The 72,089-nt window shown below is 41.6% G+C and overlaps 3 protein-coding genes across 6 annotated transcripts; 1 reads left to right on the top strand and 2 right to left on the bottom strand.

The window, feature by feature from the left end:
- Nucleotides 1-24,025: 24,025 nt before the first annotated feature.
- LOC128741475 (Krueppel-like factor 13) lies at nt 24,026-28,231 on the top strand. Of its 2 annotated transcripts, none has more exons than XM_053837318.1 (2): nt 24,026-24,403; nt 26,362-28,231. In XM_053837318.1, the coding sequence occupies exons 1-2, from the start codon at nt 24,335-24,337 to the stop codon at nt 27,640-27,642; spliced, it is 1,350 nt and encodes a 449-aa protein (XP_053693293.1). In that variant the 5' UTR covers nt 24,026-24,334; the 3' UTR covers nt 27,643-28,231. The 2 variants fall into 2 exon arrangements, with proteins under 2 accessions (XP_053693293.1, XP_053693294.1); XM_053837319.1 differs by lacking the exon at nt 24,026-24,403 and adding an exon at nt 25,672-26,246.
- Nucleotides 28,232-55,578: 27,347 nt separating this feature from the next.
- On the bottom strand, nt 55,579-56,790 carry LOC128741581 (chromatin complexes subunit BAP18). 3 transcript variants are annotated; one of them, XM_053837509.1, is made up of 5 exons: nt 56,689-56,790; nt 56,533-56,624; nt 56,375-56,476; nt 56,042-56,291; nt 55,579-55,984 (listed from the first exon to the last, which is right to left on the bottom strand). In XM_053837509.1, exons 1-5 carry the CDS (start codon nt 56,704-56,706, stop codon nt 55,868-55,870), a joined length of 579 nt encoding a protein of 192 aa, XP_053693484.1. In that variant the 5' UTR covers nt 56,707-56,790; the 3' UTR covers nt 55,579-55,867. The 3 variants fall into 3 exon arrangements, with proteins under 3 accessions (XP_053693484.1, XP_053693485.1, XP_053693486.1); XM_053837510.1 differs by having other exon boundaries at nt 55,579-55,951; XM_053837511.1 differs by lacking the exon at nt 56,375-56,476.
- Nucleotides 56,791-66,177: 9,387 nt separating this feature from the next.
- Nucleotides 66,178-70,558, bottom strand: LOC128740858 (zinc finger protein 431-like). The gene is made up of 2 exons (XM_053836428.1): nt 70,338-70,558; nt 66,178-68,576 (listed from the first exon to the last, which is right to left on the bottom strand). The coding sequence occupies exon 2, from the start codon at nt 68,431-68,433 to the stop codon at nt 66,178-66,180; it is 2,256 nt and encodes a 751-aa protein (XP_053692403.1). The 5' UTR covers nt 68,434-68,576; nt 70,338-70,558.
- Between the last annotated feature and the right edge of the window lie 1,531 nt (nt 70,559-72,089).

The raw sequence follows: 72,089 nt of genomic DNA, 5'->3' as shown, positions 1-72,089 counted from the left end.
GAAATCACGAAAAGTATGAAGGTCTGTGCCTAGGTTCACTAACTAGGGCCTCACGTTGGACCACGAATGCCGGTTCAATTCAACAAATATTGTTAGAGTTCGTCACCGTGAATTTTATGTATAACTTTAGTTGATTTTTTCGGTGAAAATAAAAGCTATGATGCTTTCAGCGGACGTTTCGACTTACTATCCTTCAGTCATTGACTACGCATTAAATATCTATTCTCACTGCGTCGTCCACTATAACTATTACTAACTGTTATAGTTATAGAACAATGTGAGAAGTGAGAATAGATGTTTAATGCGTAGTCAATGACTAAAGGATAGTAAGTCGAAACGTCCGCTGAAAGCATCATAGTTTTTATTTTCACCGAAAAAAACTCAATTCGACAAAGCTTGACATTTTGCAAAAGTTTGTCACGTAAATTTTTAATTTACTGTATTGTAATAAATGCACTGAAACATTCCTATAAATTTGATATCAGAAGACAAGTTCAAATTTCCTAAATGCTCGTGCTTTGTATATCTGTTATATCCGTTTCTTAGAGTTCGTAGGTTCACCAAGAGTTTCATCAGGCCACAATCACACTTTTGACGTAGGACTACGTCTTTGTTTACTATACTAGGACTGGGTAGCACTTTGTAAAAACGAAAATAGAAGTGTAACGTTTGAATGAAAGATTTCAAATTGTAATAACTTCTGAACTACTGCATGAAACTGAACAATTTATATGTCGTTGGATAGATAAAATGACCAGCAATTTTATGGGGAAGCAATTTCAAGAAAGCAATTTTAAGGAGGGCGTAAGAGGGGGGCTCTTATTCAAATGAAACATAAATTTCTTCAAAACTCCAAACCAAATTTGGCATGTGGAGGTTTCAGAAGGCAGGATTTTTTTCTATGGTGTACTGAGACCCCTTCCCCTTCTAAGAGGGGGGGGGGCTCCCATACAAACTCATAACTCGAGAACTTATTAAGCAAATAGAACCAAATTTAGCATGTGGAGGTTTCAGAAGACAAGAATTTTTTCTATGGTGGATTATGACCCCTTCCCTCTATAGGAGGGGGGCTCCATTGCAAATAACATACTAATTCCCTCATAACTCGAGAACTAATCGAGCAAATGGAACCAAATTTGGCATGTGGGGGTGTTTGGAGGCATGAATTTATTTTATGATGGTTTGAGACCCCTCACCCCTGTGCTAGGAGGACAGATAAATCAGTAATTTTTGCGTATGTGTCATATTTTCTGCTATGTAACAAGCGGTAAGGTGTGAAAGTAAATAGTTAAATATTCTCGAAGCAAAAGATAGTGAATCGACGCCGCTAACTTACGTGCCTGTTGCCATTCATGCTAAAAGAGAAGGACATTCGAATGGCACGTCATATTTACGATGAACATGTTTTGGCTTTAACCTTTACGTTCCCGACATCAAAAATGATGGTACTTGCAGTTACACTTTTGGCTCTATCTGCACTTATTTTCATTTGATTTTTTTTGCAATTAGTCTTAAAAGAATCACAATAGATTGGCCTTTAATGAAAAAATAAGGTAATAAATTTTGGTTCCATTTTCCCGGAGATATTCCAGATCGCAGTGAGATTTTTTTTGACGTCATAAGTAGCATGTGAAATAATACTATAAATCTGCTTAACAGAGTGCCCAAAAGTTATCCATTTCATTTGTGGACAATAAGAAAGAATGTTACATTATCCTGTAGAGCGCAAGTTAATGTTCCACACTCCGGAACATCCGGTATCGGTTCTATCGGAACTGAAAATTGGCCGTTTTGAATTCTCTCAAAACGGCCAATTTTGAGCTCCGGTAGAACCGATACCGGATGTTCCGGAATGTCCAGATCGGCTCAAAATGCATCCTAAAGTCCACCCAAGAACTTGCGTTGAAAAATCCTTTGGTTTGATACCCCATTTGTCATATTACTGAAGAGAATTTAAAACGGTCAATTTTCAGTGCCGGTAGAACCCATACCGGATGTTCCGGAGTGTGGGACATGAACTTGCGCTCAACAGGATAGTGTAAGATTCATTCTTATTGACTACAAATGAAATGGATAACTTTTGCGTACTCGGTTAAGCAGATTTCAGAGTTTTATATCTCATGCTACGTATGACGTCAAAAAAATCCCACTGCGATCTAGAATATCTCCGGGAAAAGGGAACCATAATTTATTACCTTATTTTTTTATTAAAGCCAATCTAATGTGGTTCTTTTAAGATTAATTGAATAAAAATCGAATGAAAATAAGTGCAGATAGAGCCAAAAGTGTAACTGCAAGTACCATCATTTTTGATGTCGGGGACGTAAAGGTTAATGTTACTTGTAACCAATGGCCCTTTTAAAGGCCACAAGGGAGTTAAAGTAAGATTATTGGAACATGTCAAGCTACGCATAATCATATTTAATATAATAATCTGTGGGCTGGTCATTCATTACTCTTTCAACCTTTATGCACACAAGTGATTTTTAAAGGAAATTTCTATATCTCAATGGTTGCAGGCGTTGTACTTATGAACCCCCGTCCACGTATTGTCAAAGCCACCATTGCTTTCAATGAAGAATTGAATCTGAATATTTCACTTTTTCTCTTAATGGCACTCACAGATTCTTATAAACATGCATATGCCTGAAATGCAGATTACATTAGTCTTTGATCTAATGATCTGATATAGTCCTACGTCACCCTTTCGTACAACGCTTAGGGCTGTATACCTTGTAGTTTTTATGGTGATTAGCGACGATGTCGCATTATGAAAATTTTTGTGTGACTTGTAGCACTAGTTAACTTTAGGTAACTAGCTTCAAACAAACGCACAACTTGTGGTTGAACGAAAAAAATAAATAAATAATCTGGGTTATCATTTACCACTGGTTCACTTTCGTCAATTTCCTTACAGATAGTTGATATATAACCTGGAGAACCCCTGATGCTCTTCCGCCTTATGAAGAACTTTGTCTGCTAAGACGCTCATAAGATACTGTTGGCTGTTCTGTCGCAGCTTCAGTTATACTGTCCTCTTCGGCCTCAACGGAACCGACAGTTCCTATGCGTCGATTCGCACCGCACTAACTATGGACTTCACGAGCCAGTTCGACGTATGGCCTTCGAGAACAATCGTCGCGGAAATAGCATGGACTTTTAGCTACTTTTTTGTGCAATTTTAAATTTACTGATTCAAGTTTAGTTTTTTTACTTATTTTGTACTATATATTTTTATTGTATATCGATGTAAAAGATACTGGGCTTCTGTGCCTCTTTGAGTAAACTCTGTTTTCGGATCAGACAGACTTTAAAAATTGCTGCATCACGTCACATGCATGAATATTCCCACAATCCCTTTTTCATATACCTAAGACATCAGTAATCAGTTAAATACTTTCAGTATATGAATACAATCGGGCGAATAAGGTTGGTCGCAGACTATTTTATAACCGTTCACTTTCAGGATATCAAGTTGGACTAGGTTTGTCGTGGTCCTACGAAGTCTTGCTGGAAAGAAGAGACTTGTCACTTTTTCTGGGACACTTTCCTAACACCGACATCGAATTGGTCTAAGTTTATAGCTATCCTATGAAATTTGGTTAGGTCGAGGGGGGACTGGAGGGAAGCAGGGATTGCACGATCACTTTGACTCAATTCACATTCATTTGACAGTACCGTCTCAGCCAAGCAAAATTTGACTAAATTTTATTATTTATAGAATTAGTTATTATCTACAATTTTGCTGAATAAAGTTTTCCTGTATCTTTTGTAGTTACGGTGCTACAATGCTAGTAACTCATTAGTGACTAAATGAACGTTTACTTAGTCACTAAAGAGGTACTAGCATTGTAGCACCACAAACAGAAAAGATACAGCAATACTTTATTCAGAAAAGTTGTAGGTAATAACTAGTTATTCAATCGTCCGATACATAACTTTTTCAAACTCTGCGTGACTGAGATGCTACAGTCTCATTGACAATTGTGTCAAAGTGATTGTGCCTTCCCTGGTTATAAGCGTCAAACTATAACCACCTTTCGTTACATGTTCCCTTTTCGTTTTTCTAAAGTGCACCCCAATATAGAAATCAAAGACGTAGTCCTCCGTCAAAACCTGTTGCGATTCCTCACCATGTTTACTTACTAACTTAAGTGGTTTGCTGTCTTTAGACAAAGCCTGTTGAACAAGGTTTTTCCATATAACTCGGTTGTGGGCTACCGTTCCTCAATTCCTCGGACACCATCTAAACATCTTGCTCGCTGCGCTGCCGGTCGCCATGTTTCTACCGACTTTGAGGCGAAAATCATCTTTGCAGGGCAGATGTCCAGCATTCTTGCTACATGCCCTGCCCATCGTATCCCTCCAGCTTTAGCCACCTTTTGGATACTGGGTTCGCCATAGACTTGTGCGAGTTCATGGTTCATCCGCCGCCTCCATACTCCGTTCTCCTGTACGCCGCCAAAGATCGATCTTACCACTCGTCGTTCGAAAACTCCGAGCACTTGCAGGTTCTCCTCGAGCATTGTACATATTTCATGCCCTTAGAGAACAACCGGTCTAATGAGCGTCTTGTAGAGGGTGTACTTTGTACGGGGACTTAGTCTGCTCGACCGCAATTGCTTCAAAACAAGACTTCCGCTGATTATACGCCTCCGAATCTCATAGCTGGTATCATTGTCCTCCATTACCAGTAAACCAAGGTAGACAAATTCGTCGACTACCTCAAACTCATCGCCATCGATTATTATATTACTGTCCAAGCAGCGTCAGTACGGCTCGGTGCCGCGTTGTCTGCACTAATCGATTAATTCAATTATTCGTGTCAGTGGTGTTCGATTAAAAATATTCGAATATTTCTTTGATTCGATTAATCGAACGATTATGAACTATTAAACAGCATTGTTCGGGCATTATTCGTACTCATTGAACTATTCGATTAATTCAACTACTCGTGTTGGCAGTATTCGATTAAAAGTTATTCGAATATTCCATGTGTTATTCGATTAGTTGAATTAATCGAACGATTAACGGACATCACTAGCTCCGCGCTTTAGTCTGGTGTACTGTTCACCCACCGCCACAGACGTTCTGCCGATAATCGCCTCGATTCTACATTCCGATCGGGTCCGTTCCGAAACGTCCCGATCGACCTGTGTTATAGCATACGTTGTGTTCTGATCGAAGCGCAATTTCTAATCGGATCCGATTTAATCAGTTGTGACAGTCCAACTTGCCTCCCTTTTTCTAGATCGGGCAGATAACCCCATCTTTCCACTTCTCCGGTAACTATTCCGTATTCCAAATTCTAACAATAAGCCGGTGCATACAATCGACCAGCTTTTCTGGTTCCATTTTAATACACTCCGATGCCATCTTTCCCAGCTGACTTGTTCTTTAGCTGCATGATGGCCTCCTTATCTTCGCTTATCGTTGGGCTGACACCTCTTTCCCGTTTGTTGCATCGTCGAAATCGCTTTTCCCACCGCCATGGTTCTCCGCCTGGACGCCATTCAGGTGCTGCTTCCACCTATCGGTCACTTCGCGTTCGCGTTTCTTGAGATCAATGTAGCAGCTCCATCTCTACATATTCCTCCTCTTCCGGGTAGCGCTTTTTCTCCCAGAAGATTTGGTTTCGCTACATCTTCTGTTTGTATCTTACCATGTTCTGACGTGTGGCACTGCGCATCTTGGCTGCCCACGCAGCGTTATCCTCATCCATCACCCTCCTCCATTCATCGTCAAATCAATCGTTCCGCTGATTCCGAGCCAGATGCCCAATAGTGTACGCCGCTACACTGCTGATGGCTGTTTTGATGGTGTTCCAACAGTCCTCGAGAGGGGCTCCGTCCAAGTCGTCCTCCTCCGGCAGCGCAGCTTCGAGTGAATGCGCGTAGTTTACGGCGACGTCTGGCTGGTTCAGTCGCGCGAGATCTAACCGAGACTGGCGTCGGTACCGAAAGCTGTACCGGAGATTTTAGGGCGCATCTTAACCATCACTTAACCATCGGTGGTCCGAATCAGCGTAGGGCGCTTCGATAGCATCTGACGTCGAAAGAGTCTGAGAAGTACCGGCCGTCGATCAAAACGTGGTCGATCTGTGATTCTATCTGATTTGGTTACCTCCAGGAGTACTTGTGTAGGATTATCTGCTAGAAAAAATACTTCATACGGCCATATTCTTGGAAGTGGCAAAGTCGATAAGTTTTAGGCCTATTTCATTGGTAAGCTGGTGTGCGTTGAACCCTCCAATCACCAGTTTGGTAAGCCAATTAAGTTGATTTGTGGTAATTGACTAGATGAGAACTAACATCATACCAAAAATCTGATAGGTTGTGTACAAGCCATTACACATCGTTAACGTAAGACTACGTAAGTCTCTTTGTAGCAATAATTGCAAGTAATCCATACATGTAATAATACTATTCTTCATGAAATCATGCTCATGTGTTGTATGTTACAATTATCAAAGCAGTAACATTGTATTCGTTCAATCCTCAAAAAATTTCAGTCATTTCTATGAATTGATTGGATCTATTCCGTACATGAATAGCGATAGTAGCGACCTAGTAGAGTTGGAACACTAGTTCTTGAGTCTGTTTCTATTTTATACCTAGCCAGCACCAGTTTCAAAACAATGCTTAATTCTAGCTATTTAAACAATTTAATCGCTGCATTCGGTGATTTTATTTGTCTTTTTAAAATGGTTCAACGAATCTGAATCTAATAAATCTGTAAGTCATCGGTGTAAACTAAGCGGCAACTATTTCCTATGGCATTTGCTGGGTCATTGACACGTAGCACGGCACTTGCTCCAGGGTAGCTTTGATCAACTGCGTCAGTTTGTCCGGAAAACCGTTCTCGTACATTATCTGCCAGAGTTTTTCGCGCTCGACTGTATCGTATGCTGCCCTGAAATCCACGAAAATATGATACGTGGGCACGTTACGCTTCCAACATTTCTGGGGGTTTGGCGGCGAGTGAAACATTTGATCCGAAAGAGTGCGGGTCTCCATAAAGCGCGCTATCTCACTTCTCACATTGTTCTATAACTATAACAGTTAGTAATAGTTATAGTGGACGACGCAGTGAGAATAGATATTTAATGCGTAGTCAATGACTGAAGGATAGTAAGTCGAAACGTCCGCTGAAAGCATCATAGCTTTTATTTTCACCGAAAAAATCAACTAAAGTTATACATAAAATTCACGGTGACGAACTCTAACAATATTTGTTGAATTGAACCGGCATTCGTGGTCCAACGTGAGGCCCTAGTTAGTGAACCTAGGCACAGACCTTCATACTTTTCGTGATTTCTACCAGCACTTATTACTTCAACGTTGCGTAGTCCTACGTAAAACATGCGGTGTCTTGGAAACAACTTTCCACTTTTTGTTTCTCGAGACTGGGGCAAAACTGTAAAAATATTAAAACATCAGAGGGCAAACTAACATCAGCAATACACTTAGGTAGGTGATTTGTTTACGACACTGTCGAAGCAAAGCACAATATGTTAGTTAACGTTAGTTATGGTACAACTAGACAACGAACGAGTGGAGTTTGGTGAGAAATCAGACAAACTGCTAGACTTTTCGAGAAAAAAAAATTAAAATCACATTATAGTCAGAATCACCCCCACCTACCCTACAACCAAGAGTGTCGCCAAACATACAAAAATTAGTAGGGGAATTCTGGATAAAATTCCCAGTTGGGGAAAAACGCGCCACTGCAATATTATACGCATACCTATACACTTTTCAACAGTAATTATGGTGCTATTCGCTTCTATTTCTCATTATTAACTCGTGTGTATCATAAAAGTTTCCTGTATTACATAAATCATACAAAAAATGAAAAATTTATTACCGTGGCGCGTTTTGTTCCGACATGGCATTTTAGCACCTGTTCCCCTACATGTCGCATAGACGCAGCGAAAAATAAGCGCGAAATCTAAACTCACTGTTGCCGATGGTACGCACAAATTCACTTCTCGAACTAAAAGACCTAAATTAAATACGCATTCTGCACGCAGCTACATAAGTGCGTCAACGGTTCACTGGCTACACTAGCTGCAGAGCATGCGACATGACATAGGTTCGAATCCCTGCCCCAGACGCGGGGAAGATTTTTTTTTTATTTTTTAAATTTGCTATACATGCGATTTTGCTTTGTTTTTCTGAATTTTCCCAGAACCCGGCAGTTCTGGGAAAAGCGAGAGTTTTCCTCAGTACTGGCGATATATGCAGGACTTAGGTCACTTGTACGTAGATTGCTCCGGTTAAAGGAATTTACCAAACATGAAATTTTCCTGAAAGTTGGCCCACTAGTAGGTGAACATTCGCTCGTACTCAGAATTTTCCCAGAACCCGGCAGTTCTGGGCAAAGCAAGAGTTTTCTGCGCGGTTAAATGCGCAAGCAACTTGCATGCAGGTTGCTTGCGCAAACTTGCTTGCGCATTTAACCGGGGGTCTCGAGCGCTGCGATGTGGCCATGTTGCGAAATACAAGTTCTGGAGTCTTCGGAAATACGCTATTTTGAAAGTTGAGTTTCGGCAGTATGTATGTGGTGCCTTCTTTTTCAACACCTCGCTATACCTTATTGGTGTTGCAACCCGGTAGAACGAATGTGACGACTTTATCTGAAGCTAGTAGTACATTTTTTTCGTCGCTCAATTTTTCATGGAAAATGACTACCAAAGTTACCGAAACCATGTTTTTCCTGGAGCATTAAATTATGGTCATACTTGGGTAGCTCTATCTGCACCGGAAATGCCATTTCCGAACATTGTCCTGCTAACTTTATCTAAAGCTAGCAGTGCATTTTTTCTTTTTTGCTCAATTTTTCATGGAAAATGACGTCCAAAGTTACCAAAGTTATGTTTTTCCTGGAGCATTAAATGAGCATTAATTGATGGTCGTACTTGGGTAGCTCTATCTGCACCGGAAGTGCCATTTCCGAACTTTGTCCTGCTAACTTTATCTAAAGCTAGCAGTGCATTTTCTATTTTGCTCAATTTTTCATGGAAAATGACGTCCAAAGTTACCAAAGTTATGTTTTTCCTGGAGCATTAAATGAGCATTAAATGATGGTCGTACTTGGGTAGCTCTATCTGCACCGGAAGTGCCATTTCCGAACTTTGTCCTGCTAACTTTATCTAAAGCTAGCAGTGCATTTTCTTTTTTGCTCAATTTTTCATGGAAAATGACGTCCAAAGTTACCAAAGTTATGTTTTTCCTGGAGCATTAAATGAGCATTAAATGATGGTCGTACTTGGGTAGCTCTATCTGCACCGGAAGTGCCATTTCCGAACTTTGTCCTGCTAACTTTATCTAAAGCTAGCAGTGCATTTTCTTTTTTGCTCAATTTTTCATGGAAAATGACGTCCAAAGTTACCAAAGTTATGTTTTTCCTGGAGCATTAAATGAGCATTAAATGATGGTCGTACTTGGGTAGCTCTATCTGCACCGGAAGTGCCATTTCCGAACTTTGTCCTGCTAACTTTATCTAAAGCTAGCAGTGCATTTTCTATTTTGCTCAATTTTTCATGGAAAATGACGTCCAAAGTTACCAAAGTTATGTTTTTCCTGGAGCATTAAATGAGCATTAATTGATGGTCGTACTTGGGTAGCTCTATCTGCACCGGAAGTGCCATTTCCGAACTTTGTCCTGCTAACTTTATCTAAAGCTAGCAGTGCATTTTCTTTTTTGCTCAATTTTTCATGGAAAATGACGTCCAAAGTTACCAAAGTTATGTTTTTCCTGGAGCATTAAATGAGCATTAATTGATGGTCGTACTTGGGTAGCTCTATCTGCACCGGAAGTGCCATTTCCGAACTTTGTCCTGCTAACTTTATCTAAAGCTAGCAGTGCATTTTCTTTTTTGCTCAATTTTTCATGGAAAATGACGTCCAAAGTTACCAAAGTTATGTTTTTCCTGGAGCATTAAATGAGCATTAATTGATGGTCGTACTTGGGTAGCTCTATCTGCACCGGAAGTGCCATTTCCGAACTTTGTCCTGCTAACTTTATCTAAAGCTAGCAGTGCATTTTCTTTTTTGCTCAATTTTTCATGGAAAATGACGTCCAAAGTTACCAAAGTTATGTTTTTCCTGGAGCATTAAATGAGCATTAATTGATGGTCGTACTTGGGTAGCTCTATCTGCACCGGAAGTGCCATTTCCGAACTTTGTCCTGCTAACTTTATCTAAAGCTAGCAGTGCATTTTCTTTTTTGCTCAATTTTTCATGGAAAATGACGTCCAAAGTTACCAAAGTTATGTTTTTCCTGGAGCATTAAATGAGCATTAATTGATGGTCGTACTTGGGTAGCTCTATCTGCACCGGAAGTGCCATTTCCGAACTTTGTCCTGCTAACTTTATCTAAAGCTAGCAGTGCATTTTCTTTTTTGCTCAATTTTTCATGGAAAATGACGTCCAAAGTTACCAAAGTTATGTTTTTCCTGGAGCATTAAATGAGCATTAAATGATGGTCGTACTTGGGTAGCTCTATCTGCACCGGAAGTGCCATTTCCGAACTTTGTCCTGCTAACTTTATCTAAAGCTAGCAGTGCATTTCCTTTTTTGCTCAATTTTTCATGGAAAATGACGTCCAAAGTTACCAAAGTTATGTTTTTCCTGGAGCATTAAATGAGCATTAATTGATGGTCGTACTTGGGTAGCTCTATCTGCACCGGAAGTGCCATTTTCGAACTTTGTCCTGCTAACTTTATCTAAAGCTAGCAGTGCATTTTCTTTTTTGCTCAATTTTTCATGGAAAATGACGTCCAAAGTTACCAAAGTTATGTTTTTCCTGGAGCATTAAATGAGCATTAATTGATGGTCGTACTTGGGTAGCTCTATCTGCACCGGAAGTGCCATTTCCGAACTTTGTCCTGCTAACTTTATCTAAAGCTAGCAGTGCATTTTCTTTTTTGCTCAATTTTTCATGGAAAATGACGTCCAAAGTTACCAAAGTTATGTTTTTCCTGGAGCATTAAATGAGCATTAAATGATGGTCGTACTTGGGTAGCTCTATCTGCACCGGAAGTGCCATTTCCGAACTTTGTCCTGCTAACTTTATCTAAAGCTAGCAGTGCATTTTCTTTTTTGCTCAATTTTTCATGGAAAATGACGTCCAAAGTTACCAAAGTTATGTTTTTCCTGGAGCATTAAATGAGCATTAATTGATGGTCGTACTTGGGTAGCTCTATCTGCACCGGAAGTGCCATTTTCGAACTTTGTCCTGCTAACTTTATCTAAAGCTAGCAGTGCATTTTCTTTTTTGCTCAATTTTTCATGGAAAATGACGTCCAAAGTTACCAAAGTTATGTTTTTCCTGGAGCATTAAATGAGCATTAATTGATGGTCGTACTTGGGTAGCTCTATCTGCACCGGAAGTGCCATTTCCGAACTTTGTCCTGCTAACTTTATCTAAAGCTAGCAGTGCATTTTCTTTTTTGCTCAATTTTTCATGGAAAATGACGTCCAAAGTTACCAAAGTTATGTTTTTCCTGAAGCATTAAATGAGCATTAATTGATGGTCGTACTTGGGTAGCTCTATCTGCACCGGAAGTGCCATTTCCGAACTTTGTCCTGCTAACTTTATCTAAAGCTAGCAGTGCATTGTTTTTTCCTATGAAACAATGGAGCATTAAATTCGTCGTTCGGAGCATTAATTAGCATTAATTGAGCATCAATTAACTGAATGGTGCTGCTAATGTTCTGCTAACTTTGTACTGCCAGCTTTAGGGACATGAGCCCACAGACAATTGGTTTTATAAAAACAAAATTGACTCATATCCTACAAATTTTTTTGCCCCCCGATTTTTCAAGCCAATTTCCAAGGGGGGGGGGGGGGGGTGACAAAAACTTTAAATATGATTTGCAATGGCCTTAAAGAAATTTTAGATTATAAATATTTTATAAAATGATTTCTTAATATCTCATAAGGTACTGCATTTGTTATTCAATACCTTAATAATACTAAAATATGTTATTCCAAACTCTGAATACAGTCACGTTATTGCTTTGTTATTCAGATAACACAAGTAGTTATTCTTTTGGCCTTAAAGGAGCAAAATTTTGATATTTTTTGTTATTTTACCAACTATGTCAGCCAAAACAAGACCAAATTTTGATACGAGTTATTCGATCTCCATAACACATTTTGATATCATTTTGCTCTTCGCTCCTGCTCGGGATAGCATCCTAGCTGAGTTGTCAAGATGTGAGAGGAAGAACAAATGATGAAGTAGTGACTGGATGGCAGCATGTACCCTATTTTTTTAAAAAAGGATTTTAACTCGAGTGAAAAAACGATGAAAGCATAACATTGCTCAATTTTACCTATAAACTAATCTCCCGTATCCTGTTCTGCAGACTGGAAACGTTAGCGAACTCGTTTGTCGGCTAGCTGGTTTTCGTGAGGACCGCTCCATGACCGATCAGATGTTATCAGATGTACAACTTGCAGACTCATCATTTGTTTGTTGACTTCAAGTCTGCGTACGATTTAGTCAAGCGAGCTGTGACAGAAAAGGCAAGAAAATCGTTTTCCGACTAGTTAGGCTGATTCATACGATGCTGGATGGGTCGAAATCATGCGTCAGAATAGCGACTGATACTTCAGCTGTTTTCATGACGTTATATGAACCGAAGCAGTGGGATACACTCTCTAACCTATTATTCAACCCCTGCTATTTTCCTTGGAAGGTGCACTACGGCGAACGAACGAGGAAATCAATCTTCATCGGCCATGGCTAAGGCTCCGGTCAACTACCGCAAGGCCGTCCAGCAGGACGTCGAAGCACTTTTGTAAAAGGCTTAATAAACAAACGATAAAAGAAAATTTATTCCATACAATTATCTTTCGTATTTCATTTTGTCGTCATCCGAAATTAGCTCCTTTACAATGTATACGTTAGTAATTACAGTACAGTCAACTTTCGCTAATTGCACTAAGCTCTTAGCCCATTTAGTGAAAGACTTTCGTTAATTGGGCTGAGACGTCAAAACCGAGGGATATATCGATTGTTTTTGTCGAAATCGTCGCAGAAAGGTTTATACAAATATACACTTATATTAAATACGGAATCAAAGTGGAAACTAATCTTTTCGTTGTTGAAATTTATTTCTAGATTATTTAACAAGTAAATAGTAGAATTTCATGCGACAATGTTAATATGTATTGGCATTTTTAACTGTTTCACCGTGATTCTAAAAATGGGAGGGTCTAGTTCATAATTGATCGGAAAACGGTGTGATGCAATTGTATTCCATTTAATTAATTTTAATATTTTCTAGATAAAATATTTTCCACATTTGAATGAACTATATTCAAGAGCCCCTCAGAAGAAAAAATACGCTGTCAGAAATGACGTTTGACTTCGTTTTAGATGGGCTATAGCCCAATTAACAGGAGCCCGATTAAAACGTAGCCCACTTAAAGATAGCCCAACGAACGAAAGTTGACTGTACTGTGTGGCAGGCAACTGTGAGCTAGATAAGTGGCTAGTATACCCGACAAAAGAGTGGTCAAAACAATTTTCAGCAGAGAACCAAGAAGCGGCCGCAGACTTCAGGACAGACACCGCACCCGGTGGATGTCCCCTGTCGAGGATTATGAACGATAAGTTGGTTTTCGAGGAATTTGGAGAACGACATCCTAGGAACAGCAGTACTGGACAACCTTAATTCGTTCGGCGTCGACAACGATAACGACGACCTTCACCACTAAAGTGAAGTGAAGTAAACGAAATATCTTTCTTTTTGTGGAAACAGATCTCCGTATTCTGTTCTGGAGACTGAGACCGTTGGTGGAGTCCTTCGTCGGCGAGCTGATTTTCGTGAGGGTCGCTCCACGACGGATCACATGTTTACCCTGCATTGGTTACTAGACAAGTTTTGGGAGTCCAACTTGCAGACTCATCATCTGTTTGCGGACTTTAAGGCTGCGTACGATTCAGTCAACCGAAATGAGCTGTGGCAGATAATGCTAGAACATGGTTTTCCGACGATACTAATTACGCTAATTCGCTAATTCAAAATCATGCGTCAGAATAACCGGTGAGACGCTTTCGTGACGTTAGATGGACTAAAGCAAGGGGATGCTCTCGCCTTGGAAGGTGCAATACGAAGAGCAGACGTGGAAAGGAACGGGACTATCATCACGAAATCTCACAGGCTTCTTGGTTTTCCGAATGATATCGATATCATCGGAATCAACCGTAGAGCAGTGAGATAAGGACCTAGGGTGTTATTATACCACCAAAACGAAGTACATAGTTGCTAGCAGGGAACGTGGGAGTCCAAACGGTGTTGGCGAACCACAAGCTATATCAGATATACAAATACGCCGATATAATGATGAAGGTACTAGAATGTGGCAGGCTGCGGTGGGCTGGGCACGTGGCCAGAATGCCCGGCGAAGGAGTAGCCAAAACTATTTTCAGCAGAAAACCAGGAAGAGGCCGTAGACTTCGGAGCAGACCCGGCACCCGATGGATGTGCACTGTCGAGGACGACAGACGATCAGCTGTTATTCAAGGGGATTAGAGAACAGCAGCCCAGAACCGACAGTACTGGAGGACCATAGTTCATACAGTGCAAGATCGATGACGGACCGTCGCCAATTAAGTAAAGTAAAGTATGGAAACGGATTGTATCTAGCTCAGCGAAATCCGGAGATATCCAATTTTATAGCTATAAAATTAGGATAAAATCCCATTCATATAATCAAAACATCCAGAAGTAACACCCAAAAACATATATTATGAACAAACAAGCAAAAACTTGAAAATACTGTGCATTTTTTTTAAATCTTAAATGTTTGGGTTGACTGTCATCGTAATGTACGTCAACAAAAGGTTGTTCTTTTTTGCCGTCTTGCTTTATCCCCAGGGCGATGCTCAACACAGTACCTACTCGAAAACGGTCGGTAAAAGGTTTAATATAAAATATTTATTCTACCGCCGTTGGTTACGTCTTGTTTCGACGTGTTTCGTTTCGCCACAATTTACGCTAAAGGTCGTTTGCAAAGACAAGCATAAACTTTGTTCGTTTTGCACTGGTGGTTTGGAAAAAAAATCATTTTACAAACTTCTAACAAAAGAATAAAAATATAATGTAACATAAGACAACATCATTGAAACTACCTAACATGCAGAAAATTTCTCAGTTGATAAAACAGACATTCATATTGTCAATAAAATTGTTAATTTGCGGCTTCACTGGGTTTAAACTCAAGAGAAATGGAAAAAATTAACTTAGGGTGCGTGGCTGTAATCTTATAAATAAGTCTTGTTTTATAACAATGACTTACGAATATTAATATCATATATAAGTTGAAATGATTAAAAATAAAATCTCATTGAACCATGTTAAGCTTACTAACAAAAATTTTAACCCAAAGTTGGAACATATTACCTTCCCAGTTTTTCCTGTGGCAATTTGAAAGATTTTCCACTAGCAACCACGTTCATCTCCACGAGGATACCTACTAGCCAAACTTCGTTTCTGTAGCTATTTTCCAGCACCAGCAGTAGCGGTAGCAATACGTGAGTTATTAATATCTAATGCTTTCAGGCTCAATTTGCCTTCATCTTCTTTCGTTGGTTGCCTGCCACCAGCGGCGTTCAAAAGCCGAGCAGGGCGGGTGGTGGATATTTGTATCTACGGTTTTGTTATGTGTACCTAAAAACCGAGACGTCTTCTAAATCTTAGCCCAGGCGATTGACGCAAATCTAGCAAACAAGTATGATGACGAAGAATGAGTGAAAAGCCACCCGACCGACGGCGGCACCAAGGTGGTGGTAGATAGTGAATGTACACGGAAAAGTTTAGTTTATTAAACAAGCAAAACAATTTGAAACAGCATTGTGTACAGTAGTCATCCATACAAGACGAAGCTGACAACTGTCGCTCCATTCAATTCTAGTAAAAATCAAACTTTCGAGGAGTGTTTATCATTTGCACAATGATATTTTGAAAGCTGAAACCTACCAGAGCGTTTCATTGGAACACGTGAATATTTAGCAAATTTCACGGTCACAAATTAGATCAGTTTCCGATTGAGTGTACTGTGTACGGCCCAGCTGCAGTAGAATGCTTTCAAAATAGAACATGCAGTATTTTTAGTCGCCAAAGGTAAATGTCATTAAATTTTATCATCCTACGATACACACATTTTGAATTAACATCTCGCCGATTAAACCGCGTCGTGAGTCCGACCCCAACCAACCAGTAAGCAAACCCAAGCAACCATCGAGCTGCAAAAAAAAGCGGGAAATCGTTAAAAGCTCCCCGGACTTTTTATTTTTATTTGTTCCCCATATCATCGCAGGCTAAAACCCACGCCAGTGCCACACGTTAAGCTTTGGTCTGCCTCCCGGTGATGTCCCTCTACGCTGCGACAGTCAATAATGGTAGCTGTAAGTAACATACAATGCGCCTTCACTGACGTCAATGGGGAGGCAGCAGCAACCCACCCAGTTCCGGCGAAAATGCCGGTGAATGAAACCCCAACACCGGGTGGTAGGGGATCTAGCATACAGTACAGCAGCTCGTAGAGACGACCGTGACGCTAGTCCAATGTGAAGGTCGAGCCGAACCGGATGACGTCATTGTAAAAAGGATCCACGTTTTACGCAAGCCAGCGAGGGGAATGTGCGAGAAATTTCCCAGTGCGCATGCCTTTCGTGTATAAATGAAATTCCAGCAATTGTTATGCTATACACAACCATCCATTCAACATACCGGAAAAGTCCTTGAAAAATGCGTAGGTACAGGCGTTTTCCAGGAAAAGCTTGCCTCAGCCCGGCCGGCCGGTGCGATGGTGCCTTTCATGATATTGATGCTGTTGAGCGGTCTTCATTGACGCGTGGGAGCGGTGTGTAAATCTCCTGCTCCGCAAACCAATTTCAGTGACGTCCGTTTTTCAATGTTGAGGTCACGTGCCCACGCCGTGCAAATGTCACGACTAGCGTGCTTCCCGGAATCGAAACCGTGATAATACAGTTGAACTTTCAACTTTGCATTCACATATCTATCTCTGCAGTCATTGTTCACTGATTACAGAGGATTGACTCCGGGTTCGATCGGAAGCGAGCGACGGTGGGGGTGACCCCAAAAAGTGTGGGCTGTTATCATCCGCCTTCGGTTCCCCAAGGGTCCAGAAGATTATCACTGAATTAGCATTCCGTTCCACTGCATACATATTCACAGCCGAATTGTTTTCAGAAAATCTAGGGGTAAGCCAGCCAGGAGAGCTATTTTTGGATTTCCAACTGTTGATTGTGGCTCATAAATTCCGCTTGGGCTGGTACGAGCTAGTTTTCTTTTGATTTTTATTTGTTTGTATGTTGCAGGCTTATCATCGGTTATCAGTTGTGCTGTGGCGTCGTAGGATGTATTGTATGCTTGAAAAGTAGGAGGCGTATTTGACGGGAGATGCAGCCAAAGTACAAACTGATAAGCGCACAAGGTTTCCATCGCTTTGCGGGAGTCAACCGGGCTCGATTTGGACCAAGCGGTAGCACAGTGATTTCGAGAGCATAGGAAGAACAATAAACATATTTATTCATATTTCTAAATATATATTCAGTCAAGATTCGTCTTTATTACAGTACAATTTTAGACCGAAATGAGGAAGGCAATGAAGATGCGTCCAACATAGCTCTAGTCATTCCAAGTACCTACCTAGCACATCCGCGTGATCATACCCGGTAATGTAAATGAATACAAAATGGCTGGATCCCGCAGGGCTATGACACATATGCTTGATGCATGAGTGAGTGATAGCTTAGCCAAGTTACGGTAGGACATAAGACTTCTCGAAAAATTTATTCAATTTATTTATTAATCGTGAGGCATCTGTCAGTAAAACTAATCTAAACCGACTGATACAGCGAGGTCCTATTTATAATTAACTTCTTCTTAAAATTAAAAAAGAAGAAAACTTATCCAATTTAATTCTACTATGTATATTTTATTCACTACAGATACGTATTTCGCCTACGACTTGCAGGCTTCCTCATTGTCTGTTTTCGAACTAAATTAGCCAAAGGATTCGAGGCAAATAGCATCTTTGCATGGTAGTTGCCCGGCATTCCTGCAACATGCCCTGCCCATCGTATCCATCCAGCATTACCCACTTCCAAAATACTGAGTTCGCCATAGAGCTGTGCGTGTTTATGGTCCATCCTCCGCCTCCATACTCCGTTCTCCTGTATCCCACCGAAGATCTTTTTTAGTACTCGTCTTTCGAAAACTCCGAGCACTCGCAGGTCCTCATCGAATATTGTTTATGTTTCATGCCCGTAGAGGACTACCGGTATAATAAAAGTCTTACACAGGGTGCACTTTATACGGGGACTTAATCTGCTCGACCGCAATTGCTTGTGAAGTCCATAGTAGGCACCACTTCCGCTGATAATACGCCTCCAAATCTCGCGGCTGGTATTGTCTGCCGTTACCAGTGAGCCAAGGTAGACAAATTCGTCGACTACCTCAAACTCATCATCGTCGATCATTGTACTACTGCCCAAGCGGCGTCGGTCGACCTCGGTTTCGTTGGCCAACAAGTACATGCTTTGGACATGTTTTAGACGTATTTACCTTTAACCCAATCTTTTCTGCTTCGTGCTTTAGTCTGGTGTACTGTTCAGCCACCGCTACAGATGTTCTGCCGATAATATCCATGTCATCGGCAAAGCCGGCGAGTTGACTAGATTTGTTGAAGATCGTGCCCCGCGTGTTGATATCCGCTCGGTTCATAACACCTTGTAGCGCTATGTTCAACAGCAGGCAAGAGGCACCATCACCTTGACGAACCCCCTTTGTGTGATTGGAATGAACTTGACAATCCACCCGGTATTCGAACACAGCACTATGTACCATCCATCATAGATTTAATTTGTTTGATGAGCTTCCTGGGGAAGCTGTTCTCATCCATGATTTTTCATAGCTCTTTCCGATCGATGGTATCATATGCAGCTTTGAAGTCAACGAACAAATGGTGCGTTGGAGCTCTGCATTCTCGACCCTCTTGGAGGATCAGCCGCAGTGAAATATTTACACTATTGTAGACCGATCTACGACAAAACCGGCTTGATAAGTACCCACAGATCTGTTCGGTCGGTGGAAAACAATTTGGGATAGCACTTTGTAGGTGGCATTAAGAACGGTGATCGCTCGATAGTTGTCAGAGTCCAACTTGTTGAACTTTATGTACATCGGGCAGATAACCCCATTTTTCCACTTCTCCGGTAGCTGTGCCATATCTCAAATTCTAACAATTACCCGGTGCATATCAATGGTCAGCTTTTCTGGTCCCATTTTAATAAGCTCCGCTCCGATGCCAGCTTTCCCAGCTGATTTATTGTTCTGTAGCTGCATGCTGGTTGCACTGTCGAAATCGTTTTCCCCGACGCCGTGGTTCTCCGCCTAGGCGCCATTAAGGTGTTCATCTAAGTGCTGCCTCCACCTATCGGTCACCTCACGATCGTCCATCAGAATACTGCCATTCTTATTCCGACACATTTCGGCTCGCGGCACAAAGCCTTTGTGGGATCCGTTCAGTGTCTGATAGAAGTTTCGCGTTTCCAGAGAACGATGCAGCCGCTCCAAATCTGCACATTCCTGCTCTTCGCTCTTCCAGGTAGCGCCTTTTCTTCCGGAAGATTTGGTTTCGCTGCATCTTCTTGTTCTTCGGTTTGTGTCTTTCCACGTTCTGACGTGTGGCACTGCGCATGTTGACCGCCCACTCAGCGTTCTCCTCATCTATCAGATCACCCTTCTACATTCATCGTCAAACCAATCTTTCCGCTGATTCCATGCCACATGCTCGATGGAGCTCTCCGCTACATTGCTGATGGCTGTTCCAACAGTCCTCGAGAGGGGTTTTATCCAGCCCGTCCTCTTCCGGCAGCGCAGCTTCGGGTGAGTACGCGTAGTTTGCGACGACGTCTGGCTGCTTCAGTCACCCTAGATCTAACCGAGGCTGGAGTCGGTACCGATTGCTATTTACAACGGAGAGTTTTGGGTGCATCTCAGCCATCACTAGGGAGTAGTCCGAGTCAACGTTAGTGCTTCGATAGGATCTGACGTCGATAGAGTCTGAGAAGTGCCGACAGTCGATCAAAACGTGGTCGATCTGTGATTCTGTCTGATTTGGTGACCTCCAGGTGTACTTCTGTAGAAGTCTATGGTCGCAGAAGGTACTACGTACGGCCATATTCTTGGAGGCGGCAAAGTCAATAAGTATTAGGCCCATTTCATTGGTCAGCTAGTGTGCGTTAAACTCTCCAATCACCGGTTTGTGTACCTCCTCCTGGCCGACCTGTGTATTGAAATCCCCGATGACAGGCTTGATATCATATTTTGGGCAGGGTCCGTATTCACTCTCCAACTGCGCGTAGTATTCATCTTTGTCGCCGGTACTTCTGAGGTGAGGGCTGTGCACGTTGATGATCGGCCCTTCTCAACCTTTACATTCGAGGATTGATTGGCTACCACTCAATTATCCATTTCTGCATTGCGCCCACCATTATGACAACTGTACCCAGCTCGTTTGTGCTGCCGCAGCTCTGGACTCTGGTAGATGCTATATCCATCTCTGAACGTACGTACCATTGAGCTCTTCCAGCACGCCTCCTGCAGCGCTACAATGTCGAACTTGCGGTTCTTCAATACGTTAGAGCGCACTCGAGTGCTCCCTTGGAGATTGAGATATCGGCAGTTCCACGTCCCGAATTTACAATCTATAGTCCTTTTTCATCGCGGGGGTCTATTCCAATTGTTCCAATCCGAAATTCCTTGATCTTCGTTAAGTACTTTAGTTTTTTTTCGTAAAGGCGACTTGCAAAGCCTGCAACACCAACCACCCATAGGGGGTATAGAACTATGAAACTTTTGATTGGTTTTGTGTGTCAACTCAACTTCTAGGCGTAATTTTCAGACCAGCTGATGTTCGATGCAACGAAAATGAGCGATTTTAGCTGTTAATGTTAAGCAACACACCACATTGCCGAATTCAATATATAAATGTTTTAATTATTATTTATAGCTACTAGCTAGAAGGCGGATTGTACATGCTCTCTCTGGTATAGCTTGAGCAAAGATGAACGTTATACAAACTTAATAATCGCTGCTTCATCCATATTCCCTTACCTAATTTTCCACCCTTTCCCCTTCATGTATTGTCTCGCCCTGATTATCAACACAATACCACCAACAAACAGACCTAACAATCACTGTGCCATTTTTCGCAAGCTGAAACAATCATTTCACATTTATTGTTGGTTGGGAATGCCTCTATATTCCTCAAACTGGCGCTTTTGCACCAAAGGAGGAGAATGCCCCATAAAAAATACTTGCTTTTTTTTAACGATACTTTTGTTGTAATTTGATATTTGTGAATGTCTTTCATAGAATCGCTTAATAGGCTGAAAATACTCTCCCGTTCCCGTACCCTATAAAAGATTTACCGCGCATCAAAGCATGGATGTGGGTATGCTCAGTTAAATACGGTGTATTGCGTAAAGGCCTGTTGTCAACGTCGCCATTCGAACACCCTGCACGAAGCAACAGAGTTTTACCAACTGTGAATCTTCAAGTCAATCGTCTTGTTCGTCGCAATAACTGAAACTGGTTTAATCGGGTAACTTTGAACACATTTATAAATTGCCACCAAGTGTTGCCACGCGTGACCGCGCGTTTAGATTCTAATTGAAGCAAATCCTAATGCATGCATGCATGAGGCATTTCTGCGAAAATTCACAATTCGATCCGAATCGACCTTCTTCGGTTCGGCTGAAAATTTACACGATTATTCTCTGTAACCAAATATGTTGTTTCAAACTGTTAGCGCGGTATTTTGATTTGGCGTCTCATTTTTTTACAACCGGTTGTATGAAAAATCAAACATTTATTAAACATCGCAAATTTCAAATCTTAAACAGAACTTTAAGAAAATAATTGTTAATTAGAAATTTCACGATAAAAATGCTATGAAAGTACTCCGAAATTTTTGATTTAAAACTTTTTTTAAAAAATCATAACTTTTGTACCACTGAACTGATTTTAATGATTTTAATATCAAATAAAAGGTGCCTTAACTATCTTTCCAGTAAAAGTTTTATTATATTTATTAAATCCGTGAAAACTTTTTCGAGATATGACTCACTTCAAAAACTAACTGCAAAATTACCAATTATGTATTTGTAGTGATAATATTTTGCCTTGTAATGCGCTGTTTAATCGAAAGTTCTCTTATACTCCAGGCTAACGAATTGCATTTTAAAATGCTGAGTCACAGCTACTAAGCGGAACCAGAAGCAGACTCGTGTTGAGACATGACTCAATGTTCAAGAAACAAATAAATCGTCCAAAAGCCGTACCCCTGTAAAAGTTAGCCTAAAGAATTTCATCATCGGCTCGGCCAACGCTTTGTTGTCATCGTCATCGTCATATCCCAGTGAACCTGTTCAATCAGGACAAAACACTTGAACTAGAGAAAAATCCCCATTGGTCCACACACCTCCGTCGGCATTTTTTATTGGTCGAAACAAAGTCGTGTGGTTCGGATGCGGAGGAAAGAAGAAACATCACACTTCGGTAGAGATTGTACCCGGTATGAACGGCAGCCAGCAGATACTGACCGACCCACACAGAGTGAACCGAAAGAGCAAACTCTATGCGGGGCAATGACGTCATACGCACACCACCTAACATCACTGCTCAGTGCTCAGTCACCTTGAACTGACTACGAACAGCCTCGCACTCTTCGTCGGTTGTCGCATCAGCCGCTGTTCACGTGAACATTTACTGTTCGTCTGAATCCACAGAATGTAAACCAACCCCTCCCCCAATCCAGCACTATCCACAACCTGCTCGTCTACTGACTATACTCGAACATCACCAAAAAAAAACAATCGATGACTTCGGTTCGGTATGCCAATGCAAGCGAGCCCCCGGCCTCTGATTGGCTGCCACGCATCCTCAATACAGCTTGGCTCCCTTTATTGCTTTGCTTGGAAGTTGTACCGAAAGCCGAAGTGAGCTCATCAGCAACTGTTCACGTGAACAACGAGTGATGTCGAGTGGTCGGTGCGTGATCAGTATAAAAACTGTGAATGACTCACCAACACTAGTGCGAGGCGGTGTGCCGGACTCTGCCGGGCCGGGTTGTTTGCTTGCAGACTACACTGCCTGGGGTGTGTTACACACCAACACCAAGCCGTGGATGCAGCAAGCAAAGCAAAGCAAAGCAGCCCACCCGTTTCAGAAGGTGCCGCTAAAGTCGCTATCGTTGGACGAGAATGACGTCAATGGAAATTGATCAATGCTTTTTGGACCGATGGGGAATCATTCGTACTAAACGTGATACGTTGTTTACTCGGTTTGTAATTTACTATTTTTATAATGAGTACACTAGGGAAACATATTGAGAGATCATGCCCTGTCAACATTGTTGATCTTTGACCGGTTGATCCTCGTATAGATCCGGATTTAGCATTAGAAGCCGCGGATTTACCTATTCACGAGATGCTCGTTCATTCATTAGATGCTCGCTATTCTTATTCATTGCTCTGCTATATTTGCAATTGTAGAGCAGTTCCTTGAAGGCTGATTATTTCTGGGTTAAGCTGCTTAAAAGCGTCACTTTACAGTTTAGATCCTTCCCATCAGCTTGGTAGACTAGTTCAAATTTTATTATTCAGAATATACCGAGTTTTGGATTTCTTTTAAATTTGCTTTACGATGAAAAAATTGTCAAAAATGAAGAAAATTTAAAAACATTTTTTAAAAATAATCTATTTCCCAACTTTAGTTGAAATTCCGAGACACCCTACGCCAGTGAAAACGCTCTGCCCACTGCCATGCATGGCAGGGGAAGCGCGCGCTACACCGCAAAACTAACGCACACACCGACAGTCAGCGCCAATTGCGCTGGTATTCGGACCCAGCTCGGCAGCTATGAAGAGCAGCGTAAACCCTAAACAAAGGCTTACAACATTCTGTGCCGTCGAAGAAAGCAGACGTGTAAAGTGAAAAGTGCGAAAAGTTGGTTCTGATCTTTGTCAAGAACTAGAGTGGGAAACAGTCAGATTTTTCCATCAGCAAAATTACTTCAGCAGTGCAAGTGCTTCAGTAAATCACTTATCATATCGAAGTTGGAAACCGAAAGTGTTTGGTTACAATTTTAGAAGCAAAAAACAAGTGTTTCAATATCAGAAAGACTCCAGAAAGTTACCGCTGATCCACATATAAAATCAAATCACAAGTGTTTAGTGGAAGCAATAGCGCAGAACGGAATAGATTCTACAAAAGCGATTACAATGGAGGAAACAGGAATATTATTATCTCCACCAGCAACTCCGCCACTGGACACCGGGAAAGACTCCAAGGTGAGTTGAACAACTGGAACATAGCAGAGTAAATTGTGAGAGATTGTAGACGGCTTTTGACAAACAACGCATGATGAAACGGACACGATAACGTGCCTTTATAACTTCGCTAGGCGGTGTTATTTCACAATTCCTGCAATTTGGCTGAGTAATCTAACGCATTTTTACTGGTTGGAATTTTAAAAAGCCTCAACCTGATCTAGTGTTTAATCGTAAATTTTGAAGTGCGATAAGGGTCTTGTTCTTAGATACATGAGTAAAAAATAAGCTCAGAATTCAACCATCCGAATTGAAAAACCATAAATCAGTATTTTATCGTTTAATTCCTCATAATCGAACCGCGTTAACTGTGAAAGATTGATTTATCGTAAATCGCAGCTAAAAGCCCATGTTGAGTACGAACGTGTCACGTGCCTCTAATCTCAGGGGAAATCCGGATTTGTGATACTAACAATTGATGTGCACATTTTAAGTGATTTTTGAAGAAGCAATCTGCCAAATCAACAAACATTATGATAAGCTGAGTATAAAAAAGGTGTGTCTAAAAATAGACTCAGTTCCCGCCAGTGTCACCTTGCAACAGGGCTGTTGTCGCACACTCGATTACTTCTATCCAACAGAAGCATAGGGACTTCTGCATGCTCCTGCGACATACGATCGCTATCATCCGATTAAAACATGATCAACCTACTAAAACTAGTAATGAATGGTTGGACTTTTAATGGGTTTAATTTGGTTCTAGAAATCTGGCTCAACAACTCAAAACTAACTCGAGTACACGTGCCGTTTTCTCGCGGTGGAATATTTTCAACTGCGATTGCTGGTATAATCTACGCACCAGTAATCCAGATGCTATTTTACGTTGCTTCAGTGTAAATTCCATAAATAGTAAGACAAAAAATATTGTGATATTTTTCTACGAAACTCATATTACGAAAAAATCGATATATATCCTGCAATTTGAGATTCGCAAAAAAATTTGACATTTTGCCAAAAACAAGGCTATAAAGTATCATGAATTAAAATTAGTGCCGACTTCGCTAAAATTGGCATCGGAAGTGAATAATTTCTCTAGTGTACATCGCTACGGCTTTTGCTCGTATTTTGTGCGAAATTCAAAGAATACCAATACTTTTCGTCAAACCTTACACAGAACGGTGATAGTCTTGCACACCCTACGGTACGTATAAATATAGCGCACCACCACCACTTCACCAGTCAAAGAGAACAAGGCGCGCGCCGTAGGAAAAAAAATCCAACGACGTCAAACGCTGCGATGATGAAGAGGGGTGTGTGAGCTATAGCCGTGTGCGCCATCTCATTCAGGCGTCCGCAAAATTTGAACACAAACCTCAACCATCCCGCTCGCTCCCATTGATCACGCTAGAATCACGCAGCCAGCACTCGAAATCAGCTGGCGTTCACGTGAACATTGCATGCGGCTAGCTCCCATTTAAAAGGCATTCGGACGGACTTTGGACTTTGCTTTACGGCTGGTCGTATTTGTTTTATTTTGCGTTTGCCTCCCTTGGCTGCAGTACTTATGTTTCAATGACGTCGCTCTTCGTCGGTGTTTCACTTGCCGAGAGAGCAGCGCCAGTCGTATGCGCTATCTCATTACCCCCCGTTCAGCGAGCCCTCGTCGGCTTAATCTGCTAGTCAGCGAATATTTTACGTCGATGACTGTAAAACTAATGACACAACTCGGCGCACACTTGAATTAAGCGATTATACACACCCATTCCGCGTGCACGATGAAGAAGCTTCAGGAACGTTGTATACGTGACTGAGCGCGTGTTTTGGTTACTTTCCAAGATGGCGACTGCTAACCTCGAGCAACGCTGTGAATTTTAATTTTTATCGACAAGGCCGTTTAGCACTCTCGTATAGTTTAGCATATTTCCGCGTACTGCTTCAACCACTGACCGTACCGTTGTTTTGTCTTATTTCCCTTACAGACTTCAAGCGAGGTGAAGCAAGCGCTAAAACGCAAATTGGAACAACAACAGTCGCCACGTATCGCCGAGATGCAGACTAAAGGTTTCGCCACACCCAATCATTCAGATTTATCCGAGGATGAATCTGATTTACCACCGCGCAAACGACTATACGTTCGCGATCCGGTTCAACTAGAACAACACTACCATCACACATCGTCCACATCGATGACTCCACCACCATCGGACTTTTCCGGTTCGGAGGATGAGAATACCAAATCTGCGGATGATACCCAAATGGCACCACCGCAGCGCGAAAGTGTCATTATGCGAATCAACAAAGATGGATCGTGTACGGCGGCCAGCGAAACTAAAGATGAGTCCAATCTAAACGTATTTCGCTGCGTCAAGTACAAAATGGGACGACGATCACCGTTCGAAAAGCGTCCGGAAGCGTCGCTCGAATTCCCGAACCAGGACGAGCCCGTTCGGTTGACTAACAATGATTTCCCAGATCGAGTCAGCACACGAGAACCTATGGTCGCCGCAGTTCCCAGCCGGGTATTAGAGTCGAGCCAGAAGTGTGCTCCTCTTACCACCGTACCTGTCGTACCTCCACCAGCACCAAAGTCTACTCAAACAGTCAAACCATCGACCTCGCTTCCCGTCATTGCACCCAAGATTCCGCAAATCATTCTCGCCACCCAGAACGGCTTTATCCTAGTACCTCCGCAAATCTCACAAAACCTGCTATCGACTGGTAACGGTAAAGCAATTCTGGTCCCTCAGCCACAAAACGCATCCTCCGCGCAGCAGTCATCGTCGCAAGCCGCTGTCCCGGCAAAACCAGAACGTCGGCGAATCTACGAATGTGAACACCCGAACTGTGGTAAAAACTACTTTAAGTCAAGTCATCTTAAAGCTCACCAGCGAATTCACACCGGTGAGCGACCTTTCATGTGCAAGTGGTCTGATTGCGGCCGCCGATTCTCCCGGTCCGATGAGCTGTCCCGTCACAAACGGACCCATACTGGTGAAAAGAAGTTTGTCTGTCCCGTCTGTCAGCGACGTTTCATGCGATCTGATCATCTCTCGAAGCACGTAAAACGTCACAACAAGGATAAAAGTCAAAAAGATCAACAGCAGCATCAACAACAACTGCAGCAGACCCAGCAACCCCAAGTTGAACTAGTGCGCTCGCTCTACCCGGTTTCCATGTACCAACCGACACAGGACGGCGTTCCCGTACAGTTCGTCACGGCTGCCGCGCCTACTGAGATTCGCGTTCAACCAATCTACTAAGGTGGCAACGCGCCTGCTCGTTTTAAAGCAAACAAAACAAACTCTTGTACATAGCTGGAACTGACTAGATTTTAGCCTATTTTCTCGTTGTTAACCTGTTTATTGACAATCTATTATCTGTGGTGTCCCTTCAGAACTTTCCGCAGACGCTCATTCCAAGTTACAAATTACAGCCTATCTTATCCAATTAAACGTTTCGAAGGGAATGGTTACAAGAGAAAGTTGTGAATAGTTGTGTTTTGAACCACAAATAACACTTGTGCATGCCTAGGGACTTGCACAGAGCGTTTCGTTATTATTCTCGTAATTGTCAAGTTTTCGTTTAATCTATCTATAAAAATATACATATAAAATACATCTGTGATCGTTTTAAAGTTACATTAATTTTAGGACCAATGCGTCATTCAACTGATTGTGTATGGTTTAAGTAACTTATTTGACAGCGCTAGGAAGGTTTAAGTTCACCTGTTTGTTCAAAATCGAACTGTTTAAAAAAATACTTTGTTTTCTTTTTTGTTTGTAATGTATGTATATAAGATTGGGAAGAATGAGAAAAGTATGAATTATGAAAAAATACAAAAACTTTCACTTAAACAAATGAAAAGCTCACGTTGTTTTGCTGTTTATTTTTAAACCACAAGTATCACAAAAATCCCCAGTCTGACTCGTCAAATTGTCGATGCACGTGTGCGTATCGTTAACTCGATAAACGTAGGCAACCGGCCCCACGCCACGGTTTGTTGCATTGCCAAAGCGAATGGAAAATTCCTCAACCTATAGTGTCGTTCGGCTATTTCGCTATTCACCCTTCTAAAAGTAGGCAGATAGCAGATAGATAGTTTTATTTTGCTCGCAGAGAGGAGGAAAAAAGATTTCCTTCATCTCCTAGCGTCGTTCGCTGCGCAGTCAATCGTCTCAGAAGCCCCCGAAAACGGGTCTATGAACGAATGCTGCTTACGTTAGAGAGTCGCAGACAACAACGGACGAGATGAAATTCTTATTAATACCGTCAATGACGTCATTCTCGCGGCACAAAAGACGTGGGAGTACACGCCTTCATGCCGTGATCGGTTACACCCATATACACGCAGCTATTACTAGAGACGTTACAACTACCATCCATTTCAGCAAACGTTTGCATTGGGGAGCAACAGTGTGGGGACTATTTGTTTTGATTTTCTTGCGCGTTTACTTTGCTTGCGTCAATGTGTTAGTACCGCGTTGGAGCGGTTTAACGGAAAATGCCTCTCCAGCAAGCGGTGATACAACGAGGACCGTGACTGACGTAAAACCGTATGCAACCTCAATTCTGGAAGCGGATTTTCGACGTTCGAAATATTCCACTTCGGAGGCGACGAACGGAGCCGGTCGTCCGTCTTTTGCAACGCATCAATAGAAGGCGTTGGGAGATCCGTGTGCGTCCGTTACATTTTCATTCGGTTCTAGTAGCCACCGCCGTAAAGCCCGCAAGCAAACAACAAGCAGGTTGAATAACGTGCTGCTCCAAAATGACCCCCCGCATTTCGGTACACATTGTAGTGCTGCGGTACACCGACGAAAATGAAAACATGAGGGTACAGTTTGGCGGTTCCATTTCCAGTTTACCACCAGGAAAGCCCACACCCAATTGAGAGACGGTAGTGCAATCACCGAGATCTGCAGCAAGGCCCATTATTATCAATCATCCCAGAAAAGCAAACAAATTAAGCAGAGAAAGATTTTTCGGCACAAAGCAAAAACGTCAATGGGTAGAGCAGTCCGCTAACCTATAGCTATAGCCGGGCAAGGAGGAGGTTGTCGGTTAGAATTAATGGTGCGATTCGGTTAAGACCCGCGTTATTGATGGGTACAGTAATTTCCAGTAAATAACTAGAGGTTCGTCGATCATTTTCGCTTTCACTTACCCCCAGGTTTTTCTACGTTCTACATTTTTTTGACCATTGCTCTTCAATTCTTATCTGTAGGTCGCCTTAGTTGCACATTCATAACTAATCTGAAAAATAAAGAAAAAATAAAAATCAGAATGGTTATGTTTCATTAACGACACAATGATGACATTAGACTACGAAAGGTTTTTGCTTAATGCCACACTGATAGTACATGTAATGTTAATGTTGGATACAAAACAGAGAACACTTTTTTTAACTAACCCAGTTGGTTGCTAACCTTCACTGAACAATAAAAGTCAACAACAGAGGGCACATATAACCAAAATGTTACAAAATCAACTGTCAGTAAAAACGAGTGAATTTGGTTTGATTTGGTCGTCAACTGCACGGCTATGCTTCCGTTCTCTCAGTAGTCAACACTCGATAATGACCAAGTCGAGTCAACTCGATCAACTCGACTTACATAATGAGGCCCTATGTTTAAACAATTTGTTGAATTTCTGCATCTTTTTTAAGCGAGTTGCGTTTAACCTTTACGTCCCCAACATCAAAAATGAAGGTACTTTCAGTTACACTTTTGGCTCTATCTCCACTGATTTTCAATCGTTTTTTATGCAACTAGTATTAAAAGAACCACATTGAATTGGCCTTTAATGAAAAAATATGCTTGTAAATTATGGTTCCATTTTCCCGGAGATATTCCAGATCGCGGTGGGATTTTTTTTTGACGTCATAAGTGACAGATGAAATAAAATTAGATATCTGTTTAATTGACAGCGCAAAAGTTATCCATTTTATTTGTAGTCAAAAATCAAAAATCGCACCGCGATCTGGAATATCTCCGGGAAAATGGAACCATAATTTACCCGCATATTTTTTCATTACAGGCCAATCTAATGTGGTTCTTTGAAGACTAGTTGCATAAAAATCGATTGAAAATCAGTGGAGATAGAGCCAAAAGTGTAACTGAAAGTACCTTCATTTTTTTATGTCGGGGACGTAAAGGTTAATAGCGAACGGGACTTAGTGCCTAAAAATACCGCCATGAAGACTCATCAGCAGTGACAGGCAAACTAATTGATTTTATCTGTCGCCAGGACAAGTTCTCGTCTACAGCCTGGATGTCGTTGACTAAGCTGCGTCGCCATGAGCCTCTAGGCCTGCCTCTTCTACGCTGTCCTTGCGGATTCCAGTCGAGTGCTTCTCTGAAGATCTCGTTCGCTCCTTTCCTCAAGGTGTGACCGATCCATTTCCACCTACGTTCACGAATTTCTGTTGCTATCGGCCATCGAGGATGGATCATCATTGGATGTCAGGCCACCAAGAACGGATGATATATCGCAAGCACCGGTTGATAAATACCTGCAGTTTTTGCGATGTCTCCGCTGAGACGCACCACGTTTCGCAGGCATACAGCAATACGGATTTAATGTTTGAGTTGAAAATTCGGGTTTTCGTGTGTAGTGATCTGGTTTGAGCGCCAAATGTTTCGCAGACCTACAAAGGCACCCCTGGCCTTCCTGATCCGCGTGGCTATATCAGTCTTGGTACCACCATCGGGCGTTGTCTAGCTACCAAGATATAGTTGTATGTTTGTATACACCGCCAAAACTCCGGAACGCTTGAACGGTTTTTCATCAAACTTGCCATATATGTTCCTTGATAGAAGGGAAGCAGTAGTTAAAGGTAAGCATACAATAATAATAAAAAACAAAAGCTGCTCGTTTAACAGCATAACAAAAACGAGTAAAACAGGGGATATTCGCGCAATGTTTTTTTACCGAATTTTCCTGAATTCTTGTTTTTGAAAGATGATAACTCTTGAACGCGCATGGTTTGAATGTTGTGATATTAATATCATAATGTCAAGAAATTTTTTCTGAGAACATTTTTTACCGTCCAGCTAGCTTCGAGGTACGATGCTGGTCGTATAAGCCAGTCGTCTTATGTCCGAATTTCGGCTGGATGGTGCAGCTAGAGTCAGTAGGATCGTTGTACTATCCCCGTAATTGTCCTGTTCTCTAATAACCAGCTGTGAGGTCTGTCGATAAAGAAAGGTCAAGTCTTAAGACGTTTTTAACCCAAGGCTTTGTTTTTTTATATTTTTCATATGGTCAATTCAAAACAAATTTTGTATGTGACTCTGAAGCCCCAAAGTGAAGGCCGTCTACAGACAATTCATTCTACAATTCCAAATGAAAGCTTTCTTTTCAATTTTAAATTCAAAACTACGGAATGTAGTCACAGATTTTTCCACAGACCCTTACCCAGCAAGGCAAATTGGCTGAATTTGCAAAAGAAGTTGTCCACCTGAAGCTCCAAATATTGGGAGTGACCAAGGTCCATTGCCCGGACACGGTGACCATAAGACACTATCGGAGCAAGTCTTTTTATGTTCTGGTACACGAGGTGATATTGCGACTCGAAAATGAGGAACATTGGATTCCTGGTGAGTCCCGACTGAGGCAAACGCGGACTTGATGGATGAGAGGTGAACCGACAAACGATGAAAACGGTCGTTGCCTGATCACAAACACGGCGAAAACCAGTATTGAGCGGGCACGAACTTCTAGCGGTTAAGTCAGCAACCCATCAACGATACGGCAAGCTGAAGAGGGTTGTTAACAAGTCTTGTAAAAGCGAGAAGAGTCAACTATCTAACTGAGGGGAAAGAAAGGGCCGCTACTAATGCGCATGTTCAGTTATTATAAATGTTTTTCGCCGCCTTAGTGATGTTAAAACCAACGTGAAGACGCCGCTCAAGGGCAGGGCTGGCCTGTACAGACCAGCTCAGCAGTTGAAATGAGCATTTAAAAAATTCAAATGTCGCAAGCCTACTAAATCAGCAGCGCGTGATGCCCACTGTACGCAGCAGCTTTTAGTTGCAGGATGCAGATCTCATAGTCAATTTTGAAAAGGTCAAAAGCGAGCGTTAGCTATCCCTCTACTAGTGGTGGAGGAGGTAGAAACTTTCCAATAGCTTGGTGACCAGACAACCCCAGACGGTAGTACCAAGACTAATATAGACACATGAATCAGGACAGCCTGGGGTGTCTTGTAGGATCTTCGAAATGTTCACCACTCAGATCAGATCACTATAACGACCCCAACACGAATTTGCAATGTACAAATCCATATTATTGCATGCGATATGTGGTGCGTATCGATCGAGACAACTGCAGGCCTTCGTTAAGAGTTGCCTACGATACATCATTCGAGTCATCGTTGATACAATCAGCGCAAAATATAAACAGAGATTCGCAATCGCAGTTGGGGATGGATCTGGCATATCCTGAGCTGAGGAGCGAACGAAATTTGCAGGAAGACAATCAGTTGGAATCCGCAGCAACAGCGCAGAAGAGGTCTTTGGGGCTGATGGCGGCGAAGCCAACTGTATTCAGACTATTGATACCAACCACCTCTCCTTGTGATAGGTAAGAGCCATGGCAGATGACCGTCGACCGTCAGTTGAGAAACCTGACTTCATCCTTTTGTTCTGACGAACCGGCGGACAAGAACACATTAATTAAATATTCAGCAAACATCTGGGGCCCTATTCTCACAGTCACCTCACCTAAATTTTTTAGGTGAGGTGACAATTTGCGATCCTCACAGTCACCTGGGTGACTGTACAAATCAAATGGGGCCTGTAAGGTGAGGTGACTTTAGGTGAGGTGACAGGAAAGTGAAAGAAGTGAGGAGGGATGAGATGACTGTGAGAATAGGGCCCCTGAATTTTCTTCTGATTTTGGATGAAAACTTCTGCTTTTTTTCGGATTTTGCTTTCTGGAAGGAATTAGAAACAAATTTCGCTTAGAAACTTTTCGTTAATTTTCACTACCTAGCAATCACAAAACAATCTTCTAATGAAACTACCTAGTAAGGATCAGTCGATCAGCATGGATTTTTCCATAGAAGATCAGTTGATACTAATCTAACGCAATTTGTTTCGTTCTGTTTAAATAACATGGAGGAGATTGCGCGATATATGCAGACTTAAAAGTCGCCTACGATCGTGTCGATCACGAGATATTGTTAACTCAGAAGGAGAAACTTGGAATTTCCGTTGCTTTTACCAGATAGATGAAGTTTTACCTTACTGGCCGCAGTTTTATGTATCAAAACTGATTCGGAAGAATAGGAACTGTTCGTGTCTGATCAGCAGTTCCTCAAGGAAGCAACTTGGGCCCTTTGCTTTTCACTCTATTCATCAACAAGTTGTCAATGTACTACTACTAACTGGATGTCGTGTGTTCAACGCGAACAATGTCAAGATATACCTGTCGATAAAAGCCGCATTTGGCTGATTGAGATTGTAGCAGCTGGTTGACCTATTTGAGATGCGGTGACAAATAACTTGCTAATAAAAGAAGTATATTTATCCTTGTCTAGAGATACAATTTAGAAATATTCAGCTCATGTAGAAATATTATTACAGTACAAGTTACACCAAAAATTCAAAAATTACGTTAAAAAACAGGCGGAAGTCCCCGACCATCACCTAACAAGTCTATGAAAAAAATCACAATGCTAATATTGGCATACAAAACTGTTCATAACACAAGATAAAAGAAAGCTCGAATTTAAACAGAAGGTGGAAAAATCCCTGAGCTAATTTATGCCTATTTCCCCAAATACTGTGGTAAACAAAACAAATGAAATGAATTCCCCACTGAGTATACGTAAATGCAAAAAAAAAATCACCCAAAACCGGTAATCAGTTCGCAAGGGAATACGACACCTAGTTTGGCATAATAGAAAATGAAATCATACACACTACACACCCATGGATACTGAAGATGCACGTCATAAAAGAAATGGGAATATTGCTGATAAATCAGCGCCAAATTTACTGTTTATTGCCATTATATGATGATTGTTTTATTTTCCAGAACAAGATAAATCGCACGGTAATTAACCTTCCCACGAAAGCACAGCAATCAGCTATGACAAGTGTCCTATTTTTCTAAGCCAATGCACTGATAACGAACAGATAGTCCTACGACGCCGGGTGACGTGTGTGTGAGAAAAAACCGACACAGGCAACACGGAGGCGAGGCAATCGAGGTACCGACGAAGAAATTGGTGAGACATCCAAAAATACGAGCCGATAAGATAAAACACTGAGCACTGAATTTGCACGACATGGCTACCGGACCAACCGCGATCACTCGGTGGCGGCGTGCGAGCCACACACTGACTGGCGCGGCTTATCAGCAATCAGCCACATTGTTTGCCCTCAGATTATTTTGCTGAGTTGTATAAGCGCGCGAATGTTGATTGATTGCGGGTCGTGACTGAGTGAGTGAGGAGCGACCTGAAACAGGATTCATCTTGCACCAGTTGTGACCGGCCGAGTGTTTCCGAGGGGTCAAACCGACTTCGACGGCGAACGATCACGTGCAGTCCAGCACAAAGATCGGATCGGGTTTTGATCAGATGGCAGATGTGAGATGCAACGGGTGCAACGCCAACCGATGCGATGAAGCGATGAAGATGATAGTAAAACGGCATTTAAGATGATGGAATTTTTCAAGTCTGAAATTTGTGGAACAACATAATCTGTCCTAGAGTAAAATAGCACAGTTATTTTTATAGCAAAAAATTGATGGAAATAAAACAATTTCAGATAGCACTAGTAGAGGGAACTAGTAGAGGAGAGGGAAGTAGAGGGTTGGTAAACGGCCGGATAATGCGGAATATAGACCCCATAGTGGTCGTTAGCCTCTTATCTAGCAACTCCGATCCCGACCTCCTCGTGGTACCAGCCGGAATACGAGCAACCTTAGCGGAGATCGGGTAACCAACCCCGGTGGAAACTAAGGTCGTATACTAACCGGGAAGGAGGTAGTGAGTCTCGGCACTATAAGATGGCAGCCCCATCACGAGACTCGGTAGTGTTGCCCCAGTACGGCTACACACCTAAATAAACTTAAACTAACAACATTCAAGCATATTCGGAGCGGAATATTCGGCATCGACCTAGGCGACGGAATAAGGACGACGAATGGAGACTCGGGACTTGGAACTGCAGATCGCTAAATTTCGCAGGTTGCGAGCGGGTGCTGATTGAACAGCTGGAACCCCGCAAACTCGATATCGTAGCTCTGCAGGAAATCTGTCGCAAAGGAGAGAAGGTATGGAAGATACGTGGCGGAAAGGCCCAGTTTTACCAGAGCGGTGGCGCTACCAACGAACTGGGAACGGGCTTTGTAGTGCTGGGCGGAATGCAGGATCGCGTGATAGATTGGAAGGCGATCAACGAGAGAATGTGTGTATTGAGGATAAAGGGTCGTTTCTTCAATTATAGCATCATTAACGTGCACTGCCCGCACGAAGGTAGATCCGACGATGAGAAAGAAGCGTTCTACGCGAGGCTGGAGGCAACGTACGACAGCTGCTCGTCACGGGACATCAAGATCGTCATCGGGGATATGAACGCCCAGGTCGGTAGGGAAGAAATGTATAGACCGGTGGTAGGACCCCATAGCCTGCACACCGACACAAACGATAACGGCCAACGTTGTATAAACTTCGCAGCTTCCCGAGGCCTGGTGATCCGAAGCACCTTTTTCCCGCGCAAGGATATCCACAAAGCCACCTGGAGATCACCTGACCAACGTACAATGAACCAAATTGACCACGTTCTCATAGAGGGCCGGTTCTTCTCTAACATCACGAACGTACGCTCCCGTCGGGGTGCGGATATCGATTCTGACCATTACCTAGTAGCAGTACATGTGCGCTCAAAGCTGTCCACCGTATACCGGACACGTCAAAGCCGCCCTCCTCGGCTGAACATTAGGCAGCTAGATAACCCACAAGCTGCCGAGAACTACGCGCGAGTACTGAATGAGGCACTGCCTTCTTCCGAGGAGTTAGGTGCTTCAAACCTCGAAGACGGTTGGGGCAGAATACGCTCGGCCATCGGAGAGGCCGCTACCGCGGCACTAGGTATTGAGCCTCGGAGTACACAAAATGATTGGTTTGATGGGGAATGCCAACAAGCGGTGGAGGAGAAAAAAAATGCTTGGAAAAATTATCTAAGTATTGCCACTAGAGAGAACCTGGCCAAGTACCGACGAGCTAGGAACAAGTTGACCACGATCCTGAGGAGAAAAAAGCGCCAAAAGGAGGACAGAGATCGTGAAGAATTGGAGCAACTATTCCGAGCTAATGACACGCGCAAGTTTTATGAGAAGGTGAACCAAACTCGGAAGGGCTACACACCGAAACCTGACATGTGTAGGGACGAGGGAGGGAATCTAATTACAAACGAGCGCGAGGTGGTCGACAGGTGGAAGCAGTTCTTCGATGAACACCTCAATGGCGAAGTCGCAGAAGGAGGCGGAACGGAAATTAACCTAGGAGCGCCCATGGAAGATAGTGATGTCCTAGCACCTGATCTCCAAGAAGTCAAACGAGAAATCAGGTTGCTGAAGACCAATAAAGCCGCTGGGAAGGACCGCTTACCGGCAGAGCTTTATAAACATGGCGGAGAAACGCTAGCAAAGGCTCTACACTGGGTTATTTCGAGGATTTGGGAGGAGGAAAAGCTACCGGAGGAATGGATGGAAGGAGTGGTTTGTCCCATCTACAAAAAGGGTGATCGGCTAGACTGCTGCAACTATCGCGGTATTACGCTGGTAAATGCCGCCTACAAGGTACTCTCCCAGATCCTGTTACGCCGGCTGTCACCGATAGCACAAGGTTTCGTAGGGAATTATCAGGCGGGTTTCATGGGGGCTCGCGCAACTACGGACCAAATTTTTACTATCCGACAGATCTTGCAGAAATGTCGGGAGTACAACGTGCCCACGCATCACATCTTTATTGATTTCAAAGCAGCATACGATACAGTCGATCGAGACAAGCTATGGCAGATAATGCACGAATACGGTTTTCCGGACAAACTGACGCGACTGATCAGAGCTACATTGGATCGAGTGATGTGTTTCGTACGCATCTCTGGGACACTCTCGAGTTCCTTCGAGACGCGACGAGGGTTGAGACAAGGTGACGGTCTATCCTGCATGCTGTTCAACATCGCTCTTGAGGGGGTGATCCGACGAGCGGGCATTGAAACGAGAGGCACGATTTTTACCAGGAGTAGCCAACTTCTAGGCTTTGCAGATGACTTCGATATCATTGCCAGGAACTTTGCGACGGCGGAGGCAATCTACGCCAGACTGAAAGCGGAGTCTAGGAGAATTGGGCTAAAAATAAATGCGTCGAAGACCAAATACATGAAAGGAAGAGGCTCAAAGGAAACAAATGTGCGCCTCCCACGGACGGTAACCGTTGACGGCGACGAACTAGAAGTGGTAGAAGAGTTCGTGTATTTGGGATCGCTGGTGACCGCGGACAACAACACTAGTAAGGAGATCCAGCGGCACATCCAAGCGGGAAATCGGGCCTACTTTGCCCTTCGTAGAACGCTACGATCAGGAAGCATACGCCGCCGCACGAAGCTAACAATGTACAAAACCATTATTAGACCAGTAGTTCTTTATGGACTTGAAGCCGTGACGCTGCTTACGGAGGACATACGCGCCCTTGCCGTGTTTGAGCGGAAAGTGCTGCGGACGATATTTGGCGGAGTACAAACTGAAAGCGGAGAGTGGCGGAGGCGTATGAATCACGAGCTACAGGCACTGCTTGGGGAGACTCCCATCGTACATCTAGCGAAAGTTAGCAGGCTACGGTGGGCCGGACACGTCGTAAGGATGCCGGACGACTGTGCGACGAAAATAGTCCTCTTCAACAACCCCACCGGCACCAGGAACAGGGGGGCCCAACGTGCACGATGGCTCGACCAGGTCGAGAGCGATTTGCGACTTCTGAGACGACTAGGAAATTGGCGACGAGTGGCCCAAGACCGAGTTGAATGGAGACGAGTGCTTGAAACAGCACGAGCCACCCCGGCTCTATGCTGCTGAAGAAGAAGAAGTAGTAGAGGGAACGCAAACTATCGAGTAATTCTTAATTTCCCTTGAAACTATGATCAGTTATGTAACGTAACAAGACTGCGTACGTGAAACAACAGGTTTACTTTGGAGTTACTGGAAATTCGCATCACCGCACAGTGGGAAAACATCGAAATAAATTGAAGTAAAACTATAGATTTTTTTTTGACTTATGACTTCTCTTATTTATCAGGCTCTGACTTTTCAGTCCAATTCAACATCAGGTTGTCAGTCCAATTGGCTGAATCCTTCTTTAAACAACATCGACGACGTTCCATTTTCATTGCGTTTTCCGTTTCACATCCGCCATCCGTTTCCATATCCGCCACGTCTTTCCCAGGGTAGAGTTCCAGTAGGACCATTGCACTAGACCCGTAACTGTCCTGTACTCTAACAGCAGGTTGCAAAGTCTGTCGATTAAGAAGGGTCAAGTCTTTGAAAGACGATTAAGCCCAAAGCTTTGCTTTAAGACCACGAATCCACAAGATCCTAACTTTCTCATCAGCCATAATCACCGACGCTCCTTCCTTGATTGGTGGCACATCGCAGAACCACTTGGACCGTCGAGTTAGGGTAGACAAGTACTCGATGATTCACCGACTCCAGAACGAATTCAGGTTCTTTTGTCGGCGTCGGCGCTTTGATTGGCTGGCGAACTCCACTAGAACTGTCACGAAGTGACTCGGAGCTAACGCGCGCGCTGTCCATCGCACCTACGTCAACAGTCGGGAATTTATCATGTGCTCAGCGTCGGTCAGAAATATTACGAAACAGTTCGTCGTCTCACTTCCAAATGTCAGCTTTACCGAACGCACCATTCGGTCCCAGCATCCACCCATATGCGGGGCTGACGGTGGGTTGAATCGCCATAGAGTGTCCGCATCCGTGAAGGGGCTGCCCAGCGCTCGGTTGATCTCCCGCAATTCCACGTTGAGTTCTCTGCTAGTGCTTATGAAGCGCCTTTGCGAGCTACAAGTCGCCGAACTGCCTTCTTGCACGAGTCGGTTGTTAGGCTGTGACTATCTCCAGATGTATAAATCGTACGGTCAGGCACATGAGGATCACTACCAAGCGTCCTTTGCACTGCACACTACGACCGACCTTCATTAGATATGGCCCAACGCAATCGATGACTACGAAGGTACGGAGGCAAACGAAAGGGGTGATGCGGCAGTGATGCGCGCACTAGCCATGAAAAACTTCTGTCATATTTCGTTTGCCACCGTTTCATTGTTGCCGTGACGAAACTTTAGATGATACTAGATCAGCAGCAGCTTGGTGATCGGATCTCTGATGACGCTTGGGCAAGATTATCGGAAACATCTGAGGATGTGAACGTCGACGAAGAGGATGAGCTGATGATGAAGATCGACGATCCGTTAGGGCCGGTTACCTTACTAGTAATTCAACGGCAGATTCGGCTGTAGGATATTTGGGGAGTTAAGAAGGACTTAAGATCCACCATATGAACTATTGCATACCCGCTGGTCTCATTACAATGGCTGACGGACTGGTTCTACCCCAGGCGCGCGATAAAGTGAAGTTGGTGCTTGCGACGATTGTTATTAATATATCACACAAGCCTTACGAAGTCGAAACTCCATTCGCTCCGGAATACGAGTACGGATCCGGAATCAGCAAACGAGACTGCTAACTACGGAAAGAAACGGCGACCGAACCCTTAATTAACCCGCAATTGTAAGAATTAGCCCAACTGAGCTTGCAATCGTTACATTTATTGCAGATTTTGAATAAATTGAGGCCGTACCGAGACTGCTAAAGGGATTTCGAATTTCCGTCAACGGAGATAGACCTAAGAACTGTTGAAACCGTTGGTACGCCCGAAACAAACATCGAAGAGTCAATTGGTGTCAACTCCAACTGTTGCTACTACTGTCATTGTTATCGATGAGATCATAGAAGCACAGGTGCTTCCGGGCAACAAAGGAACTGTGATCACTGGTAGCGCAGTGATAACTGGATAGAGTCATCTTACTGATGGTTGCTACCGGTTGGGTAGCTTTCTGTCTGGATGTAGATGGCTTTGACTGCCTAAATCCGTCCCTTTGAGCGTCTTTAGTGAGTCACTTTTCCATCCGTTCGCAACTACTCTTTACACCGATTTCACTTTTCCTACTGTACAAAACTTCCTCGTTTTCTATGTGTACCATCAACTCGCATCTTTGCTCCTGTACTCCTCGTTTTCGACATGTTCTTCAGCTCTTTCGTAGCCTTGGCGATCAGCTGCTGCTTCGTTTCGGTCACGAAATTGAAGTAAATCCTTCGTTCGATGTTCAACCAAAAAATTTCTATCGGTCATCGCTGGGGACGCTGGGAGTGTTGGCGGTCTTGGGAACAACGTGATCTCTCCAGGCATAATTAGCCGAGGCCAGATCCGCCCAAAACACCAGAAGCTCCTCCGCGCGATACACCTTGATTGAGGCAGCAGCTTCCGACAGGCACTTCGTACTGTATATCTCCCCGATCACCGCAAGTCCACAAAGGAAGAACAGCGGTTCAGACATTCCATGCTCGCAGACCGTCAGCCACAGAAGACCTGCTTGGGGAACTTGGTATGGGACAAGACATATATTGGACGTCAGGCTTGGCATACACTTTTCGCTTTGATTTTGCTCTTTTGATTACTGCTCCTCAGCCAAGCAGAATTTCAGAAAGTGACATATGGGGCATTTGTAGAGCTTGTAATTATCTATAATAATGCTGAAGAAAGTGAAGTTGTATCTTTAGTATTTACGGTGCTGTAGGGCAGCAATGCCATTGGTAGCAAAAAGATTCAAATTTTGCTTGACTGAGATGCAGTAATCAAAAGAGCAAAATCGAGGCGAAAAGTGTATGCCAAGCCTGTTGGACGTCATCGCTTACCTCCTTGATGGGGGACGTAAAATATCCGATTCCCTGCCAGTCGTCGTCCAGCGTCAAGTAGATCTCGTCGTCTGTTATGACAACGACGTCACGCTTCGTCGGAAAGATTTTCGCACCTTCAGCCGTTCTTTCTGGAAAATAGCCTGTATCCACGAAAGGCTTCGACTGACGATTCCACATAAAAATGTCCATTTTGGCCAGCTACTTCTTCACTGTTTAGCTGGTTGTTCCGACGTCCTGGCCCAAAGCGCGAAACGATGAGGTCATCTAGCTGTTGGGTTTTCTTTTTAGTTTCTTTCTTTCGACGCTCTTGCCTTTTTCCAGAAGCGAGAAGATGTTGTAAATGCAGGATGAGTTATATCCGGTGGAAACGTAGTGAATTACGATGTGCAACTTTTTCGCTCCAGGATGAAGCTGGCACTACGAACAAAGCCTCGAGCGTAGTTACTTGACTATGTTCGTATGAAAATTCAAGTAGCTGGCAGGCAACCATGTTTTCCATGGCTGGCAGTACATGTTGGCGTTTGCGTAAACGAGATATCGTATCATCACTATGCTTTACAAAAATTAGCTCTTCTAACGTTGATTTTTAATTGCTAGAATGTGAAAATTACTACCAAGTTTCAAGATCGAAGTTCCTCACAAGTTTTTTGTGGGGTCTTATTGCTTCTCCGACAGGGACAACAATCAGATATACCTTCTACTTTTGAACCTAGCCCAATATGATGTCGTGAAAGTAAACTGTACAGGGAAAGTGCGCAACGATCCCATTGCTTCGAAGTTAGAATAAATTTAAAAATGAAGTCTTGCAAGGAAAATGTATTGCAAGTTATGCATATGAATAATATTAAGAAAACCTTGGACGTGCATTGGGTGTTTACCCAAGTAACACACAAAACAAGTTAGAAAATAATATTCGTGGAAAGTAGTCGCTTAAGAATACTATAAACGTACTGTGAAAACATATGTCGTTATTATTAAAGTTTTGAGATGTTTTGGGATAACATGAATTTATTTGACAGCTCATATCAGATATATAATGTTTGTTTTGTCAACATGTCAACACGAAGTTTTTATTATGTCTCCATTACTAAATTTAAACTACTGGAAGAACAAGTTGTAGCTTATGCTATAATAACGTTTTAAATTGGTACGAAATAACCTGATACATACTTCTTTCAATACTTGTTTCATTAGACTTAATTTTTTTGCGCTTTTCAGGTAATAGATAAGTTCTGATATATGTAATATTATACTGTTCTATAACAAGCTGTGTTGCTTGGGTAAACACTGGCACAATTTTTGCTACTTGGTTGCAAGTCAGCGGCTAGCAAACATCCTATTCTGTGGCAACAAAACAGGATTGCTTTCAAGCCTCCACTAATTATTCTTCTAATATTAGTGAAGTGGAGCTATCGACTATTTATGATTCCAAACTTTATGTTTTCGGCAGAACAGTCATACGGCAAAGCAAAACGACACTTATTTATTCTATGCCCTATAGGCATAGGGGCCCTAAGGGCATAGAATAAATAAGTGTCGTTTTGCTTTGCCGTATGACTGTCCTGCTGAAAACATAAAGTTTCTAATATTAGTAAATTCTAATTTTTAACAATTTTAAAGTCGTGTATTTAGGAATATTTACGACAGCCGTATCTCATCTGACATTTCGAAGTACTTTACAATTTTCAATAAAAAAAACTTGGGCACATGAGGTCATTTTTGGGCATCCCACTGAGTAAGCATCTATCCCACTGTGCCCCGTAACCGTCTTATAGAATGCAAACTCGCGAAAAAACAACTAATGAAAGATAATAATCCACTCCAAATCCCAATTCAGAGTGATAAGGTGTTGTAACACAAAAAAAAAGAACAATATGAATCAACCGAATGTCTATTTTCCCGGCCGGGTAGGAAGCACTGACGTCAATTCCACATCATCCTCGTCGGTTGTAATCAGTGAAAGAAGCGGTGGTGGCGGCTCCGAGTCGCTCGTGCCGGCCGCTAGGCCTGACGGTACGAACGAAACCGATTCCGGTCCGACAAAGTAGCTCTAACGCTACACCAGTGCTCTCTGATCGGAGCTAAAACGCAATACGACCTTCGACTTGGCAGCCGCGATAACCGGCTCGGTTCGACCCGACGGTGAAAAGGGGGCGGACCACCAGAACCAGACAGCGAGCTTCGTACCTCACCGCGAGTTCGTACAAAGGGATAACTCCCGGACGGTTGAATGTAAACAATAACAACACTTCATTATCAGCTGCACTTGCTTGTGGTTCAGTGCCGAGCAAAGGCAGGCAGACTTTGCATTTTTTGTTTGATTCTACCCCATTCGGGAGAAGACTCTTGGTCGGACGAAAATAATACCCATCGAATGGCGCAGCACGAGATGCTTACTCTTGCCGCACGTCGCAGGCCTACGCGATGAATCCCACGTTCGCTAGGCGGCGTTCCGCGAAGCGCGTACGGGACGAAAACAACGTTCGTCGATGGCAAATAGTGCCATCGATCGAACACGTGCATAATTCGTGATGGGGAAGCTGTACTCTGTATTTCTGTTAGACGAAAAGTCAAATAACAATTTGGTTCATTGATTGATACCGATGCTCTTATGATTGGTCTGTGCTGTGTTTGCATTTTCTGATGTTGGGACTTGTTGAATATTCAGCGGAATTTTGTTTGTATAATCACAATCAGCAATTATCACAAATCAAATAACACAAAACAAATATATGATTCAACCCATCGAATTTTTTTCATCTCACGAGCTTTGTTTAAATCCGTAATTAATTTCATTACAGCAATAACAAAAAAAAAACAGTGACACCACTTGCTATCAGCCACGCATATGTAGATTTCATTTACATTCAAGTGGTAATACTAATCAGCAAAAACAACCGGAACAGCAATAAAATCCCACTACGCAGGACGAAAGTCGTAAAGAAGCAGTCAATCGGACAAAGGTAAAAGAAAAAAAAAACGACCAGCAACGACCAATCAAGGACTCGCGAACTCTCGTGCTATTGACACAGAGTCAACAAGGTTTATAGCGCAGTATTTCTCATCTATGATGTTGGTAGAATATTAAATTTTCAAAAGACATCAGCCAGCGGTCGGTCGGTCGGTCGGAATACTCTGTCTGGGTTGCATTTGCACTGTCGTCCCGACGACCACGCGGATTCCGGGTCGATGGTAATGCAATGTCAGCCACAAACAAGGCCAACCAGACCAGAAATGCCACTCGGTGAAGACATGCTCGAGTACGAGGAATAAAAAACAGAGATATAAATCGGGGTATGTCTCCCAGAAAAAGGTAACTCAGTCAGCATTCATGAGGAAAAAACCTACTCATCGATTCCGTAATAGTCATTCCAAGGACGTACACCCAGCGGCCAGTTTGCGGATGTTCGAATATCGCACGTAAAAATGAACTGATAACCACCGGCAAATGAAGCGAAGAAAATGAAAACATTTTTTGTTTTGTACGATAAGGTGGCTAAATTAGTCTCGTGCCTAGCCACAACTAAGCAGCGCTGTTATCACTATTAGCAAGCAAACGAATGCCGAAACCGTTGACCTCAGAATGTGTGTGGTTCAAAACGTTGAATCTTTGAGAAATGATATCTTTTTTCAAAAGAAGCAGCTTGATTTATGAATCCTAATCAGGGTTAAATTTAATAAATAATGAATTAGGTACCCTGTTAGTTCAAGTACTCACAGACTGTTATTCAGCATAAGACACATTTGGTTTCAATTGCAAAGAAATGAATATTTCTGGCAAGGAAACAGAGACAGTTCTAGTTTTTCGTTGCCGCCACGAACATCCGAAAGCCTCATTCAAAATGGGTAGCCGATGGGAAAACTTGACAAATGAAAATCGAATATCACGTTCTGAAACAATAGGACACCGCCTCTAGTTTCTGATAATAAAGAACAGAAGTTGGCGATGGTGTCGCATCATGCGCCATGCGAGAGAGTATGCTTCTTGAAACTATCAATGTTTCCCTGTTGAAAACAACAGATGTTGTTACTTTGTAACGCATATTGTACATATTGGAAACAGCTCAATTTTGCGCGACAATAAATTTACTCAGCGCAACAACAGTACTCTCTCCTGCATCTCCGTTTCTTTTGTGTTTATCGCTAATCGCATATAACCTTTGACATCTGAACCAATAAATAGTTGGTAAACATTGTTTTTACACTCAAATCTCGTTTTACGTCCACTATTGGGGGGACGTAAATCAAATCGGTCGTAAAAATGTGGACGTTAATTGAAATTTCGAACGTAAAACGAGAGGACGTTAATTCAAATTTTGGACGTAAAACGAGAGGACGTTAATTCAAGTTTTGGACGTAAAAAAGTGGACGAATTGACATAATTGGTTCCAACATGGAATAACTCGTGATCCTGAGCGTATAGAACGTTGGTGTCTTCGACAAAGTTGCTTAGCAGATCAAGGGCTTTCCGTCGGATTGTATGGATTGTAGAATTGCCTCACTACGTGGCGCTAGCGTATATGTAGTACTCTTATACAGGCTGTATTTTGCGCTGCTGGCTATCTAGAAAGTACGCCTACGCCTCTCCGTTAGCTTCTCCGTTTGTACTCCGCCAAAAATAGTCCATAACGTCTTTCGTTCAAATACGGCAAGTGCACGTATGTCTTCCGTAAGCAGCCGTGCTGTTGTGTAGAGGACCACCCGTCTGATTATCGTTTTGTACATCGTCAGCTTTATGCGGCGGCGAATGCTCCTTGATCGAAGCATCTTGCGGAGAGAAAAGTACGCTCAACTTCCAACATGAATGCGTCGTTGAATCTCCTTACGCATATTATTGTCGGCGGTGCCCAGAGACAGAAACCCAAATATATGAACTCATCGACTACTTCCAGATCCTCGCCGTCACTGTCTGTGGAAGACGAACATGGTTTTTTCTGGAGCCTCTTACTACAGTATATTTGGTTTTAGATTTATAACTCAATCCTCCTAGACTCCGCTTGTAGCCTGGCCTGGCGTTTCTAGTAATGCTACCGAGATCGTCTGCGAAGGCTAGGAATTGGTTACTCTTGCTGAAGTTCCTCTCGTATCGGTGTGTTCGATGTCCGCTAGCCGGATCACACCTTCAATAGCGATGTTGAATCCCTTTGTCGCAACCCTCTGCGCGTTTCGAAAAGACTCGAGTGCCCCCGAAACACGCGCGTAAAACATAATTCGCTCCAGGCAGTCTTGATCAACCGCGTCAGTTTATCTGGAAAACCGTACTAGTGCATTATCTGCCATAGCTAATCGCGCACGACTGTATCGTATGCTGTCCTGAAATCCACGCAAATATGATACGTGGGCACGTAGTCCTTCCGACATTTCTGGAGGATCCGTAGGAGCGCGGACCCTATAAACTACCTACTACTGCCATACGAATTCTCTTGCTACTGTGGATAAAGGGTGTCCCCACTAAAATTGCAACACACAACATTAATTCGCAAAATTCGAGTTTTTATCCGATTGTCATCAAACTTTCAGGGCTTGAAATGAAACAATTAAACATAGTTTTAGCGTTTTTATTTTAAAGGCGCCTCCGTATCCGAATGCCCGTACTTTGGCCTCAACCCCCTCCTATGAGATTTTGCACAACCTCAAAATCGACATGGTTTGCATATTTACCCATACTTTCTTCATTTCTTCAACTGTTTCGACTTTTTAGGATGTTTCAGAAGATTCTGCTTCATAATAGCCTAGTATTTCTCGATTGGCCGCAGCACCGGTGTATTTGAGAGGTTATGATCTTTCGGCACGAAATCGACATTATTTGCCTTATGCCACTCCAGCACGGCCTTTTCACAATGGCATGAAGTCAAATCCTACCAGTAGATCGTAGGACAGTTGTGACACTTCAGAATAGGAAGAAATCGCGGGATGGAGGCACTCGTTCAAACACACCTGTCTATGTTTATGGTACCTGGGCTCGCGAAATGTGTACTCCGCTTTCCATATGAACAAATTGCTTGCTAAATCAATAATTTCACAGGGCAGAGTGCGACATTGTCTGTTTTCGGAGGTTCACTGGAACATCAAACTTATCCTAAGCAGTAGATAGAAGTTGCGATTCCCAACTTTTCTCCGATGGCACAATGTGACAGATTCTGATTTTCGATGTACTTGTGCAGAAGTTTTTCACAAACAAGCTGTTCTTTCGACGGCATTTTTCATATTTTTACGCACCTGATAAAAAGACTCACACAGTATAAACAATGCACTTTGAACTTTCTCCATGCAAATTTTCAATTTATTTTACCCAACGTTTCAAGAGTTAGAGCAATTTGAGTGTGTTGCTATTTTAACGTGGACACTTTAGATGACGGAACAAAATATGTTTGTGGTAAATTCTAATCTCGCCGCATCCCATTTAAAAGGCCTAAAGGAGTCTTCCATTCATTGCTTTACGACTGATTTTGATGTAAGATTTCGTAATGATAGTCCCTTTCCTTTGCGCGTTTTCGCTTCGTATTGCACCGTCCAAGGCAATGTTGAATAACAGATAAGAGAGTATATCCCCTTGCTCAAGTCCATCCAACGCCATGAAACCGGCTGAGGTCTCACCCGCTATTCCGGTGCATAATTTTGACCTATCCTGCGTCGCACGAATCAGCTTAACTAGTTTCGTCGGAAAACCGTGGTCCAGCATTATCTACCTCAGCTCATTTTGTTTGACTGAATCGTACACCGCCTTAAAGCCCACAAACAGTTGGCAAGTTGTACTCCCGGAACTTGTCTAGAAATTGATGCAGGGTAAACATCTAATCCGTCGTGGAGCGGCCCTCATAAAAACCAGCTTGGTACTCACCGACGAAGGACTTCGATAACGGTCTCAGTCTACAGAACGAAATACGAGGGAGCACCTTATAGACAGAAGCTAGCAATGTGCTGCCTCGATACTTGTTACAGTCTAGTCGATATCCTGTTTTAAAAATAGGGCAAATGAGGCCATCCAACTCCTTCATTTCTCCATCCACACCCTGACAATGATCATGATTTGACAATGACAATGATTTTTGGAACATTTTTGTTGCATAATAGTTTATCAAGCGCTTGTTCCACAGGTTTTAATTATACAATGGTTGCATAAGCAACTCTTAAAGCAAAAATGGTTGTTGAGCTGCTTCGTACAGCTGCTCGCTTCTCACTTTTAAAAGTTTAGCCGGGATATTTTCCTTCACGGCAGAATTTTTTAGCTCTCTAATTGCCTCATTAGCCTCCTCTTGTGTTGATGGCTCCACAGCTTGACCATCGCTCACAATTCTTACTCTATTCCTGTTGATCTCCATGTTTACCTCTCTACTCAACAGCGCCTGGAAATGCTCCTTCCACCTGACTGCTAGCGCCGTTTCGTCAGTAAGCAAGTGGCCAGCACTATCATTGCACAGGTATAGCAATATTCCTGTAGCTCACCGTTTTGTAGAAATTCCGTGTGTCATTGCTGGCGAATCGTTTCTCTGTGCCGGATTGATGTAAACAATACCAGATTTTAAACCTGCTGCACTGACATTAGTTTGACTGCCGGTTTATCGAGTCAAAATTCGACAATCCGGTCATGAATTTATCCGATTAGTGGGGCGGGACGATATATCATAATACAAAGATATGACGTAATATGACAACAAACAATGAATTTCTATATGAAGTGAAATGTACATTTTTGTATGTTTTTCTTAAGTTGATAAAACTGAAGTATGAAAATGTATGATATTCTTGATAGTTAGAAATACAATGATAATGATTGTTGCAGTAGAAAGGCCAAGCAACATTGCTAGAAGGATAAACTCACATTATTTTCTTGCGATGAAATTGGTAGAAAGTCATCTCATAAAAAAATTTGGTCGTGCTTCGTTATAACGTAGCTTCGATATAACCTCACGAAAAAAAGTTGCTTTAAATATCGAGGTATTACTGTACTAATATTTGATAATACTTGATAATATTTGATTGTATGATTTATAACGCCTAATATTCATACCACAAAATCGTCAATAATCGTTATACCAATACTTCTGTTAGTAAACTTTTTATAAATTGTCCTCTTTCCTCAACACGTTTTTCTATTCTAGTAGGGTGTTTAGAACATCATTTCCTTGCTTTCTTCTATTGTTTCTTTCACTTTTTTCTCTTAATTCAACAAAAATAGGATAAGGTTTTGACAATGACCACATTGGGAAGTTAAATTATATTGCTCAGAGATTAGAACTGGAATTTAAAAACCACAGCACAAATATTTTCGTACATCAGATGGAATTGACAAAGCAACGATAATCAGCAGTGTTGTTTGTGTTTTTTGGCTTTTCCACGAATTGTTGCAGAATAATATTTTGAACGATTTTTTGGCATTACCGAATCGCGATCATTCAAAACAAGCGTGAACACAGCAAACAAAACACGTAAACAACAGTTACGGTTCGTAAACAAACAGCACACCACCAGCAGTCAGAACCACTATCTTCACAAGTCATTTGTCTCCGCGAATTCACAAAAGCGGGATCAATGCTTCCTCTCGCTTGTGCATAAATATATGTTAACCAATTCAAATTAGATAAACACGGCGGCGAATCCGGTTCAAACCGGCTTCAAAATGTAAATTAGTCTAAATCTCCCGGCAAAAAGCTTCACGCCTTTCAACTGGGATTGACCGAAACCTTCCCTAAGGCGGCGACGGCGGCCGCAGCGGAGGCGGTGGCGGCTGTCAAAACGGCGACACACTTAGCCTACCGCATCGCGGCAGCGGCACCGTATATACGCTTCACCGTGAAGTCATGCGCAGAAGCGCGATGGTAAACACGCGCCAACAAAAACCACCAGCCGAGTCAACCGGGGGGAAAATACGCGAAACCGGCTACACGATCGGATTCGAAAAAAAAAGCAAAAAACAACTCTCAAATCCTAGCACACGCGACACCGGATTGAACCGGTTCTCTTCCGTGCGCCCTCAAAAGACCGGTGTAAACAGAAACCGTAGATCATCGCAGGCCTCTTCGTAAACAGCGACGCCCCCTTCTTCATGACCTCTTTCCCGGCTGTTTGTTTACATGGTTTGCGGTGGAGGTATTTCTCACTCCTGCTCTGCAGACTGGCAGATTGAACCAATTTTGCTTACTTCCAATGGCGGCGCGATTTTGTGCGTTTTAAAGTTGTTGTTTAGTGGAATATTACCGAATGCCCATCGAAGGTCGCCCTGCCAGGCGAGACTCAACTCGCGAAAGACCTTCACCGCAACGTAGACGATCTCTTCTTCCTGTGTAACAAATACCTACTTCTCGCGCGGTGGGCAAGACGGAACTTATTATCGGTTTTGTTACTTTGTTTTATTTTTTTTTCGCGATGCACACAACCGGTGCTGTAGAATGGCAGTTGAGCGAAGAGTGCTGTAAAATGCAATTGCTCATGGGGGGATGTCAGCAGTGAGTGCACGATGTGATCGTGTTTTTGCGTCAACTACATCATCATCACCATCGGTCGAAAGCACCCTGAACAAGGTGAAACCCCGTGATATTTACTCAGCAATGTGCCACTCTTTCCAGACAACAGCTTGTTGGCTCGCTGAGTCTTGAGTAAGCTTCCATCCACAGCACAGTAAGGCCGTTCGTGGTCAAGAGTTTCGGTCACTAAACCTAGCCTAGCAGACATTGAGCGCGGAGGACAGGCAGATCGTTGCTCTCGACTTCTCGACCGAAGGATTGTCAATTAATGTTGTTGTGGGAATAGTAGGCGGTTGTCAAGCGATGGGTAGAGCCAGGCGTTCCACGGTCAACCGGTACCCCCGGATGGAGTCCGGCTAGGTACCTACTCTTGCTTCAATAATTTCCGTAGTTGATTTGTTAATTATTGCAAGAACGCTCTTGCCGGTTTGGGTACCTACGATTCATCAGAAAAAAATATGACTATGATGGGAGACAATTGACACTTACAATTCAGTGAAGGAATGCAAAGCATGCTGGGGGATGACATTCAGCGTTACAAGTTATCTGCGAAGTAAATAATTTTGTTAAAACTTAAGCGGCGACTGAATTAAGATTTTCGATTATTCTAGCGAATTTTTAAATTAACCTGGCTCAGGTCGATGGGTCCAAATTTCGACCGAACTAAAGTGGTCAGAAATTAACCAGAAATGTATTTCGGTTAAATTGAAAGTGTTTGTTTTGCAGGGTAGTCGCACATCGTTTAACATTATACGGATTACGATTCGATCTATCAAACTTCGGAGTAACTTCGGGATAAAGTTAGCACAAATCTGGATTTTTGAAAGAAGAAAACTATCATGCTTGTTCCGAATAAAATATGTATCAGATGAAACGTAGTGGAAAATTTATCGACCGATGCGTAAACAACCAACATACAGACATGTTTTTATCGCGAAACAAAAGACTAAGTTTAGAAAGGAAAATGAGAAGTCAAGGCCTTGCAGGCGCGCGCTAAACATTGAACCACAACAAAATTATCAAAGAATAAGTTCTGAATAACTTACTTTTTATTCGCAAATCGCTTATCTGGTTTGTTGAAAAGTAGATTTCAATAGTTACAGACACTACACAGACGCCATGTAATCAACAAAAAACATACAAAATGAAAACAGAATTACAGAAATAAGGGCACCCGGGGTAAGATGAGCGCCCTAGATTCAACTTCAATTTTTGATATGAAAAAAGATCGTTTTTTCTCGATCTAGCCGTAGCTTAACAGTTGTTTTATTATACATCCTGCTTTACCATACAATTTTGATTTGAAATATTTCAACTTATATTGAAAAAAGTAGAAGTGCCTATGTCTCGGAAAACGCAGGCTTGCCGTAAGACTGCGACTACTGGTACAGTTCCCCCTTTCTAATGTAAATACTATGGACCTTTCTATAAATTTCCTATAAAGATAACAAGTTTTTGCTCGCTCAGGTCGAAATAAGGTACGGAAGTACATTTTCAACCTACTTCTAAATTCAGCCTTTCGCTTTGTTTCACTAAATTAACACTTTGCCGATATACAACTTTAATATGTTATACCTACTTTTTCAAAAATGTATCTAATGTACTGTTTTTTATTGAAAGAACATCAAAACAACCTGTTCTTCTACAAGAACTAGACTCAGGTTGAAAAAAATAGCAGCAATCGCTTAATAATCTTCGAATTAAACGCCGTTTGCTTGGAATAGATACATTAGAATGTCGACGTAAGGTACAACGGACAACAGGCTTTTTTCCATGTGTGGACTCATCACTGCGACCAGTATATAGTTGATCTATTGTGATATCGCCCGGGTGTTTGCTGTATGACCTGCACTGAATTTCTTTTTGCTATAATCGCTATTGAGTGAGCGATATGCTTGTTATGTTTTATGCGTGGTTGTGTGTATTGGAGTTTACTCTTCCTTCAACGCTTGATCTACTTTACCCACTTGATCCTCGCTGCCAGTACTATCCCATATTATAGCCGTCCCTGGCGAGGACTCATACGCTCCTCTGACCAGTACACTTAACTATAGGAGGGACCTTTGCACTGTCAAGAGGCTTCAGTGGGTAAATATATAGAATTCAGCATGAAGGAAGGGTAAAAGAGGGGCCTGAGAATAAATCCATGCTAAAGTCACTTGACATCGAATGACACTTGACACGACCACTCGCTTGTCAAAGCAGACTCGGTAACCTTGCGGCTACGGAGCCCCCCTTCAACAGGCTTTGTTTGTGGCCAAACTGTTAAACGGCGAAATTGATTCACCGAAATTACTGTCGCTTATGAATTTCCGTGCACCTGAAAGGACTTTTAGGCCTTCATCGTTGTTGACTAACCTGTTTCACCGTACCGTATTTGGCTGCAACGAACCAGCTACATCGTGTGTCAGAGTCATGGCCCGACAACGTCACCTTCAATTGAAAATCATCAATCAACAATGAAGCAATGAAACTTTGGTCTCAACTGAAGGCTGAAGCAGTAGTGCTTCGCTCCAAAACTTCCTTCAATCAGCGTCAGTGAAACGGGTTTCACTTCATCATGACGATCGGTTTCAAAGTTTCATTTGTGCTTTTCTATCAAATATTTAGTAGAAGGCCGGCAACTTTGAATGCAAATGAATTGAATTTGAGTAGCATTTCCTACATTGTAATGCATATCATAATTAACCTAGTCAACATCGACAAATCGTGCCTGATTTTCAGACGTCGTCCCTTGAAACAATCATCAACTTCAGCTGAAGCTTGCTTGCAACGTTATCCGCCGATTGGAGAATTCCGAACGTTAAACTTTAAATCCGTACTGATGCACGCCAGAGAAACGTGGTGCGTTTAAGTGGAAACAACGTAAAAACTGCAGGTATTTATTAATCGCTGCCTGCAATATCATTCATGCCTGGTAGTCTGACAACTGGATATCCAATGAGGAACTCCATCGTCGATGTCATCAACGGCCAATATCAACAGAAATTCGAGAACGTAGGTGGAAGTGGATCGGATATACCTTAAGGATAGGAGCGAACGAGATCTACTGAGAAGTACTCGTCTAAAATCTGCAAGCATGACGAAGAAGACGCGGACTCAGAAGCCAATTAACGACATCCGGGCTGTAGACGAGAGCCTGTCCTGGCGAAAAGTGAAAGCCATGGCGGGTAACCGTCGGCAGTGAAGATCGCTGATTTCATATCTTTGTTCTGCCGAACCGACGGACATAGACACATATAAGTAAGTGAGTAAGTTATAAAATCATCTGGTATTCCCATCCATTTTTATTACAATTTTTGTATTTTAGAGAAAAGTCGAAAGTCAATGGAACCGATGGATTATGGGCCCGATTTAAAAAAAAGATTAGGTCAAGCACGAGTTAATTGTTGACACCAAGAGCCCGTACTCTTAGCCGCGTGTGTAAGCGAGGGCGTAAGAAGAATGAAGAAGACAGTTTTTTCATGGGTTTTCTGTCAAATTTTCTGCAATCCGTATGCATTCACCCCTATTGTGTATTTCGAACGGGTTGGTTTTTCGAAAGAAAGTAAATGGTATTCTTCATTCCGCCAGCAAAAACAACTCGTTCAAAACAAATCGAATGACTTAAAGATCCGTTCGAAATACAAAATAAGGGTGATTGTGTCTGGGCCTTTAGCTTGCCTCGTGAGTGGGCTGGGCAGAGAAACGCTACAAGGATGTGCGCTCACGAGTGTGTCGGTAACAGAATGTATGCATATAGTACCAGCATTTATTTGTCGTACATTTTTGATAATGGAGTGAGCATTGGATTCTATGCTTCTTACACTCTTTTTTTGTACCTGTATCTGCTTCTGTGTGCGGTAAAGACGTACTCTTTTTTTTGGAAAATTGGATGAACTGGAGAATTTTCGAGACACTTCCTCACTTTCCAAAAAGAGTTTTCACACTCGCTCGCGGGCATCGTTTGCTTATTGTTCGTTTTGCAGCCTTATAGGGTAAGGCGGGGCTAGACAGGTAACGGGGCAAGATGGGTCAATTGTAATAATTTGAAAGTTTCAGCTTAACGAGTGAGTTCGAAAACGGACACTGATGAAGCCTGCAAGTTGTAGGCGAAATACGTATCTGTCGCGAAGAAATATATATATACCTAGTAGAATTAAATTGGATAAGTTTTCTTTTATTTAGTTTCAGGTTTTGTATTCTACTTAGACGCTACAAAAACTTCAGTTTCAGTTTAATCCAAGCGGTCAACATCCCTTAGCTTCAAATTCTAGGGAACCCAAGATCCGTGCTTTTAAATATTTACCAGCGCATGTATTCCCTGGTAAATCGCCTCGATTCTGCATTCCGATCGGGCTCGTTCCGATCAGTAACGTCCCGATCGACCTGTGTTATAGCATACCGATCGAAGCGCAATTTCTGTTCGGATCCTGCTCCGATCGGTATGCAGAATAGAGGCGAACTTGACGATTTGGCACGGATTCTTATCGAGCAATGCCTCCAATTCGGCCACTTTTGAAGGTTTCTGGCCTTTCCTCACACGGACGTTCGCAAACATCGAAATTCAAGGCACGTGGTTCAACTTAGAATAGCATCTCCCTGATCTTTTGGAAGCTTGCGATACACTTTGAATGAAAGAAAGTAATCAATATTTCAAATACTCAAAATTAAAACAAGATGTCCACGGACAACTTTTAGTGACATAAAGTAAAAATTATAAATTTTAAGTTTAAAATTCAAATGCTGCGTACAAATATCTTTATTTCTAGTCATCAGCGTGATTTACAAAGATGCCATCAGCAATATTTGCGAGCAACATTCCGAAACTTCCAGCTACTCTACACAGCTATTGGCTACAAAATTGTATAAACCATGAACAGTTACCAAAAAAAAAACCTGATCATTGGATGTTACATTTTTCACTCACTAACAAAGAATTAACCGATACACGATATACTTAGACGACCAAACAGAAGATGCGAAAAACTAGCGGTGTCTACCCGCGCGGCGGAACACCAAAGTAAAAGGCCACCTCATCTCATCCGGCTACCTCCTCCGCACCGGGCTCGAATTCCAGCTTGACTTCCGAGCCAGCCAGTCCTTCGACGTCCGCTTCCGATTCCTGTACATTTAATCGATTGAGAGTCATCATCATCTGAAAGTGGAGACAAGTGATCTTTCAAAGGCAAAAATATCCCACCGGAAGACTTACATTCGAAGGTTTGTTCAGGTAGCCTGCATCCCCCGTAGATTCGCTATCTTCCTGTTTTACAACCAGCGTCGGTTGCTGATCTGTTCCACTCGCCATCGGTTGTTGTGCACTTTGCTGCTGTTGTACTAGAATGGCCTGCGGTTGCTGCTGTTGCGATGTGGCAAGTTGATGCTGCTGCGTGGGTTGCTGTTTGATCTGAATTCCGGCATCTTCAAAAGCCTTCTTTTTCAGTGTCTGTCGAATCTGTGATCTACAACGGAATTGAACCGTAAGCGTATCTCCTTATATGACAGATGAAGAAGTAGAAAGCGCGAAACAACTAAATACACTTACACCGTCCGTCCCTTGATGCGTTGGCTGACTTTGTTGAGGTCTTCGCTAAAGCGCGTCACAGCCGAGCGGAGCATTTCTATTTCTTCATCTGTCCATTTACTCCTAAGTAGTAAAATGTCGGTTAAATAATTTTGGTGTGAGGATATTGACATTCTTACCCAGTTGGCGAGTCTGACGACGGATGCAGCTGCATCGTTAGTTCGCCCAAGCGATTAAACGCGGCGCCGGCGGCCGTGAAGATTTCCCCCACCTATGAATAAACCATATTTTATTCGTAGCACACAAACACTTAATTTATACAAGGGATCACTCACTTTTGTAGCGGAATTCATACTAAAATCTGCGACTGTTTAATACTTTTCTGCTAAATTCACTTTTCTGTAAACAAACAATCACTGTTAGCGTTTTAAAAATCGATTTGCACCCTTTGCATCAGAAGATGAGAAGAATGTGAGTTGATAGGGCAGCTGTCAAACGACCCGGGAACAAAATCGAGCAGTTTCGAGAAGTGCAAAATTCACGATTCACCCCACGCTTACTCACTAAAAGCGCTGTGTGAGAAAGACGATTCCCGAGGAAAACATGTACATAAATTCGTATTGCATAAATACCATAAATTAAGCTCAAACATTAGCTTTTTTAAATTAAACAATAAATGTTATGGAGTATTTTGTGTGTACCGTTCACAAATTTAAATTTTATTTGTATTATTTCGATTATGCCAGGCAGTAAAAAATGATTCAGATGCTTGTAATATTTCAGGTGAATTTTATGTTTTTCGGTGTTGAATTCATAACAGATGTTTTCCACATTTTTCTCCATCACGTGCAAAACTATTTGCAAAATGTGCTTTTTTGAATGAATAAAACAATTTTGCAGATATGAAGTGTTTTTTAAATTATTTTTAAAGGTATATTCCAACCAATTTACAGGTGAAATATTTTATTGAGCTCAAACTACCATCATAATATATGAATCTACAAATGGCTAAAAAACAAAAATAAGTTTGACCGTCTCTGGAGTACATTTTTTTTTTGAAATTAAAGATAAGAGGAGAAAACTTTTTTTTCGATTAAATTCCACTATCTTTTTTTGTTTTAATTAATTTTTTAATTATGTTTTTATAAGAAAATTTCAAGATTTGGTACTCGAAAACCGGCGAAGCGTTGTATTGCGCTAAAAGTTCTAAAAGAAATAACCTTTGTAGCTTACTGTTAGTGTTTAATACTTTGCGAATATCGGTTTCACTTTGCTGCCTGGGATAAAACACATGTGAAGCAGGTTATACACAGAAGTTCTTCAGTTGATATTAGCCGCATTTAAACTACGAAAATATAGATCTTAGATAAGGTTGCAGGGTAAAAATAGCAGTACTATTGTAGCATAACCTACATGGATAAAAGTAATCCTAACCTATTAGCTTATTACTTTTAGCACTTTTTCACACGACTAACTCCTAAACTTTCTTCTCCACGAATATCTCCCCCGTAACAGGGAACAAAGAACCTCTAATCCTACATTTTCAACACTAAAACTGACCCCTCCTCGCGGCGTCGCCGCTGGTATTTATAACAGCTTTTAATTGTTCGTAGTAAGAAGTACTAGAGCAGCTGCTGAGAAAAAGAAAAAGAAAAAGAGAGTAGAGCAGAACTTTACTTTATAGTTCTATGAGAGTTTCAGGTGGCGCGCGCGCTCTCACACATGTACTAAGCTAACTCACATCGCACGTTCGACGTGCAATGTTTGTTATGTTCCATGTGCAAACGTTTGCGCTTGCCCCTGAAGCGGTCAGAGAAATAAACTTTACAAAAACCACACCGAAAGGTAGAACTTTCGCTGTCGCGGAAGCTTCGGTCAATGTTAACCGTCAATGCTAGCGTTTGTCAATGCTACCCGTACGGGCACGCTTCTTGGCACTGACGCTGCACCTTATCAATAGAAACACGTCCGATAGCAACGGTAGAATACATGATAATAACTAAATTCGTGGATTGCTAGGATCTCTAACACCCCCCAATCACGAATTCCCTCAACTCGTAATAACCGACTTGTAGACCTGGATAGCGAACAGTTTTCATCAGAACATCTGCGGTTGCAATCCAATTTTAACGTCGAACACCTCGGTGGATTTCCTCTCAACTTGTTCCTTAACGAAATGAAAAGTCAAATCTGTGTTTCGTGCTAGCAGAATAATTTTCCACTACGCAAATGGCACTCCTGTATTCGGAATACAGTGGTAACGGTGATTTGATTCCGGGAAGCTCAGCTCTGGTCTCCACCATAAAGCTTCTAGCGTCGCAGTCGAAAGAGCCTCAATTGTCGATAAGGCCACGGTTTTATTTATTTTATTTATTCTAAACGTGTAACGTAAAAGCCTTTTCAAAATGTTACGAGACTGAAAATTAGTTTGCTAAGCTAATATATCTTCACAGAACAGAAGTGGAAGTCCGAACGATTCGGCGATCAAAACTGGTAACAGAGCCTTTTTTGTTTTGCCTTTCTACTATATAAATATATAGTATAAAGGTATAGAAATCACTTGGAAAACCGAAAATGGAAAGAAGGTCCTGCGGGCCGAATGTTATATACCATTCGACTCAGTTTCGAAAACTGAGCATTTTCTGTGTGTGTGTATGTATGTGTGTGTGTGTGTGTGTGTGTGTGTGTGTGTGTGTGTATGTAACGCTTTCAATCTCACTCACTTTTCTCGGAGATGGCTGGACCGATTTTAATGTTCTTAGTGTCAAATGAAAGGTCTAGGTGTCCCATTGGTCGCTATTGAATTTCATACTGATCGGACTTTTAGTTCAAAAGTTATGTATAAAAATACGAAAAATATGGGACTTCATTATCTCATAGATCCCTTAACCGATTTGAACAAAATTGATTGCATTTGAAAGAGGAGCCTTACAAACCCTTAACTTCCAAATTTCATGATGATTGGACTTGTAGTTTGAAAATTACATAAAGAAATGTGAAAAAATAGTATTTAAAACATATTTTTGTAACATTTAAGAATTAATTCAATGAAAAACATCACACATTTTATTATTATTTGAGAATTACTGCTGAGATCTATCAAACGAAACCGAGTTATTTAAAATCGGACGGTTCATTCAAAAGTTATTCAAACTTTAACACTTAAGCACCGTATATTAAACCGTTAAAACGTGTGAAATCAAAACGTATCAATCAAATGTTGATTGTATTCAATGTGTACGATGTATGTATGTATGTATGTATGTATGTATGTATGTATGTATGTATGTATGTATGTATGTATGTATGTATGTATGTATGTATGTATGTATGTATGTATGTATGTATGTATGTATGTATGTATGTATGTATGTATGTATGTATGTATGTATGTATGTATGTATGTATGTATGTATGTATGTATGTATGTATGTATGTATGTATGTATGTATGTATGTATGTATGTATGTATGTATGTATGTATGTATGTATGTATGTATGTATGTATGTATGTATGTATGTATGTATGTATGTATGTATGTATGTATGTATGTATGTATGTATGTATGTATGTGTATGTGATGACAATTTGCAATGAAATTCAAGAAAAGTGAGAAACATGTCAATAGTCAGAAGCTTTTGAAGCCTCTTAGTGGAATACGAACTCTGAAATAAAAGAAAAGAAAAAAACTTTTACCGACTAAATTCCACTATTTAATATTTATTCGCGACAGATACGTATACGCTTTGAAAAAAGACACTGATGAAGCCTGCACGTCGTAGGCGAACTACGTATCTGTCACAAATAAATATTAAATAGCGGGATTCAATTGCAACGTTTTTTCTTTTCTTTGATTTTAGATTTCAATTGTCATTTTCTTCGCTTGCTGCTACTCACAATTGTACACGAAAAGCAAAAAGCGGAGAAAAGCAGTTAATTTAAGTATATAAGTATAGTGGTGTATAGGATCAAAATACTAATGAGTTGATTTTTCCAAATAAATTTATACAAATTTCAAACACATTTTGCGCATCAATATATGCTCTTTTCAATCCATAGATACTAGAACTTAGCAATTTTATATGAAAAATAGGAAGTAAACGTTGCACGGTAGTAACTTTGTAAGATTTGTTTTCGTTAGTGACATTTTAAAGGACAGATGTCTTATGTCATGTATCATGTTTTAATAAATAAATCAAAAATGACAAGCACTGAAAATCATATCGATCATATTTCTCATTCTCAAGCATGTTTATGGCTCAGTTTTTGCACTATTTTTCGATCGCATCTTGTTTTCCTAACCCTCTAACATTGTAAAAACGATGCGATCAAGCTAATGACTATCTTTTCATGAAAGTACATTCAAAAGAAGCTCAAGTTTTGATTTCCATGCAAAAATAATTATCTGAAGGAGCGCCAGCTAACAAAAAGTTCAATTTCTCTTTTTCATATCTAATGCTCTATTCAGTTATTTTTTCTGATTCAGATATATTGCACAATTGAAGCCAAGCAAACTAATAGTAAAATTTTGAGATTAATCATTTTGTCATCATCATTGTCGAAATCCTTTTTTTTTTCAAAAGTGAAGTATATAATAATTTTTCTGAACTCTTGTTTTTCAAAGATGCTTGGTATTAAGCATAGAACTTTTGAACGCATGGTATTAATATCAAAATATCAAAAAAATCTACCCTTTGGGCTAAAACCACTCAAAAAAAATATCAAAAAATCTGCTATGAACATATATTTCATATTGTCAGTTCAAAACAAGTTTCGTATGTGGCTCTGAAACCCAAAAGTTAAGGCCGACCGATTATTAAAACTAAATAAGGTGTTCATCAAATAACATAAATGACGCTTACAAGTATTTACGCACCCAAGGAAAGAAAATATAATTATTCTACGCAATACGTTGTGAATTTTACTGGCAAATAAGGATTTTGAGGAATACGGAACGGATATTTAAAAATATAGTCAAGTCAATTATAGATGTTCCTGAGAAATTAAATAATGACTATTGTGGCAGTAGAAAGGCTAGGTCACGCCGCTAGGTGGATTAATTCGGGTTTTTCTTTTTCTTTGAGAAGGTTTTCACAAAGAAGCAAATAACAGCAATATAAGCAGCCCAGTAAACCATTTGGTTTGTATATCTCGATTGCAACTGAGGTATACGAAATCATATCTGAACGAAAAAGTTATATTTCACGCCATATAAGAACATATATGTACCAAAGTGGAGGCGATATTCGTGCGAAAATTTTGACAACTACAGCAAAGTTTCGTTAATTGGTGGTTCGTTAATTGGGCGGTTCGTTAATTGGGCGTTCGCTAATTGGGCTATGTGACAACTTGAATGTCAAAATCGTCAAAATTGTATGGAATTTTCGAGTTTAGAATTTTCTAACAACTGTCAGGGTATGAAATGGGGAAGGCAACTAGGAAGAAGCGCCCAACATAGCTCTAGCCATCCCAAGCCCCTACCTAGCGCCTCCACGTGGCCATACCTGGAAATACTTCAATTTGTATAATTGAGTAGCCAAGCTAGGAGGTGCGGGGTCGTGCGGTTTTCAGTTCCTAACCTTACAAATGTAGTTTTAGGCAACCATTAAACCACACGACTTTATTTTCAAGTATTATATGATTTAAAGTAATATTTTTGGCAAACTAATCTATTTTCAGAGAGCGAAATAAGGCGCTATATCCTTGGCCAATTGCAGCCTGGCTTCTGGTCTAAATACCATTAGTTCATCCCTGAGGGTCCGGAGTATCACTTAACCTTTATTAGCAAAGATACTCCCAACGATTGTAAATAAATCATTATCTATGTGTACGGGAAGCGTTTGGTACGGGAGGTCCACGCTTTCTTCCTGCCCCTTGATTTCAAGGAGTTAAATGGAACTAGATATTTTTTCTGGTTCCACTTGATTCCTTGGAATTCTCTCTGCGGTACATGCTGCGCAGTTGGCCTGGCCGTTGACAAGAAAAATGATTGATTCAAGTAATCGTCATTTTCCAGGATGCCTTCAAGAATTGGCTGCGTTAGTGTGAGATTAGATTAGATTAGATTAGAATTTTCTAACAACTGTCAGTCGGCCCAATTAGCGAATCAGCTGGAGTGCAGTCGTGGCCCAATTAACGAATTCAGGCTGTATTTGTAATTCTATTTTGCGCAGTTTTTATAACACGCAACTAAATACTCCTGAATATATGATTAAGATATAATCAAATATTGCAATTGTCTATCCTGCTTTATAATTCACAGTCATGAATTGTATATGAAGACACGCACGACTGCAAAACAACTTATTGTTCACTTCGATTTGACATACTCTAATCATTATACAATTCCAATGTGAAATTGACATGAAGACGATTTAATGTGAACTTTCTATTACGATTTTGTGTTATCTGGTAGAACGCTCGCTGCCAATCGCATAGCAGCTTTCATGTGCTTTCGTGTGCATTCGTATGCGTTCGTGTGTTTTCGTGGAAAAAAGTGACTCGCTACCGCCAGGTTCGCTAGTATCTGTAGAAAGTAGCATGTACGTGTTTGGACTTCTACTTCCACTTCTGTTCTGTGGTATCTACTTAGGTTTCACGGTTGGTTGTCGTTTACAATCCCGTGCTATCGCTCCTTCAGTATGGACAAGTACGTATTCGGTTACTGACCTTCTAGCTTCTGCATCGTATCCCCAGTTTGCATCGCGGGCCTCTGAATTCGGCCGAATCATTTTGAAGATATTGAAGAATGCGTTTAGAAGCTGTCTAGTGAGCCTCTCCTGGGTTGCTGTTAAATAAACTTACAGCACTGACTGCATACGATATATAGCCTGGGTCCTTGTTTGAGAAACTGCAAAGCTCCTGCGAGTTCCCGGTAGGATACCTTCTCCATTTGTTTACCTTCCTCGGCAGATTTCAGACACATCCCGTTGGTCAAACGCTAATCCGTCGATTGGTCGTATAATGTTGACAAGGACAGGGTAGTCGATCATGACGAACTACTGCAACAATTCATTCACGTAACTCCCCCGGTTCAGCTTAATCTTCCCCTCCGTGCAAGTCACGTGGCTGCCGAGTATCTGCTCTGCAACGCCGAGAGTTTTCATCAAGAATGTCACCGTCAGTTGCTCCCTGAACTTCGCGACCAGCTGTTCGTTCGAAAATATCGTCGAAATCGTCGTCAATCAGGAAATATACACAGGTATCAAGTTTCGATCATGTCGGATCAATATTCCCCAGCTCTTCTTCAACTTTGGTATTCAGGGTGTCGATTATCCAGCGAAAATCAAATTCCCTGACTTTTCCAGGTTTTTCCAGGTGTATTTAAAAAAATTCCAGACGCAGAATATCTCCTTAAATTCACTTATCAAAGTGTTTATTTGGATTAACTGGTAGTTTACTCTTGAATTATCATTTCCTAATGAATTCAATTTTCCTTTTTAATTCAAACTCATCTTTTTATGCAAAATTTCCATGTGCAAAATTAAAATTAATTCGAACTTAATTAACGCACAACGAAATTGAAAAAACAAGCTAAATAAAAATTACAAGATGTCTTTTCGGAAAAAAATAAAATAGTCTGCTGATTTATCTGGTTGCCAAAGGGTTATGAGACGAGCCGTTTTGCCTATTAGATCACATGTAATGAGTGGGTATAAATTCGCTTCGAACATTTGAGTATGCAAAACAATAAACATAAAAATTGGTCTTGAGTTTAGAACATAATTTGAAGATATTTTATAACACAAATTCCGATTTGTCTGAGCAGCTATTTTGAATTGTTATCAAAATTTGAGGAAATAATTGTTCCTCAGGAGTATAAAAATTTTTGAGGCCAAATGACTCAACGAGCATCGCAGCATCGTTGTATTATTTGGAACCTGAACTTCTGTTTTTATTCGACCTACTTGTAGCCACTTTTGATATTCAGGAAAACTTCAGGTTTGCGACTCTATCGATCCTCTGCTCGCAGTCGAATTTCGAAAATATGATTGATTTGTTAAACTAAAGCAGGATTTTGAAGCTGAGATGCTCTTTCTTTCGAATACGCATTAAGCGTAGGTTTTCACTAGTAATCGACATGAGAAAAATTATAGTCCGGGTTCTGGCCCGTACAGGTTGAACATAATGACACATTCCATCGTTACGGGACACTATCCCAACCATGTAGATCGATTCCTGTTTAATCAAATCCCTGGCATTCTACTGAAAGATGAAGTACTCTTTAAACAACTATTTTACAAGCTATTTGCCAAAAAATTGGTGAAACAGGATTCGATTCACACGATAACAATGGGTGCTAATTGTGTTCCGTAACGCTGGAATGTGTCAATGATCGTTTAGGTTGTAAGCACTTCCCTTTGAAACCAGAATCGATCAAATCGGTTCAACCGTTGTTGATGTTTAAAGCAGGTCAGTCGCACATTCATGAAATTCGAAATTTCGAAACTCGGAAATTTGTACACTGCAGATTGGTTGCACATGAGTAAAAATAACGTCTCGTATTCTATTTGATTTAGGCATACGTGAAGGGCTTGAATGAAAAAGTGCCAGATATTTGAAGTGAATGTTATTCTTGCGAACTCCAAGCCTTAAATTTTCTGGTATATTTTCTTCCCATGTCAAAAATCCCTGACTCCAAATGAAATTCCCTGACATTCCCTGACTTTTCCAGGTTGAAACGAATTTCCCTGACATTTCCAGGTTTTCCCTGATTTTCCAGGTAATCGACACCCTGGTATTCCATACGCGACTTGCTTGCTTTAATTCGTATAACGCTTTCTTTAATCGGCATACTTTCTCATTGTCTGCAGCAAAACCTTTGGGTTGCTCCATATAGATTTCTTTGTCAGCCACTCAACCACCTTGAAACGCAATAACTGCATCCAGTTCGTACACCTCCAAAATCGGCTTAGACGTCACCGCCATCAGATAACGGTCCAGTGCATCCCTCATCACAGGCACGTAGTTTTCCTAGTAGTCTACGCCTTTCATCTGCTGAAAAGCTTAATGAAAAGTCTGGCTTTGTATCTTCAGCGATAATCCGTCTATCTTTGTTTTGTTCTTGTAGACCCACTACCACTTGAGAGCCGTCAAATCCCACCTTCCATTTTCATCCAAGGATTTGATTTCCACCAGATTCGATATTCGAAAAAGTGTTCGCTTTGTTTAACTCGTCACTATGGCATCTACTAATGGCCCATAACCCAATCACCCAATGAATTGCTAGGAGCTCCAACACTCAGGGATGGTTCGATCACTTTGACTAAATTTTGATTCATTTGACAGTACCGTCTTAACAGGGCCAAAAATGACAAAGTTATATATCGGACATTTGTAGAACAGGTTATTATGTATAATTTTGCTGAAGAAAGTTTTGCTGTACCTTTTGTAGTTACGGCGCTACAATGCTAGTATCTTATTAGTGACTAAATAAATGATCGTTCATTTAGTCACTGATGAGTAACTAGCGTTGTGGCACCGTAACTACAAAAGATACAGTAAGCCATATTTAATGAATCAAAATTGAGTCAAAGTGATCGAGCCATCTCTGCTAACACTTATGGATTTAGGACTTTCGAAGAAATAATTATAGAACCATTATGCTCACACATGTTGCCCAAAATTTATTGTTATAGTTTGCAAAAATTTGAGTGGATTCAATCTAGTTTAAAGCTAAATAAATAAATAAATGCATAAATAAATACCTGATAAAACTTGAAGCATTGGCATGTTACTCACACAAGAAAACAAGACTTGTTGTATAATAGTATAAATAATTGACTAGAGATCAATAAATTAACTCATTATCACATCACATTCATTACTCACTATTATTTGAAGTATTCTTAATCAATATCGAAATCCCATGCTTCTTTTTGCAGTGGTCCTTGTACTCCTGATAGACGTTAAAGCTGGCCGGACAAGACTCACAACTGAACAACTTAGCTCCGGTGTGCCGTCGCGCATGCAACCGCAAGTCTCTGTTGCGAATGAAACCCTTCTTGCAGACAGTGCATACAAACGGTCGAACGCCCTTGTGCACCGTCGATTCATGTCGCTGAAGATCCGGTTTGTGAGCGTAGGTGTTCGTACACTTTTCGTAGGAACATTTGTATTTCCGAACTCCGTCGTGCATTTCGGAAATTTTGCAGTGTCTCTTAAATGTCTTGATATCCCGAAACAGGTATCGTTTTCCCGCTTTTTTGCATATTTCACACTCAAACTTTTCTGTGCTGGTGTGTGTTCGCCAGTGGATCCATAAATTTTCTTTAGCGGCAAACTTTTTCCCACAAACATTGCAAATGTGCTCTCCTCCGCTGGTGGTATGTCCTTTCGTTTTGTGCCTTTGTAAATTTTTTTCACTTACAAAAGTACGCTGACATATGTCACATTTGAACTCAGGTCGAGCTTTTTCCTTTTGATGCAATTGATCAATGTGATTCTGCAACTGAAAAGATGTCCCCAATTTCAACCCGCAATGATCGCAAACAAACTCTCTTTGTTTCACCTGTCGATGAATTCGAAGCGCCTTTCTTGTTCCGAAATTGCAGTTGCAAATTGAGCAAACGTTAGTGGACTTTTTCCTTCGAATTTCATTTTCCAGTTGCTTTGCCTGATGAACCTGGTCGACGTGTTTCATTAGAGCTGGCAAAGATTTAAACTTTTTCAAACATTTCCTAAAGCAACAGCGATGTTCGCTATTGTCTTCGAGATTCTTTTGACAAGTTTTAGAGCGAGTAATTTCCGAATGATCACTGCTGCGCAGATGGAATCTAGCAAAAATTATACTTGCTGTGCGATAAGTGCAAAACTGTTGCTTGCAGCGATAGAGAACATCCACGTTTGCGTTTTCAACATGTATGTTATATTTATAATCGTTTTTAAAAATTTGGTGACATTTCGAACACCAATTTGGCTTATTTGCTGGAAATCGTGACCTACCTTTACGATGTTCATCCTCATAATGTTGCTCCAATAGATCTTCTGAGGAAAATATTTGAAAGCATTCGCAGCATAGATTCCCGTCGACGACCACTTCGTCAAACATTTCCTTTACTTTGTCGAATTCCAGCATTGGTTTGTTGTGAAGTAATGCAGATTTCATATGACGATCAATAGCATCCTGGTCCCAACAGACATAATTGCAAAGCGAGCATGAGAATAACTTTGGCACAGATCGCAAACTTTGGTGACGTTTTTTGTGGTTTAGGCTGGGGAAAGCTTTATGGCATAATTCACAATCGTAAACATCAAAGCAATCTTTAGAGTGATGTAAGGTTCGACAATGATCCTCGAGTGCCTTAAAATCTGTAAAATATTGATCACATCCACAGCAAAATACTCCGGTATAGTAAACTATGGCGTAATTTCCGTAATCCTCCTGATCCACAATCATTTCTTGAGGAGGTAACTGCAAGGATCTTTTTCTTTGCGAAACGGACTTTAATTGATTTGGCAGTAAAACTTCCGAAAAGTTTTCATCATCTAAATTGGACGATTCCTCTTCTATGAATTCTATGGGTAATATTTCTACAGAAGTATGCACTTCTCTCATTATTTCAGGCAATTCAGAAGGTTCCTCAAGATGACACTCCGAAATTTCTGCGCATGCTTCCAGTGAATTCGGCCTAAGGTCTATTTGCTCATAGGCTTCTTGCATTTCTGCAATTGGAACATTTTGCAATTCAATAAAAACCTTATCATGAACTTCATCAGTTTCTTGTTCTTCGCATTCAACAAACAAATCTTCATAGGCCAATGCAACAACACCGGGACCGATTTTTCCAGACACGGAATCATCATCAGAAAAATGTTCTTCCTCAATTATTTCATCGAACAACTCGTCATCTCTACGAGTCATGAGATCGATCAAAATTTCGTTTTGATCCTTTGGCTCGGTGGCAGGTAACTCCATTAATTCATCAGCAATTTTGTCAGGTAACTCGTGTTCCACGTCATCAGCTTCCTTTGGAGTGGAAGCAGTCACAAATGTTACAAATTCCTCTATCAGCGGTATTAGTTCGGTTCGTGGTTCGAACTCATTGCGCAGCTTTTCATCTCCAGTGCGGCATCGCATACAAAATCGGTAGGATTCTAGCAGTTGCAGCCAGCAACCCGTGCAGATGATCTTTGGTAGATCATCATCGGCATTGATCTGCAGCGTGGGGTAAAGTGTTTTGATAATGAAATACGGTTCATATTTATGGCGACCAATGCGTGCTATTTGAATGAAATAAAAAATAATACACACCTAATTAGGAAAAAATAAGGCAAACGGGTTGCAGGATATAACTTTCCTACGACTATCATGCAAGTAAACTTACTATTTAAAGAAAAATAAATGCTTAACTTATCGCATAGGTCCCATTTGGCAATCAGATGAAAAAAAATTGAAGCAAATCACATCTAACACATCTAATAAAATACAGTAGATTCAGGGGATCGCTGAACTCTTCGCCTAGTAGTGCCATCAAACGATAATAGCATACCGGCTCCCAATCTCGAAGAGATTTGGCGAGAAATTGCACATTTGAAAGATGATAGAGCCGCCAGAAGGGGTCGGCTTCCGGTAAGAAGCCACTAGCAACGTGACTTCATTGGATAATCTTCGGAATTTAAGAGAAGGGGAAAGTACCGGAGAAGTTGATGCCAGGTATAGTTTGTCCCGTCTACAAAAAAGGCAATAAAATGATTGCTGTAATTTCCGACACATTGCGCTGATCAATCCACCTACAAGTTGCCTTTCCAGATCTTGTTACGTCGTCTATTCCCAATAATAAGTGATTTCGTAGGGCAGTACCATGGTGCAAATGATTTGCTACTTGCGTGTTTCCACGGCACTCTCAAGTCCTTTCGAATAACACAGGGGCAAGGCGATCATTAAGACTGTCCTTAGGCCTTTTAACCCAATGCCCTTCTGGCATACAAGAAAAGGCGATGGACTGTTGCGTACGTTATTCGGCGCTACTCATTCGGAGATGATCTTGAAATCATTGCTAGAAACGTTTCGAACGATGATCACGCTGCTTACGCTACCGCACAAAGCTGGCGGTATACAAAACGCTAATCAGACCGGTAGTTCTTTGCAGACTCGAGACTTACTTGCGGAAGGCCGTATTTGAGCGAAAGATGTGGTAGGCTATTTTTGGCGGAGTACAAACGGAAAGCGGAGAGTGGCGCATGAGTCACGAGCTGCAGGAACTAGTTGGAGAGATTCCCATCGTCACCTTGCGAAAATCGGGAAGCTGTATTGGGCCGGCTTCGTTGCAAGGAGGCCGCACGACTGTGCAACGAAATCTGTTTTCTTTAGAACCCCACCGGCACCTGAAAGAGGGGGTCCAATGCTTGGTGGGCATGTTAAAACCGACTTACGTGTATCGAGACGCTCAAAGAGTAGCCCTGTACCATGCACAGTGGAGAGAAATCCTTGGCACTAGCCACCCCGGTTTTAAGCTGCTAAATGAAGAAGTTGTAGTTTTTAAAACATGTTGCTTGCAAAGGCAAGACAGGCAAAATACTATCAGCTATCTTTAACCAAATAGAAGTACATTAAGAGTAATAGTACTATGATAGACATCCGCGGGAGAGTGATAAGAAATCAGACTGATTAGATAAAACAAAATAATGTAAAATGAGAAGAAATTCGTTTCAAATATCCAAGAGATAAACAGTCATTCCCACTTGAAAGGTCCTTTTTGGTAAAGGTAAAGACGTAGAATGGTCAGGGGCCATCACAGAAGCGAAAAAGCATTATTTCAGAGGAATGCTTTTTGGTTGGGCGGATTGTGCGCGCTGAATATGATTGTATGGTAATCAAAACAATTATTTTGCTCGGGTTACAAGTCGGTGTTTGTAAACAGAATTGAATTCACATAAAAATCCATTGACTACATCACAGCAAAATATAAACCACTGGGATTTCAAAAATTCAAATGCAAAGCGAAGGCAACACAAAATTGGCCAAAGAAAAGAGTAACTTACCACAATCTGACCGCAGAAGGCAATCATTTCGGCTAGCGATTTATCATCGCTTCTCTCATAAATGGAAACGTACTGCAGCTGGCTGCAGTCAATCGTACAGATGCGGCACACCAACGCCTCGATGTTATCATCTATATCACTGGCCATGATTATTTATGTTCACGAGCAAGGAAATATCACATTTGTTACATTTTTACAAATAATAAACCCAAATTTTCATCACTTCACTGCAAACCTGCAAACACACTTGAAGTTCGAAAGGCAAATTTTCTTCTTTTCCTTTTTTCGATTTCGATTTCGATAGTCTTTTTGACAGAAAGTTAGACATCTTTTTCAGCAGGTCGAATGCGAAATTTTGAGACAATTCGAGCAGCTCAAGTAAATTCTAGCTAGAATTAACAAGAGGGCGAATGTCGCATATGTAAACAAAACGGGTGAGAGTTATTGTGCTTTACAGCTGTACCTGGATTAATCCAGATTATTTTCTCTAATGCCAACGTATATGACAAAACAAAACAGCAACAATTGCAATTGTCAGTCTTTCTCTTTCTTACTCACAGCATTCGCATTGTCGCACTTTTTGTGCCAGTCGCACTTTTAGACTGCGGTGTCCAGTAAGGTGCAAAATGCGGGATATTTTTTGCTGGACCAGCATAGGAAAATCAACCCTTACTCGGTTTTTTACGCTTGCGACATTCGCCCCTTCCTTAATTCTATCTAGAATTGTTTGGAATCCAAATTGGAATCTTTTTTTCATTCAAGCACAATGGGACCTTGAATAAAATAATTGTGGTCAAAATATTATTCTCACTAACTACCATGTAGCCCCGCTGGAATGACCTTTTTTAATCTGAACATTTTTAATCTGAACCCCGCTGGTATGTATACGTTCACATTAAAAATTCATCAAGCGTCACACACAATTGAGATTGACGGTTAAGTTGACCGGGCAAATTGCAAAAAGCAAAAAAAAATAATTATGGTTTCTTCTTGCTCAGCAGCTTTGGCATTATCCACCTTTTCGCACGATTAATAACGGCTAGTGGGTACACTTTTCGACAATGTTTATTTGCTTTTGGGAACTCCGCTCACGTACGCTTGAAAGTTCTACAACAATAATCAAGGCTGGAAATATCAACCTGACAAAATGTGCGAAATGTAAAAAAAACTGTTGCTATCCTTCTTTTGCGTATCCAGCTTTCCACGAGCGATAATGGCGGATATTGAGCATAATCTGGGCACAATCTTTTGAGATTCATTGCAGGAGCGTCGATTTCGCCCTGACGGAGTTTCTATGGTTACATTCATGATCGTTTGTTGTTCGAACGTAAAAATGTAAACATTGTTCAATTTTGCAGATCAGCTAAAGAGGAACATAATTGAATGGACAAGAAGTTTTATCGATTGTGGCTTCGCAGTTTTCGCAAACTTCAGGGAGAGTGCTCAAATACGCAACGAAAAGTTTCTTATCAAGTCGAGATGCTGTTCGAGAGCAAACTCGACAACGGATCGACCAACATGAAGATAATGTTTGCGTTAATGGGTAATGTTTCGAATGTTTAATTCGGAGCCAGTACCTTCAGCAAATTATGGCCGCAAACCACTATAAAAATTTGAATCCGTTTAGTTATGTTCCACTTCAGCTGAACTGCAAAATTAAACAATGTTTACATTTTTACATTCGAACAACAAACAATCATGAATGTATCGTCCATAGTAACTCCGTCAGGGCGAACTCGACGCTCCTGCAAC

This window comes from Sabethes cyaneus, chromosome 3, assembly GCF_943734655.1.
Source record: "Sabethes cyaneus chromosome 3, idSabCyanKW18_F2, whole genome shotgun sequence".
Taxonomy (NCBI): Eukaryota; Metazoa; Arthropoda; class Insecta; order Diptera; family Culicidae; genus Sabethes; species Sabethes cyaneus.
Note: the sequence above shows the minus strand (reverse complement) of the source record. Positions and strands in the feature narration are given on the sequence as shown.

Coding starts and splice junctions, on each gene's coding strand:
- LOC128741475 (XM_053837318.1), top strand. CDS start 24,335: ATGGAGGAAACAGGAATATTATTATCTCCACCAGCAACTCCGCCACTG. Junction 24,404..26,361: donor ACACCGGGAAAGACTCCAAG/GTGAGTTGAACA, acceptor TTTCCCTTACAG/ACTTCAAGCGAGGTGAAGCA.
- LOC128741581 (XM_053837509.1), bottom strand. Junction 56,477..56,532: donor TCGTCAGACTCGCCAACTGG/GTAAGAATGTCA, acceptor TTTACTACTTAG/GAGTAAATGGACAGATGAAG. Junction 55,985..56,041: donor ACCTGAACAAACCTTCGAAT/GTAAGTCTTCCG, acceptor CTCCACTTTCAG/ATGATGATGACTCTCAATCG.
- LOC128740858 (XM_053836428.1), bottom strand. CDS start 68,433: ATGCGATGCCGCACTGGAGATGAAAAGCTGCGCAATGAGTTCGAACCA.